Below are 72,089 nucleotides of genomic sequence, written 5' to 3'. Positions count from 1 at the left end.
CATTATAAAAATGCCTGGTGGAAGAGTGCCATGCGGAACTGTGCGGACCCTACGGAACTGTGAAAGCTCTCGCAGGGCCTGATCTCTTCCGGCAACTCATTCCACCAGCTAGAGGCAGCAACAGAAAAGGTCCTGGCTCTTGTTGATTTGAGCCTTGCTTCTCTGATGCTGGGGACTGTCAACAGGTTTTGAAATCTGGACCGAAGTGCTCGCTGGGGGATATGCAGGGAAAGGCGGTCCCTTAGGTATGCAGGACCCTGACCATATAAGGCTTTAAAGGTAATAACCAGTACCTTGAAACGAATCTGGTACATTATCAGTAGCCAGTGCAGCGCTTTCAGCACAGGCTGAATGTGCTGCCGTAAAGGAACTCTCATTAACAGCCTGGCTGCAGCATTCTGCACTAGCTGGAGTTGCTGGATTTGGGACAAGGGCAGCCCCATGTAGAGTGCATTACAGTAATCCAGTCTTGAGGTGACCATAGCATGGATCACTGTTGCCAAATTGTCGCGTTCAAGAAAGGAGACAAACTGCCTTGCCATCCGCAGATGGTAAAAAGCTGACTTGGCAGTGGCAGCTATTTGGGCCTCCATTGTTAAAGAGGAATCCAAGAACACCTCTAAGCCATACCAAACTTTTAATGGCATAACAGTTGTGAATAAAAATACACAAAATATCAAATTTAAACATTGGAGATAAAATCAAAATGAAACCGAGATTACAGATGCATTCATAGGGTGTTTTCCCACTGACCTTACTCAGGAGCAACGTCCCTCTTCACCGCGCAGCGTCTGCGCGGATTTCGCACCAACTGCTCCACAGAACCCGGAAGGGCCGCAAAGTCCCGCAGCTTTTGCGTCGCAAATGTAAACTGCCAAAAACCAGTTTACATTTGTGACGCAAAAGCCGCGGGACTTTGCGGCTCTTCCGGGTTCTGCGGAGCAGTTGGTGCAAAATCCGCGCAGATGCTGCGCGGTGAAGAGGGACATCGCTCCGAAGTAAGGTCAGTGGGAAAACGCACATACATGGTCAGATTTAAATTTAAGGATGTCAGCCAACATTTTTGCCACAGCCTCGCTAACTTCCCACTCAGTATCATTCAATAAATAATAACAGGATGGCAGAATAGATAAATCTGGGGAGAAAGAAAGCTTACAAAATAAATCTTTATGGAGGTTATGATAAATGGAACAATCAAGCAATATATGCTAAATTGAGTCGGGAATATTCGCTCCACAGGAACAGAGTCTGTCGCCTAAAGGGACTCGATGATATCTCCCTTGTAGAACTTTGAACTTAGTCTAGCCAACATAAATGCCCTGCAATGACTTGGAATGGTTAAGTCTGATAGATAATGGGGCATTTTGCCACAGAAAGCATAAAGACCTAAGGATGCTGGAGAGCAAATATAAGGATCTGTTGGTTGTAGTTTTGTTTCCTCCAACTCCAACAATCTCAATTTAATACATCTGAAGATATATAACTCATCAGATGTAAAAAAATCATCAACCTCTATCCCCAACTGGTTAAGTTTGGACATAAGCACTGCTGTCCAGGATGAAATATATGGATCTCTTTTCATACAGTCAAGAAGGCTGTTAGGATCTGTTCTAAAGTGAATTTTGAGCCAGAATTTAAACATTGTGATCCAGGCTTTTGTCTCCACCAAAGAATGACCCACTTCAGAGCAGAGAGCAAAGTAGGACACACATTTTGGTATACCAAGAATTTGTCTAAAGAATGAGGCTTGAATGCCTTCCACTTTCCTGGTAAATGCTGAGATCCATATAGGAATGCCATAGAGAATTTGGGCTAGCGTTTTAGCTTTGAACACTTTAATTGCTGCCGGAACTAATTTGTTGCCCCTTGCAAAGAAAAATTGTTTACTTTGAGCAACCGAACATTTAGCCAAGTTGACAGTGTTGTTACGATGTGGAACCCAGCTTAATTTATGATTAAAAGTGATCCCCAAATATTTAAAAAAAATTGTTTGCTCAATTGTTGAGTTGCCAATAAACCATCTGTGTGGACGCCAGCAATTTGAAAAAAAAAACAACTACTTTAGATTTGGCATAATTGATAGAGAGTGAATTACAATTACAGTAGTCATAGAAGACATTCAAATACCTTTGCAGGCCCACGCTTGTGCAAGAGAGGATGGTAGTATCATCGGCATAAAGTAATAAGGGGACCGCTTGGCCTGCTAGTTTATGCGGATGACCATTAATAGGGTTCAAAAATTATGCCAGGTCAGTTAAAAATAAATTTAAAAGATGCGGAGCCAGCATGCAACCTTGTTTAACCCCCTTTAACACTGGGATTTTACTAGTCAGGTCACCACTAGAAGAAAATTTCTCTAGGCAAAAGGTATTGGAATGAAGTTTCCTCAAGATAAACAGCATACAAGGGTCAATTCCCAGGTATCCTAGCTTAATCCATAGTTGGGCTCTATCTATTGCATCAAATGCACCCTTCAGGTCAATGAAGTCAGCACATAATTTTTTGTCCTGGTATGCATATATTTTTCAGCAAGGAAGGCCAGAGTACAGCAATGGTCTATAGCAGATTTGCCTTTGGAGAAGCCAATCTGTTCAGGACCTATGATGTTATCTAGGTACATCTAGTCAATTAATCAGAGTTCTAAATGTTTAGCATACAATTTGCCCACTATAGATAATAAACTAATGGGGCGGAAATTTTCTGGTAACTCCAAACCCCCATTTTTGTAAATTGGGATAGTTATAGAATCAATCCAAGAGTCTGGGATGCAACCATGCAGATCAATGAAAGAGAACAATTTTGCAAGGGGCAAAAGCCACCAGCCAGCAAACTTTGTGAATATCAAAGTGGGAAGGCCATCAGGGCCTTGTGCTTTACCCGCTTTTAAATCCTTCAATAAATCACTGATTTCCTCTATAGTTACGGGAGGCCAGACCAGCATATCAGTAACTATGGGGTTTACTAAGATGGGAGGGAATACACGTGGAGCAGCAAAAATGTTAGAGAAGTAATCAACCCATGTCTGTGCAGAAATTTTTGGGTCAGTAACAGAATTGTTTTTTTGATTACCCAAAATGATTCTCCAGAAAGCCTTATTATTATTAGATAACCTTGGGCACCAACATGAGCTATGCTTCATCGAAGGTCGGTAAGTAGACCTCCAGCTCAGATAAGTGGACCTCCACGATGGCTCAGATACAGGACCTCCATCTTCGTCAGATTTAATTTCAGTCCACTCAGCCTGAGCCACCCCGCCACAGCTTGCAATGCTGCGGACAGATCTTATGGGGTGGAGTCGGACTGGCCACCCATCAATAGATAGAGCTGGGTGTCATCAGCGTACTGGTGACAACCCAGCCCATACCTCTGGGCAATCTGGGTGAGAGGGTGCATGTAGATGTTGAATAATATCGGAGAAAGAACAGCTCCCTGCGGCACACTACAGATAAGTGGGTGCTGTCAGGACAGTTCATCTCCTAGCGCTACCCTTTGGCCCCGATCCTGGAGAAAGGAGGAAAGCCACTTCAAGGCCAACCCCTGAATCCCAGCATCAGTGAGGCGACAGGTCAGTAGCTGATGGTCGACCGTGTCGAATGCCGCCAACAGGTCTAGCAACATCAGCACTGCTGAGCCACCTCTATCCAGGTGCCTCTGGAGGTCATCTGTGAGGGCAACCAGAACCATCTCCGTCCCGTGACCCAGACAAAAATCGGATTGATGTGGGTTGAGCATAGAAGCATCATCCAGAAAACTCTGAAGCTGCACCACCACAGCCCTTTCAATAATCTTGCCTAAAAACGGCACGCTAGACACCGTTTGGGTTTGGGTTTCTTTTTTCCTTTACACTTTTAATAGTCCCATGCACTTATGTGATCATGCACTTATGTGCTTAATGGCAGTGATTTTTTTTTTTTAAAGAATACCGGTGAGTGCCTAGAATGGATTGGCAGATTCACACTGTAAATTCTCCTTGCTTGCATGCTCCCACGGTCAGATGCCAGGAAATGCAGGAGGGGTGCAGCAGAAGATTTTGCTGCCACTTCCCTATGGGTAGCTTTTTGATCTATCTCAGAGACATTGGAGGAAAGGGTGAGAGCAGAATGGGCAGCAGCTGTGCCTGTCTGACCTTGACTTTTTAATCCACCTGGGGGAAGTGCCTATGTTGACTCAAATTGGCTGTCTGAATCCAGCCTTTATTCTCCCACCAGATTCTATTTTCTAGTAAGGGAGGAATTTGGGAACATTTGTGCCAGCTGAATGTGATCTGGGCTGAGATTCTGTTCCTCTTTCATGTATAGGTATTAAAGCCTGGGTGTAATTGGAGGCAGAAGGTGGGCAACAGCCATGGGGTTGTTGGTCTATAACTCACAGTTTATGGTCCTGACTCCTGAGTAGTTTGGACCAGCAAAAACAGCACCAACCTAGGATGTTGGAGCATATGTGGCTTGTTAAAACTATATTTTAGCACATATTTTCTAAGCCTTTTTAAGTTTCCAGCTCTGGGGGGAAAGTGGAGTAGATACACTTAAGTAAGCAAATAAATAAAATTCCCAATGGCAATTTACTTCCTGCTAAAATAAAATAATTTTCAATGCTATTTGTTGCATCTGTTGCATATAAATAGCATACAAGTCATTTATAACACACAAATGGATTTAAAATGCCAGTGTAATCAAAGCAGCAAAAGAATAATCAATGCTGGCAACATGAAATGGAATGAAACCACTGATAATGATGAGTTATCGAGTTCCACAGCCAGGGTGCCATCCAGGATGTTGGCCTGTCTGGGAATCTGAAAACAAAAGGTAGAGTAAGGAGGAAGTTAGGAAGCATAGAGAGCCAGTTGGGTTTAGTGTTTATCTAGGTTTGTGGAGACTTGGATTTAAATTCCCACTCAGTCATGGATTGCACTGGATAACCTAGAACAGCTAATATATCCCACAGGCTGCTACAGTCAATGTGATAAACACAACTGTACAGTCAATGTGATAAACACAACTATATGAACCTTGTTCTATAAAGGATTGTACACTGTAGATGATAACACAGAATTATTGCAGGATGATGAAGCTATAATTAAATTACACCCCACAGTTAAAGTTCCACTATATTGTCATGTGTGACTAAAGAATCATCATCAATGTAGCTGGTCCTCATTGTTTTAACAATGAAGGCCTCCAGTGAAGAGACAGATAGGTAACACATTGCCCAAACCACTGTTGTTTTTTTAAAATGTTCTTTTCTTTCAGCTTTGCTTAGCTTTATTATAGATATATGGAAAACATCACAGAACAAATACAAGTTTGGAGTAAGGGTTATGCAGCTGAGTGAGTCACAGGAACAAGATCTGGTAGTTGGTGACTCATTAGAGGAATCCTTTGAGCACCGCTAATAATGTTTCTGCAATATGCTGTTTACAAAGAAAACATCAACAAAGCTTTTGCGGGTCATGCTTGTATGGCATTCACTCAAAAATGCATCAGCTGTTTTTTGTTCATCAGTACAACTGAGATTTGCCAATACAACTTGTACACATTTTCAAGGTCTTGGTGGCCAACATATTCAGCAAGCGACAATAGACAGAAGTACTATCTGCATCCCTCTCCTTTATTGCTGCATTGCTCACAGGGCCAGCACTAGGGAGTCGGCTGAGTAAACCATTGTCTAGGATGCCATCTAGTGGCAGGGGTGGGCTACTGAAGACTGGGGGTGATGGGCCTGGAAACAGCAGTGGCTGGGATGGGCTGCCAGGCAGCAGCATCCAACAAGGTGGGGGCCGACCACCATACATGGCGCAACTGAGAAGGGTTCCTGGCCAGGGGAGAGGGAGCGTGGCAGCAGAGGCAGCGACAGAGTAGCATGCATTAGCATGGAAGAGTTCAGAGAAATCCATGTCAGGAAGGCTTTTGGATATTATGCCCCTTAAAGAAGACACCAGCAATCTGAAGTGTTTCAACTAACTGGAGAAGGGTGACTAGCTGACGAGGGGAGGGCGCATGGTGGCAGTAATGGAAGAGGAGAGGAACACCAGGGGTGGCAGTGATGGGGCTGTCTGCTGCTGGCCCATCAAGGCTTGGACTGTCACCTGGGAGTGGGCTGGGCACAGCTGTCACCTGGCTTCCTCCTTCAGCCCTGATGGAGTACCAGTTCCACTGGGCAGGGACAGCCAAGGAAGTGGATGAGAAGTTGAGGTGAAGGTGGTGTGCAGTCGCTGGTTGCTGTGGATTGCAGTGCCCGCAGCTGGGCTGGGGTGGGGTGATCCTCAGGTAAGAAGGCCCTGCCAAGGCAAAGCAGGCTGGGCACTTGTGTGGGCAAGAGATCAGGAGGGCATGCTTTGCCCATGGGTGGGAGGGGGAGGCCGGTGGGGTGGGGGGCCTTTTGCCTAGGACACTAAATAGCCTGGCATCAGCCCTGATTGCACAGAGATAGTAGCAGAAAATCTACTCTGCATTTTCATTGCAACTATTCTGTGCTGTAATGTTTTGCAATAGAGGCCATGCAAGTTAACTGGCATTCCTGACTCCCATTATCCCCAATGGACCTTCAAGCCTCTCCCATTGTTTCCAATGAGCATTCCTTTTAGTACATTCCCCAGTGAAACCCTGTCAATATGACTGTTGAGGAGCACAGAATCACACTCCAAGTGTGTGAGTGTGCATGCACACATGTGCAAGCCCTGCAGAACCCAGTGCCACTGTGGCAATGCAGGTAAAAAAAGGACTAATCAGAAAATCCCTGCAGTTACAACGTGCAGAATACCCAACAGAATCCAGTGCTATTGGCACTGCAAGGTTAAAAGGACTGCTCTCAAAACACAGTCACAGCAAAACCAAGCAAGAGATGAGGTATTTTGCAAGCTCTGTGCAAGAAAGTGGGAAGGAAACACAGGAACCCTTGCAAAGGAAGGGAAAAAAACAAACCAACCTTGGAACTAACATGACTACTTTGAAACTAACCAGATTATTTCCAAGGCTGGATAATTTTGCCCCTCCTGTTGTTTTGAAGTTTGGTAAACATTTTGACTAAGTGGTGACTAGAAAGTTTTGACTAGAAATGTATCCATTCACTAACCCACACAAACCTCCATGAACAGCTTGAAAGTCTGTGGAAAGTTTACCAGTTGACCTGCCATTGACTTCACGATCAATGAACTGGCCAAAATTTGTCCCAAACTTTAGTTTGTGAGCAGGTTCATGCCCATCCCTAGTGTGTTTATGTTTTTTGCACACTTCCATGTGAATGTCCAGTCCACATAAATATGCAATAAACCATGATTGCCCCCCCAGTCAGAAGAACGAGACAACACGGTAAATTGGATGAAAAACAGGGCAACTTTATTGAGCTGAACAGCATAGGGGCAAAACTAAACTGCTACCGGACAGGCCAAGGGAAACACCCTGGACCCTTCCCTGTCCGGATGGGCGAGCCACCCTGCCCCCGGCAGCAGCCAGCTAGAACCGGCTGCTGCCAGGCCGGCGCAGGCCAGGTATACACCCAACGGCATGGCTGCCCACCCAGGAACAGCCTGCCAGAAGAGGTGACCCGATAGCGGGCAAGACAGCAGAGGGCCGTACAACCCTGCTGCCGTCCCATCCCGCTACTTCCCTTAAATCAGGGAAAACCGTGGGTGCTCACCGAAACCTGTAAACCTACTTAAACACCCACCAATAAAGTTACCAACCTGAACCCAACCTAAAACAAATAGTACAAGGTAGGCGAAAAACATCCCAGCAATGGCCAATCAGTTGGGATGAAAAAATTCCTACCTGGCCCCGAAAACCGGCGACCAGAAAAACCCGTACTATTAAAGGGCGGGTGGGAGGGCCGACAAACGCAGTGAAGTGCGTACTCTCGGGCATGGCTGGGCTTATAAAGCCCCAAACCACGCCCAGCAACTCTCTAGGATGGACGGGGACCGTTTGCCTCGCTCCATCCGGGGAGGCAAAACGCAGCCCCCGCCCTAAGCTTCCTGACGGCGGTGCAGGCGGGAAAAGGCCAGATTGCCCCCTCAGTTGGAAGAACGAGACAACATGGTAAATTGGATGAAAAACAGGGCAACTTTATTGAGCTGAACAGCATGGGGCAAAACTAAACTGCTACCGGACAGGCCAAGGGAAACACTCCGGACCCTTCCCTGTCCGGATGGGCGAGCCACCCTGCCCCCGGCAGCAGCCAGCTAGAACCGGCTGCTGCCAGGCCGGCGCAGGCCAGGTATACACCCAACGGCACGTCTGCCCACCCAGGAACGGCCTGCCAGAAGAGGTGACCCGATAGCGGGCAAGACAGCAGAGGGCCGTACAACCCCGCTGCCGTCCCATCCCGCTACTTCCCTTAAATCAGGGAAAACTGTGGGTGCTCACCGCAACCTGTAAACCTACTTAAACACCCGCCACTCCAATGCCAAGCCTCAGCTTAGGCAATTGGGCCCACCGGCAGGCCTAAAGCCCACCGAAGCCCCAGCTGCAGCTCACCCAAAAACGCCCTGTTGCCGGACATGGACAGGTGGACACCGTCCTGCCAATACAGGTCCGCCCGATCCGACCTAATAGCCGGGTGTGGAAGATACACGCCAAGGCCACCACAAAGTGCCTTCCTAATTGCTCTGTTGGCCTTGCGCCTGGCTCTCTCCAACCCCGTGGGGTCCCAAGCTGCTCTCCACACCCGCCGCGGAAGGATGGCGGACCACAGTATCCGCACCTCGGGCCACCTGCTCCGGATCACCTTGAGGTCCTCGATTACCTGAAGTGACAGGGCCCTCCCCTGCACCAGGCTCAAATGATTGCCTCAAAGGTGAATTACCAAAACATGGGGCGGAGGACTATTCCTCCCCCAAAACAGGAGTGGCAGGAGCCCATCCCAGCGGAGGCCCCAGCGACCCTGCCACTCGACGGCTGCCCACTCACTGAGCCCAAACTGCGATCCAATACTTGAGCGCTGGGCCTGGTGGGCAGCCCAAAAAACCATGCTGTGGCCAGCGATCAGTATCCTCTGCCTCTCGCCATGCACCACAGCACCTAAAACAGAAGAACAAAGCAACAACATTATAACCAACCCAACTAACACTTGCCGGGCAAAATAGGTCGAACATAGCCCTTGTACGCCGAGGACTGCCACCACCTAACCTGTTGAATGGCCGGCCCCGGGTACCCCATGGCTGCAGCAGTCGATGCCGCCCTAATTCAAAACGAATGGGTCCCAAACCGAAAACCAGACAGCCCGAGCTTATCCAAGGCCTGGCTGGTAACCGACCAAAATTGGAATTTGGTCAAAGGGGACCCATCTTCGTGCCGGAAAAAGGGGCCGGCATCGTCACCACGAACGGAGATGTAATCCTTCAGAGCCACAACCGGACAAATATCACGATCGTGGCACGAACCCAAGGTGATCGTTATGCCCCGATGGCTCTGATCAGTCTTGGACCTGCGCACCCTAATGGTTGCGCAATCCCCACCAATTTTTACATCTCCCGCCTGCAGCGCCCGACCGGAACAATCCTTACGTGAGCAGACCACCAGCTCGCTGACCCTAAGCACGCCAAAAAAGGTGGACATGGCAGCTGCTTGAAACAATACTGACTCAAACTTAGAAAAACAAACTATGGGCCAGATTCTCTGAAAACCCTTCAATACCTCAGGTGAAAAGGGCTGCCAGGTATCAGGCCGCGGACCTTGCTCGTGGGACCAGACCTCCAACATTTTACGGAGCCTGAAATCGTTGGACGCGTCAGCTAGACCCCGTACCTTGCTAGTAAAAGCCAATGCCGCCAGCTTCGCCCTGATGGTTTTAACCACAAGCCCCTTACCTTTCAACTCAATGCAGAACTGCGTGAGATGAGCTGCTGGAATCGGCCACAGATCGGCCAATCCTACCTGCTCCCTGAAAGCCGTGAACTGCTCAACGTTGTGATCATAGGCCTTCCGGGTGGAAGCGGCCAAAGCCAGCATCATTGCCCGGTTGGCTTCAACTCTCCAAGCCGCCACATCTCTGGGGGCATCCGAGCCGGCAGGAGGTCAGCCTCTGGTGCGAGAAGTCGAAACCACTCCATCTGCCGACAAGACAGAGCGTCCGCGACCCCGTTGCACACACCGGGCACGTGCTTGGCAAGGAACAAAATGTTCAAACGTAAACAACACAAGGTAAAAAACCTAACAAGGCGCATAACCGGAACTGATTTGGATGTGAGGGTGTTAATCACCTGAACGACTGCCATGTTGTCGCACCAGAAGTGCACAACATGGTTGGCTAAATCCTCACCCCACAATTGGACTGCAACCACAATTGGAAAAAATTCCAAAAAGGTCAGGTTACGGCAAAGTTCCGTATTCAACCACGCAGCAGGCCACATCTCCGCGCACCACCGTCCGCGGAAATAGACCCCAAAACCAATGGCGCCGGCAGCGTCGGACATGATCTGCAGCTCGGCCTCGATCCGCATATCCTCACGCCAAAAGGAGACCCGTTGAAGTCGGAAAGGAATTGCTCCCATACCTCAAGGTCCTCCTGCATTCCCCGACTGACTCTGACTCGATGATGAGGGAGACGCAATGCTCCCATAGCATCACACAGGCGTCGCAAAAATGCCCTCCCAGGGGCCACCACTTTGCATGCAAAGTTAAGGTGGCCCACAATCTGTTGGAGTTCGAGAAGCGAAATCTTACGTTTACCCTTCACCTCAGCAAGCTTCTGACGGAGGCCATCGATTTTTTCAGCTGGCAAGCAAGAATCCTGCCTAACTGTGTCCAATTCAATGCCCAAAAAAGTCAAAACACGTGTGGGGCCCTCTGTCTTTTCATGGGCAAGCGGGACGCCAAGGTCCTCTGCTAACTGGAGAAAGGAATAAAGAAGCCGGGCGCACTGCCCTGAACCCCAAGGGCCTACAAACAAAAAATCATCCAGATAATGAACGGTATTGGCGGACCCAACCCGCTCACGAAGGGCCCATTCTAAAAAAGTGCTAAAGCTTTCAAAGTCTGAACACGAAATAGCACACCCCATGGGCAAGGCACGATCCATGTAAAACTTACCCTCGAACGTAAAACCCAGGAGCTCAAAATCGTCCGGGTGCACCGGCAACAGGCAAAATGCGGACTTTATGTCGCACTTCGCCATCTCCGCACCAATCCCACAACGCCGGACAACCTTGACTGCCTGGTCGAAGGAGGTATACCGGACCGTGCACAGGAAGTCCGGGATGGCATCATTGACCGACCCCCCTTTGGGGTAAGAGAGGTGATGAATTAGCCAAAATTCCCCCGGCACCTTCTTAGGCACCACCCCCAAAGGAGATACCCGCAAATTAGGAACTGGGGGTGTATCAAAAGGGCCCAAGACCCGACCCTCTCTGCACTCCTTCAAGATCTTTTCCTTAACAATGTGTTCCATCCCTTTAACGGACAGTAAATTCTTAGCCATACAGGGTCCACACGGACCCTGAAATGGAATGTGAAAACCAAAAAGAAAACCGTCCCGCAAGTATGCCCTGTCACTTACTGTGGGATAACTGGCTAACATCTCATTGAGAACCCTCACCTTGATGGGGCTGGGGCCCTTTATTAGAGCCATGGGCTCCGGCCCTGCCCCCTGTACGCTTAGGTCCGCCTCGGGGTTTGGACCTGTTGCACGCAGACAAAGTATGCGAGCCTCCACACAGCGGACACTTGTGCTTGTATTTGCAGGTCTTATGGTTGCAGACTCCCTGGGACGTATACTCCCAGCACAAGAGCCGGGGTTGAACCGGCTGCCCCGCACCAGTGCGGGGACCAGACGTGCTTGCCTGCTTACTTACCAGGTGCCCACTGCCAGACCTGTCCCCCGCATTGGGCTTAGCAGGAGACATAAGCTGCAGCCAGAGCTGCTGGTTTATTTGATCCCAAGGCATGGCCGGGTTGAGAGCAGCCCTCATCCGGAACTCCTTGTCGTACTGCAGCCATGCAGCGCCCGAGATGTCCGTGTAGGCCTTGTAGACAATGTCACAGTACTGGAATAGCGGTGCCGCCCGTAAAGGCTGTGCACGCGCTATCACACCAGCATAAATTAGAAATCCAGGCAACCAATTGGCCCAATTTCTTTCCACTTTCCTACGATTAATCTTTTCTTTGTCCCTCTCATCTAACTTGTCTTTGTCCTTCTTCTCCAGCTCCCTGTAGAGAAGGCCAAAGACGTCGACATACTCGCCCCGAAGTATCTTTTCACGGGTGGCCACCGTCAAGTGGTCCCCCAATGGCATGGCCGTGTCACCAAAAGGGCAGCACTGAAAAGGGACCAACCCCAATGAAACTGGGGCCCAACCTCCCAAACCACCATGGGTGCTAGGCCAACCAAGAGGCCATTGACCCCCCCACAGCTGCCCCCACGGCAGCGATCCACCCTGTGGTGACTGACCAACAGTGCCCTGGGATGTGGAAGGGGCGCCAGCGGCTGCAGAGGTGGGCGTGGCACACCAAGGCAGTATCTGGCCCTGCCCACAAGGACCCCAACTGCAGGTTGACGCCACCGGGCCCAAAGACCTACCAGCCGTACCCAGGCCAACCGAAGAAGATGGCAGGGAAGCTGCAGGCGGGTAAAGGGGTCCTCAGCCACCCCAAGGCCAGGCCCCAGAGGACCCAGGCCCACCATGCTTACCTTCTTGCTCGGTCACGCCAAACGCGACCACAACGGGTGTAGAACCGCTGCGACCCTCAGCACGAGCCGGGCCCTCCGAAGGAACGCCCCCATCTTCAGAATCCGAGGTGGGTTCAGCAGGTACCTGACTCGGCTCACCGGATGGGCCCGGGCGGGCAGCCATGTCCTGCAAAGTAGAGAGACGGGCCAGGACCTCCTGTTCGAAAGCCCTGGTGGACGCCCGCGCGGCCTTCCGACCTTGGGGTAAACCAGATGCGCCAGGGCCCAAGCCCTGTTGGCGCTCCAATGCCTCCAATCGATCCACAATGGCCTGTCTGGTGCGGGCCTCCTCCTCATCCTCCGGCCTACTAGGGACAGGCCTCTTGCCAGGGGCCTTCGCAGGCTGCTTGCCCTTGGAGGTCCCCTGGCCTTTTTTAGGAGCCATTATAAGGAACGAGCTCACAACCCTGAATGACCCAGCTAACCACGCTAGGTTTTCCGGGCCTCTTGCCTGGAGCCTTACAGCTGGATCAACAGAGGACCGAACCTGGGACTATAAACTTGGGACCTTCAGCCCACCAGCAGATGCTCTACCACAGAGCCAAGGTCCCACCCTAGCCAACCCTCCCCAGTAAAGAAACGAAGGGAGGGGGGGAAAGGACGTCGGCCCAACTAACCGGCTAACGCGCAGGTGATAATAGGGAGGAGTGGGGCCAGTAAAGAACAACAATTGCGAGGAAGCAGCAGGGAGGCAAATAGCCTAGACCGTACAGGGCCCCAACGAACAATAAACAGGCCTAAGGAACCCCCGCCCGCAAGCCGGGCCCCACCCGCGGCTCGGAAGCCGCCGTTACCGCCTTCAAAAGAAGTGAAGCCGTCCGAGAGGGGCCGCCCAATCCGACGCTCGCTCCAGCGCCGGGCCTTTCCGCTCAGGAAGGGAAGCTGTCCCTGAGAACCGGTGAGTCCCGACTTCGCTGCCGCACTGAAGAGAGCACGCACTTGCTCTAACCGACAAACACAGCGAAGTGCGTGCTCTCGGGCGTGGCTGGGCTTATAAAGCCCCAAACCACGCCCAGCAACTCTCCCGGATGGACGGGGACCGTTTGCCTCGCTCCATCCGGGGAGGCAAAACGCGGCCCCCGCCCTAAGCCTCCTAACGGCGGCGTGGGCGGGAAAAGGCCAGATTATCATAGTTATGAACTTTTATTTTGATTCCAAATTCTGATCTTGGGTTGTAATCAACATGGCTTGACTTTTATCTTACTGTCATTCATTTAGTTATCTTTAAACTCTGTAAAAGTCACATTTTAAAAAGCTGTATCAAATAAAATTCCTCAGACACCCCCATTTCTTATACAAAGAATTTCCATGCTGGAGCATTCCTGAAGATTTGGCAATAGAACCTATGAAGGGTGGAGTTTGGAGAGGGTGGGAAGCTCAACATGACTGTGATGTCATGGGGTCCACCCTCTGCAACTGCTATTTTCTGCAGGGGAACATATCTCTGTAACCTGAAGATCAGTTACAATTCCAAGAGAGTTACCAGCCCTAATTGGAGGCTGGCAACCCTACTGATCCACATGATACCTCACACCTGCTAAATCCTTTCCCAGATTCAACTGGGAAATACGAAATGTGCCTTCCTTTGGAGTCAGTTTGGTTGCCCTGTCTGCTGAATTCCATTGATGCCTACTAGCTAGTTCCATTAATCTGATATCTCTATTTCTAGCTATGTTGTTTGTTCTTTGGACACCAAGGGTTCCATTGGCAAGTATAACCTTTTAATTCTTGTGCATAAACCAGTGTTATAGTTCTCAATACATTCCTTCTGATACCCCAGAAAGGAAACGTATTCTTCTTGTTAAGGTATAACAAAATACAATTTCTGAGTTGCATTCCCCCTCCAGGTATTTCAAAGGTTAATAAAACAAGAGTTCATTGAATTTGTACACAAAGTATAACCTCTATTATGAAATTTCCCCTCAGAAAATACTTTACTTTATTTGATTTATATCCCACCCTCCCCGCCAAAATACCATGTTCTCCTTAGCTTTTTAAGTAAAATTTACTTTCAAGTACAACTCTACAAGTGCATCTTCAGCTGATCAGGCAGCTGGTTCCCTACCTCTCCCCGCCCCACACACACACACCAGGACTTGGCTATAGTAACCTATGCAGTGATCACTTCCATTTAACTCACTTTACATGGGCTTGCCTTTGCAGCTGATCTGGAAACTCCAACTAATGCAAAATGTGGCAGTGTACCTACTGGCTGCGTCACCTGCATGTATGCACATTTAGCCAGTGCTACACCAATTGCACTGGCTACCGCTTGGTTACCAGATTCATTTCAGGGTATTGGCACTGACCTTTAAAGCTCTGCAAGGCCTGGGACTGACATACCTGAGAGTCCACATCTCCCCATATGTGCCCAGAGAGCCTTGTGCTTTGCTGATCAAGATCTGCTGGTCATCCCCAACCCAACAAATGTCCGCTTAGTCTCAACTTGGGTCATTACACAGGGTATGTAAAAAAGAGCTGTTCCACCAGGCCTTTGGCTGAGGTTGTGAGCATCCAATAAAAACTTGGCCTCCCCTGTTGAAGGAACTTTACCATCTCTACATGGCCTAGATTAAGCTTTTAAGGATCCAAGGATGCTGGTTTAAAAACTATGTATATAGACAATGTGACCTGACTTAACCTCTGCTGTTTAAAACTGTTCTAATTATTCTGAAATACTGCATTTAATATGTTTTAGAATCTACTTTGTGATCCACCCTGTGATCCCAGTGCTAATGCATATGCCTTCTTTTGGGTACATGGGACACATACATTGATTCTGATTTGGCTAAAATGCTAGATCCACTCACACAATGATTGGGCAGCTGGAAGAATTAACACTCAGTGACTTTCATATCAATATTATCACAAACAGTACAAAAAATACTCCTAAGATAAAATGGATGGTTCTTAATTATACAGTAGCTTTGGCCAAAAAACCTGCAGCCAGGAGATGGCTTAAATAGCTCCTACCATCCTTTGCCCTATTGTCTGAGCAACACAAGGCAGCTGAGTCAACCTTACCTGGGTGGATATTTATGCTCCATTCTGAAGGTATTATCTTCAGAATTAATGTGAAAACTCAATTCCATGCAAATTTTCATAGAAGTAGTTCCCACTGAATTCAATGGGGCTTAAATCAAGTAAGTATGCATAAGACTGTATAGCCAATTCTTTTTGCATTTTTTTTCTTTACTACAGTGAGAAATCAATTGATCCCAAACCAGATAATCTTGTATCTGAGATTTTTTTAAAAAAATAATACTTGTGTTTGGAATAATTTCTCTTGTTTCATTTCCATAAAATTGTACAATGCTTTGGATTCCCAATAAGGTGTTTTTTTTCCTTGTCGTTTCTGCTTGTGATAATTTCAATAGATTCTTTATTGCTCCATAAAAATTATCCTTGTGTGCCTCATGTAAGCTTTGATACCTCTCACTTTTTATGAAAGAAAAAAAAGCATCTCATCTTTTCATCTTTAGCTGGCAACAATTGGACTATCTTTGAAGTCCAAATCATTGAGTAAAAGAGAAAATATCACAAGAAAAAATATCAAAACCATTTTTTCTCAAGAAGATATTGGGATGCAAGTTTCCTTGTAATGAAATAATTATACCACACTAGTAATTATCTTAACTTAGCTTGTCATAATTTTATATTACTGTTAATTAATTGTCTTTTTCAAGACTGTAATCCTGGACCAAAGCATTGCTTTGGGAAAGCATCTCTAATACATTTTTTGTACATTCTAATTGCCTTTCAATAATTTCAGTTCCTAGAATACGGGGGGAAATCTTGTTATACAGATCCTCAAATATTAATTGATATTCTATTCTATTCTGTTCTGTAGCAGATGATGCAATATATTTAAGGAAGGAATACAGCAAAATTGTTTTGGTCTGTGCAAGCCTTCTTTGTACTGGTAACATTTATCTAATTTAATATGGAACTATGTAACCACTCTTTAATCCTTTCACTGTCTACAACATCTCTAATCTCATGCGTCAACAATTTTCTGACACAGCTGCTAAGGAAATTCAAATGAGATTTGAGATATATGACCCAATCTCTAATCCGATCACTCTGATTCCTTTGCTCATTTCTATCCATCTCCCCCCCTTAACAGAACTACTTAACACAAAACTTTCCTGTGGTATTGTGCAAATACTGGTCCATCGATTGGTTGTACCAAAAATCAATGCACAGAGATGGGAATGACAGGATTCAGATTTAATAGGAAGTCAAATGAACAGACATATACAATTTTGATCACATAATGGTTTTGAAGGGGGTGGGGAGGATTTAAGACCTTCTCCTATCATTAATACATTAGAAAACAGATTCAGGTAGGCAACCATGTTGATCTGCAGTAGTAGAATAAATTTTGAGTCCAGTGGCACCTTTAAGACCAACAAAAGTTTATTCAAGGTTTCATGGGCAGGCACACAGAGAAAGCAGTCCATCAAGGGAGGGCTGAATGATGCAAGAATTCCAGGGGGGTTGTATGCTCAGTGCACCACCTGGACTGTCATTGTGGGCTAGGCTACCCAATGACAATGAGCTAGTTTTACCTGTTCTACAACAATATCCCCAAAGGCAGCATCTTACTTTCCCCCATGGCAATAATTGACAAGCACTGGAATAATATTGTTGTGGGGAGTGTTTAACTTGCTCCTGGAGGATTCCAATTATTGAGAATCAAGGAATCAAACCTGCTCCTATCTGTATAGCCCTACCTGTTTATCTACCTTTAATCAGCTCAATTCCTGGTCATGCTACAGCACAACAAAACTCCTATATAGCAAGGGAAATGCATGCACAACAGAAGTTGTGTGCAGGTTCCATCATGTCTGGACCCTGCTTCAGCTGAAAGCTCCTGCCTAGCCACCACTGTAAGATTACATCATGCCCCCACTCACTGTTGAGACTATCAGAGGAAGAGGAGGTAGCAACTGAATAATGTTCCATTGTGTTTGGACCCAGCTCTAACAGATAGCTCCATCCTTCTAGCTTCCAACTGCTTCCAAAGACACCATTAGAAGGAGGGCTGGAAGCAGCCAGAATTCATCATGCTTAGATCCACCTCCATTTGTATTGATCTGTTGCTCACTTGAATGTTTTGGTATCTATCTATCTATCTATCTATCTATCTATCTATCTATCTATCTATCTATCTATCTATCTATCTATCTATCTATCTATCTATCTATCTATCTATCTATCTATCTCTGTCTCTACCTGCCTGCCTGCCTACCTACCTAACCCCTTCACATAGAAAACAAACATGTTAAGGAGATGGGCTCTATCCTAAGAATACCCAAAGTATAGTTAGAGAATTAGTTGAGTGCTCATTGAAAACAAATGGAGCCTCAACAACTTTTGCTTTTAAATGAGAATAGGGAAGAAATATGAATAAATTTGATCCTGAAAACTGGTAACATTTACTTTGAGGAACTAAGCAAGAAGTGTTTTAACTCATGAAAAAGCAGCTATCATTAAAAGTCTCAAAAACCCTTCCTTAGCACCGGAAAGTGTACACATGATCTATCACTTAGTAGTTTCAGAAGTAAGGTGGATTTCTTTTCCTAAACACAAATCGACAGCCACAACAAAATTAATTTTAAAAGAATGAAACCCACATAAAGAAGCCAAATAATTGTAGCAGATAATTAAAATCCAGAGCTGATGAACTAGATAGATTCTTAATTCTGCCGCTGACAATTTCTATTTCCAGGGCCCATTATTGATTCCAACCATTTAGACAAAGAGCACCTTTGGCATTATTCATTTGGGGGCTGGATTTGATAGCGAGTTTGAGATAATACCATGATTATACCACACACATTTGCCTTTGAGCACTGGGATCTCTTTATATGCAGATTTCTCTTTGACCTAAATGAGAGTTTGTGGATGAGGAAAATGTCAAGGTTTGCAAACCAGCTTAATGACTTCTTCCGATATCCTTTGTGTGGTATGAATGGGTGCCTCATCCTTGGCTTGATTGGCAGAGAAATGTGATTCAAATGCCTTTTTCCCCAAGGAATGCTCCACAAGGAGATTTGTGAACATGCACAAGATGTCCACTTTGTGCTGTGAGAATCACTGCAGTGCATCTTCCTCTAAGTTGCAAAGATTATTCTCAGGTCTGAGAACAATGCGATAAATAAAATGCACCAGGAGTTTCTGGCGTTGTTGTTTCAGAGTGGGTAAGAGCCACATTGCAGCAGTAACTGAAACCTCAAGCAGCTTTGGTGTTAAGGAACAAGGGCTGCATCATTCCAGACAGTCGGATGATAGGATGAACTGCTGAAGTGTCAGTCACCAATTCTGGCACTGTGGTTGAACCTCTTGGTTGATTTTGATTATTCAATTGCAGGCAGTATCTGAAAGCCTAACTAAACTGCATCCTCCACAGATGATGGAAATGTCATACATTTCTAGTTTTACCTAAACCCATTACTTCCATTTAAGCTGAACACTCTCATTTAGCAGCTGAAAGGGTGGACTGCCACTGCCTTCCTGGGCTCATTCCTGCCTCTGTTAAACATTAAAGATTCCATTTCCACACCAGGCCTCATTTGACAGAAAGGGGACTGGGAAGGGAAGAAGGCAGGATCAGGGAGGCTGGGAAAGGATGGGTGACATTAGGGATGGATTCTTCCTAAGCCTGTTTTATAGTATAAGGGGGGATAGGCTTATCATTTGCACAGAGCAATAGCAGTCTCTCACCCTTGCTTTCAGTCCTCCATCCTTGATCATTTGAGGCACAGAAGAAAAGCAATGGAAAGTGGCACTGATGCTGATGCCCCAATGTCTATGGTAAAGACCATAGAGATGGGGGTATTCCTAGAGAGCCACCAAGAAATTATAACCTATCCATTGACCTTCCACCCAGCAATAATGTTATATCTTCCTTGTGGCTCTAGGAATTTCCCTAATCTCTATGTTAAAAACTATGGAGATGTTGGAAGATTTCCTAGATCATCACCCAGAAGTGATGTCACATTCCCTGAAACTCCACTCACCCCAGACACTGCCCAAAATGTCTAATCTTTTGTGGGTGCAGGACTGGCAACTCTGGGGAGATAAGAATGTGCCAGTGGCAGTGGAGGAGGAGGATGTGCTTGTGAAGAGGACAAAGCACTGCCATTGTACTCTTTGCTGATCTTGTTCATCATTGCCACCATCACTGTTCTTCCTTCATTGCCCCCCCCCCTCCTATGCCATGGATTTCCAGTGTGCATGTGTGTGTGTGTGTGAAACAACCCGCACTTTACCTATCCTTCCCTCTCTCCCTACTCATCCTGCCTCTTAGACAACTAATTTTAAAATCCATTTTAAAAAGTGGCTGTTACAAAATTTCATGGCAATGAATTCTAGAGGTTGCTTTTGCTTTGTCAATATCATATTTGGGAACTGGATTCTGGCTAGAGCAATCAACAACTATATGTTGAAATGAACACTAAAAGTGATGCTTGTTTTTGCTTAAACATGGACTATGTATGTATAAAAGGAGGAAATGGGATAAAAGGAATGAATGAAATGTGAAAATGGATAAAGAAAATAAGTGGGATGGAAATTATATTAATTCGGCCCCCACCCAGCCAAGCGGCCGTTCGACCGTTTTAGGCTGGGGCCGTCCATTGCCTCCCCTGAAGGAGTGAGACAATGGACTATTCCTGAACTGCTAGGGGGCAAGTCTGACCCCACCCCCTGTGTCGCAGTTCGAAAAGCTGTCCTCGAAAAAGAAGCAGCTCTACCATTTATCAGCTGTTTTGCTGGTGGTGGCGAGCTGTGCGGCTTCTGGGGGCTCAGGAGCGGTCGTTTCGGGCGCCGGCAAATGTTCGCACATCAGCAGTATGGTAGAACGAATGGCGGCTTCAAGGGTCGGAGGACGTCTTTTCGGCTCCGTTGGCTTAGTTTGCGAGGCGTCTGGTATTGGGTCGGGTGGCTTTCGCCCCCCCCCCTCAATTCATTCAGTTGGGTGTCAGGAGGCTATTGTGGGCATCAGTGGGGCCCAGGACAGGCTTGAGGAACGCTATAGGTGCCTTTAGTGGAGGGCGGAAGGCTGGTCAGTGCCTTCCTTGTTGCAACGGGGGTGGTGTTCCCCTGGGGTTTTTAAGTACAGGGAGGCACATACTATGGAGGTGCCTGGGAAACAAGTTAATTTGGGGCTGTAGATCATTTTGTTATGGGGCCTAAAAAAGGACAAGGCCCTTCCAAAGGGAAGCAGCCAGCTAGAAAGCTCCTTAAGAGGCCCCTTTCCATTGAGCCTCCAGCTGATGATAGTGAGGAGGTGAGGATTCGGCAAGCCATTTTGGACTGCTTGGCCACCCTGGAGGGGGAAAAAGGGGTGGCAGGCCCATCAAGGAGATTCACTGGGCTTAAGGGTCCCGGCAGGGCCGCCACTATATCCTTCCAAAAAGAGGTGCTCATGCGTCTTTCTGCTTTGCAGAGTGGTGAGGACTGTAGTATAGACAGACAGACAGACAGACAGACAGACAGACAGACAGACAGATAGATAGATTTATTGTCATTGTTCTCAAAAAAGGAAAATGAGAGCAACAAAATGAGGTGCTCTTCCACAAACATACCAACACATCAACACTAAAGAAAAGACATATACATAAACCATTTAAATACATCTAAAACAAATAACCATTCATAACCCTACATTTAGCCTACATCTAAAACAAATAACCATTCATAGCCCTGCATTTAGCCTAACCATAGCACTTGGATAGAAGCTGCCCTTAAATCTATTTGTCTTAGCCTTCAACACTCTATATTGTCTGCCCGATGGCAAGATCTCAAATAGCAAGTGGCCCAGATGTGAAGGGTCCTTTAAGATCATTTGTATCTTCCTTTTACATCCCATATTATACAGATCCACCAATGAGGGGAGAGAGCATCCACAAATCTTCTGTGCTCTTACCATCACTCTTTGGAGCACCCTTCTCTCTGCTTCCGTGCAGCTCCCAAACCACACACAGAGGCAATAAGATATAATGCTCTCAATGGAACTACGATAAAAGGCAACCAGCAGACTCCCTGACAGTTTTTGTGATCTTAAGAGTCTTAAATAGTATGGTCGTTGCTGGGCCTTTTTCTCTAGAGCTGAAGTATTTGCCCCCCATGTTAGATCCTGTTTCATAGCAATTCCCAAAAACTTCCATTCTGTCACCTGTTCTACCATAACACCATGAATAAACAATAAGTGAGTGAGGTGGTGCCACTGGAGGAGGTGCCACTAGAGTGAGGTGGTGCCACTGGAGAAGAAGCAGCGGAATGAGCCTGAAGCGGTTGCGGTGGTGCCACAAGACGTGGAAGGTAGGTCACCAGCTTAGCAGCGGGGGATGGTGTGGCTGTGGGGCCCAGTAGTAGCACCCGGTTTGGGCGCGGCGGGGCTGCCTCATGCTGCAGGGTCCCTCTACTTGGATGGGGTCCCAGCCACAAGTCACCATGTGCAGTCGGGCTTGCCCCCTAATCCGCCTACGTTTCCAGGTCAGGGTGGGGTCTGGTCGCCTTGGTCTTTGCCTTTATTGGTAGTAGGACAGACGGGTAATTCGGGAGCAGGAGGACTTCTCCAGCTGGGGGTGTGCTTCCTTGGGGATTGCAGCAGGCCTCTTCCTTGCCCACAATTTGGTCCCCGCAGCAGTGGGGGAGTTGGGGGCTTCTACCACATCCCCCGGTTCTGTACAGTACAGTGGCATTTCATACGCTCCCCTTTGGGGATCCAGCTATGCCGCTAGGTGATCATCTTACAGCGGCAGCCAGGGAGAAGATTTTAAAAGGCGAATATGTAGACGTTTTCAGCCTTTTATACAGGGAGCTGGAAAAGAAGTCTAAGGATGAGCTAGACGAGAAGGATAAGGAGAAACTGAAGAAGAGAAAGGTGGATAGGTTGTGGTCAAACTGGTTGCCTGGGTTCCTCATATATGCAGGGGTTGTTGCCAGGGCCCTGCCTTGGAGGGCAGCTCCACTCTTTCAGTACTGTGATATTATTTATCGCGCGTACAGCGACTTTGCAGGGGGGGGGGTGGCTTCAATATGACGAAGAATTTTGTATGCGAGCAGCCATTAACCCCAGGCTTCTTTGGGACCAAATCAATCAGCAGCTTTGGCTGCAGCTTATGGCACCTGCAAAACTGAACATGGGGGATAGGTTGGACAGTGGTCATCTAGTACAGAAGACAGCTGTGTGGTGGCCCCCATGCCTTCATGGCCTGCAACAGGTCCAAGCCAAAAGGAGGCAACAAGCGGCCGGGGGGTGGGCCTAATCAACAGGCTGGAAAAGGGACCCAGCCTCATTCAACTGAGGATTCTTAGAGAGTTGTTGCAGGATTATGCACGTTTGGAGGAGAGGCGTTACTTGTTGGAGGGGTTTTCCCTGGGGTTTAGGATCCGCGGACCCTGTTTTCATGCTCAAATTTATGGTCAGTGCATGGATTGAAGCATGTCGTGAGGGAAAAAATTAGGAAGGAATGTGCAGAGGGCCGAGTTTTGGGTCCTTTCACGGTTCCCCCGATGCCCAATTTGCGGATCTCCCCCTTGGGGGTGGTACCTAAAAAAGCAGCGGGGGAGTTTCGTTTGATCCACCACCTATCCTACCCGAGGGGTTGGTCAGTTAACGATGCCATCCCTGTTGAGTTGTGTTCGGTTAAGTATACGTCTTTTGATCGGGCAGTGCGGATTGTGCGTCTTTGCAGGATCGGTGCGGAGCTGGCGAAATGTGACATTAAGTCGGCTTTTCACCTCCTCCCCGTGCACCCTGATGATTTTGAATTGTTGGGTTTTGCTTTTGAAGGTTGTTTTTACCTAGACAGAGCTCTTCCAATGGGGGGTTCCGTGTCGTGCACTGCTTTCGAGCGGTTCAGCACATTTTTGGAATGGGCGATACGGTTCAGGACAGGGGTGCACGATACAGCGCATTACCTGGATGATTTTGCTTTTGTTGGCCCAGCAGGCTCGGGACAATGTGCACGCTTGTTAATGGCATTTGAGCGGTTGGCTGCTGAGCTGGGTGTTCCACTGGCAATGGAGAAGACGGAGGGCCCGAATACAGTTTTGACTTTTTGGGGGATAGAGCTCAATACCAGGCATCAGCTATCTCAGCTACCATTGGATAAGTTGGAGAACCTCCGTGCCAGAGTGGCGGCCATAAAGGGCAAGCGGAAGGTCACGCTTTTGGAGCTCCAGCAGTTAGTGGGCCACCTTAACTTTGCGTGCAAAGTAGTGGCCCCAGGCCGGGCATTTTTGCATCAGTTTTGTGGTGGCATGGTGACCCTGCGTTTACCGCATCACTTTACCCACGTCACTAAGGGGATGCGCAGTGACCTTGAGGTTTGGGAGACTTTTTTGAAAGGTTTCAATGGCACTTCCTTTCGGCGGGGTGTAATGCAGTTGGAGGCTGAGCTTTAGATCATGTCAGATGCTGCCGGCACCACTGGTTTTGGCGTGTACTTCCGGGGGCATTGGTGTACCAAACCTTGGTCGAGGGAGTGGTTGGGCTCTGAGTTATGTCGTAATTTGACTTTTCTGGAGTTTTTTCTCATTGTGGTTGCTGTTTTTCTTTGGGGGCATTCCCTCGCCAATCATAAGGTGCACTTCTGGTGTGACAACATGGCGGTTGTCCATGTTGTCAATAACCTTACCTCCCGGTCTCAGCCAGTTATGAGGCTGGTTAGGCTGTTCACGTTGCGTTGCCTTGAGTTAAATGTTCTGTTTTTGGCAAGGCATGTGCCAGGCATCAGTAATGGCAGATGTTCTGTCTCACCAACAGATGGTGCGTTTCTGTCAGCTAGCTCCAGAGGCTGACCCTTTACCCGTTCGTATACCAGCAGAACCGTGGTGGATTGGAGGGATGAATTCGGCACTCATTCTTTTAGGATAGGAGCTGCATCTACTGCTGCAGCCATGGGTTATGAGGGCAAGGCTATTCGCCATGTGGGTCGTTGGAAGTCTGGGGCTTACCGGACTTACATACGGCCTTTCCAGAATTAAGTTGGTTTTCCACTGTTGCCAGCTTTCCCTTCAAGATGTTTATCTGTTTGTTCAGTTATGCAAGAGTAAGTTCTAATGGTTTCTCTTTTTTAGGTGCTGTGGCTGGCGTGGAAAGGAGGATCCTCATTTGCGGCCACAGTATTGTTTTCGTAGGTCAGATCTCAGTTGGGCCTGAGTGAGTGGGCTGTCATTGAGTGGCAAGGCTGATGGGGCATGAGGTGGGCGGGACTCCTTTCACTGTTGTTCAAGGAGAGGAGGGGGCCACTGCCACATTTATTGGTGATTCACCTGGGGGAGAATGATTTGGGCTTACTGAAGGGTAAGGTCCTTTCACTTCAGGCCCAGGATGATATCAACCTGATCAGTGAGAGATGGCCGGGCATCCTTATCCTGTGGTCGGCCATGCTGCCGCGCTGAGAATGGTGGGCGGCATGGGACCCAGCAGCTTTGGACCAAGTCAGGAGGAAGGCCAACAGAGCCTTGCGCATAGCTCTGGAGTTGGGGCTGGGAGTTTATGTGCCGCACCCATCCATTAGAGCCTGTTGTGAGGATTTGTATAGGCCGGATGGAATTCATCTTTCAGTAAAGGACAACAAGGCCTTTTTGGCCGAGTTACGGCAGGGGCTGGAACATGTTCTGGTTTAGTGTGGGTACAGCGGCCTAAGCTGAGGCTTGGCTCTGTCTGTGGCTGTTTACTGTTGGGAACATGTTGTTTGGGGTATCGGTGAGCTCCTGGGGCACCGCACCATTGGGGTGAATGGCATCCCTGGGGTGACCGTCATGCTGTACGGCCCAAGGTTGGCTCCAGGGAGCCTTGGGATCCTGTCACTGGAGATTTGTCCACATCCCAGGCTGTACGGCTTGGGGGAGGGTGGAGCTCAGGTGAATGGGATCTCGTGCCTGGCTGGCCGGGTCTGAGTCGTTGGGTCGGCTCACACCTGGGGCCTGAGGCTTGCCCAGTTTTGGGTCAAGGAGGTGGTCTGGTACTGACCCCTGGCTTGTCCTGGCCCCACTGTTTCCCCTTGCCATTGAGTTGTTTAAATAAAAGTGGCCCTTTAATCCATACTGGTGTCTGTCTCGTTATTCCGAATGGAGGGGGGGCAATATAATGTGCTAGAAGTGGGATGAAAATTATACTAATATTATACTCCTAATATATGAATGTAGAAACTAAGTGCATGGTTTTTTTCCCCCAGCTAAATACTGCAAAATTATCTTGTGCCTTCCAAGAATTGCATCTCCCCCACTGAAATTCATCAACATTTGCTCCCAATTTACTCTACTGTCCATGAGATCAGAGCAGGGCATTGCTTGCTCTGCAATTAGCTCATCACATCCGTGTTGCTCCAATCAAGATCATAATAGTCTCAGCCGAAACATATAATTGGAGCTAGCACAGGGTTACATACACCAAGAGACCTTTTATCTTTGGGGAAAGTATTTTTAGTTCTTTTTTCTCATGCAAATATACAGATGTGCACACTGGCTTGTACTCTACTGAATGAGTTATGCCATCGTTGACAAGTGTCACATCTTTTTTAATTATAATGTTTAAGGGGAAAATTGTTAAGTAAGTTGCTACACAGAAAACAGAAGAGAATAAGACTCATATTAGCTCATGCAAGGCTTGATTATACCAACAAGCCCTTTACTGTGAATGGGAAGTGAGCATAAAGTTGAAGGCCTAGAAAGGTCAACAACATCACAGTGAACTCCACTGATGAATTTACAGACAAGTCAAATGGATTTATAGTTCCAGCAAAAGCTATAATTGAGAAAAGGCAAACAGGTCAATCATAAGAAAAGGGGGAGCCTCCACCACAATCATGTTGATGCACGGGACAGAATCACTGCATACAACTTCTGCAAAGGAGTTATTGCCATGAATATCCATGATTTACTCCCCTCCCGTGCACACACATTATTCACAGTTGTGGATCATCACATATGCCAAACAGAGAGCAAGTTTAAGGAAATTATTATCAGGCCCACCAAAAGAAGATAAATAACCAGGGGGAAAAACAATTATTTAAAAAAGCACACAGAACACTCCTTGTTATCAATAAAATGTTGTGCACAAAGAACTGAATCTGATAGTAATAAAATAATGTATTATGTATGTGTGTGTGTGTATATATATATATTTAAAATGAAATAAGTAATGATGACTATGAAAACACTATTTCCCCCCTGCCAGTGGAGGATAGGGGATAATTTTCACTGATACCACTGTACAACCCCATGTTGTGCTCAGTGTTGTTAGGGGTCACCTGAACTCCAGACAGCATTTCAAGGAACACATTGGATGACATCAGGAGTGGGAAATGGGTCTTTCCAGAGTTTTCTTTGTAGAAAAAGCCCAGTGGGAACTCATTTGCATATTAGGCCACACCCCCTGGCACCAAGTCAGCTGAAACTGCATTCCTGTGAGTTCCTGCTCAAAAAATACCCTGGGTCTTTCTATGACATACATATTTTTATATAGCAGATATTACATTCATACCTAGAGTAAAATCTTATATGTTCATGTATATGATTTCATTAAAGAGAAAAAAAACAACCCAGGATGGGAAATATGATGCACAATTAAGCAGATCATATAGGCAATGCCCAATAGAATTCAGTTCTGCATTTTTCTCTCCATTTCTGCTTTTCAGTAAGGAACATGATGGAAAATTAAACCAGCTGATGATGATAATATGTAGGTGATATGAAAGAAAGATTACATTTGGCAAATGAACACTGTATTATTGAACTGAGAATGTGGATTGCAGTTAGGTGTATTGTGAGCATATATCTGTTTAAGGCTTTTTTAAAGTTACTGATTTGGCAATTGATAACAATGACTGATAGATAGCATTGCTATTATTGGCAGGGGAGGAAGTAGGGAAGATCTTGCTAGCAACCTAATACCATCCAGCATAATATAATATAATTATAAGTAAATATTTTTTTTCTTTCAAAAATTCACTTTTTAAGTATATTAATTGATTCCTTTTATTCTCTTTTTTTCTCTGTTAGAAGAGGGTTTTCACCTTAATTTCTCTTTCGACATAATGAAATTCTGAAAGTTTTCAGACCATCCTTTGCTGCCTCTCTTCTGTTCAAATTTCTCTTTGATCAAAATAAAACTGATTAGAAACTGGCATCAAATTCCTCAAAAAAGGAGGTAAAGAAAACAATATTCAGATTACAGAGAGAAACTGGGTGAAGGTGAATTTATTTTTTAAAAAAATAAAATTTAAGAAAGGAACAGAATGTTAAGCCCTGATCTGTGAACTGAAGGGCAAGAACCAAAAAGGTTCCTGTCTTTTAGCTCTTAGCATGTGGTTCACAGCTATAGGCCGGCATTACCCAACCCAGTGAATTAGGACCTGGCCACTATATGTTTGTAGGAAGGTTGCCAGATTCAACTCAGAATTTCTGGGGATTTTGGGGGTGGAGTCAGGAGACTTTGGGGGTGGAATCAGGAGCAAGGTTGTGACAAGCACAATTGAACTCCAAAGGGAGTTCTGGCCATCACATTTAAAAGAACTGTGTTCCTTTTAAATTCCTTCCCACCATTGGAAATACTGGGGGATGGGAGCACCAACTTTTGGGGCTCATGGAATTGGGCCCCCAATTCATTATTTTTGAACTTGGAGAGGGTTTTGAGGAGAGGCATTAGATGCTGTGCTGAACATTTGGTACCTCTGCCTCAAAGAACAGCTCCCACAGAGCCCCAGAAACCCACGTATCAGTTCTCCATTATACCCTATGGGGGGCTGGAGTGCTCAGCGAACATCCTGCCCCCCACTTTCTGATAACTCTGAAGCAGGGCAGAGCCTCCAAACCAGGGGATCCCCTACCACCAACTGGGGATTGGCAACCTTAGTTTGTAAAGGTTTTGTTTATTTGTTTTATTTCAATTGTATTTTTTACATTAGTTGTCTTGTACTTTGGTCATTTCTATAAGCCACTTTGAGTCCCTTTGGGGAGAAAAGGGAAGCAAAACAAATGGTCTTTCAATACAATTGAAATTGGCTGTTTCCAGAAGCCAGCCTTTTAAGCCTTATTGAAAAAGTCCACCTTCCCGATCTTGTTGTCTTCTTCAATTGAATTCTAAAATAATACCCCTGCTGGGACGGGTGGTGCTCTGCTTTCCCTTGGCAGATTGAGATGGGGCTGGGGAGAAGTGCCACGATTCATGCCTCCAGCTTCCAATTTCTTGTTAAAACCAAGTGACCTCCAGATGAGAGCAAATCCATGCTTCTTTGGGTATATCTGCGAGTGTGTGTGTGTGTCATTTTGACTTTCTGCTTCAGGTGTCGGAATGTTTTAGGCAAGCACCGTCTCTGCAGGTTTTGCCATCTGGAACTTCATCCTTATAACTTTCCACCTCATTGACTCTCCAGCCCATTTCCAAACACATCCTTTCTTGGATGCCCGCAGCTCTTAATTTTTTCTTTCCCACTTCTATTATTCATTACTTAGCACTGTCAATCCATTATTTACTGTCACTCTGTATCCCAATTTTGAACTAAGGGGCTAACAAAATGAAGATTTTTTTTTCTCCCCCCCCCCCGCCCAATTTTTCTAAGGTTATACTCTCATTGAAGGCAGCTGGATGAGAGGCATGCCTTTGCAAGGACTGCTTGTGCCTGGCCAGTCTATCGGATTTATTTTATCTCCAAGGGGCATGCTTCTCTTGCATTGAATTTGATTTCCCTTTTCAGGAGAACAGCGGCTGCCGAGGCCTGCACCAAGGGCATTAGCTAATTTTAGTACATTTATTTTCCCTATTGACCATCACATCATGCTGAGGTTTCTTTAATACAGATTTTTTTTTTTAAGAAACAGAAAGGACCAGAAGCTTTTGTTGTGAACAGAAATTAGGAGTTTGGACATATATTTTGCTTCCTGGAAGTGTAGCTTCCTATAAAGTTTAACAAACTTAGGCTAAACCTCCACACCAGTGAATGGCTTGTCAGGGATATAGACAGCTGCAAACAAAATCCCATTTGATTTACTTAAATAAATCCCAAATTCACTGGCATTCTTCATAAGCCTGGGGTAGAAATGCAAGCACCCAGTCTTATTAGCATGTGCAAATTGGACAGGTTTACTTTGTCTCTGATTGACAAGATGGAGGTAAGCCGGAAGTTTTACATATGCCAGCCACTGGGATGCTTCTGAAGTTCTCTTCAACCCAATGCCTAACTGGATCTCGGCACTCTAAGCAGCAGTCTTGTTCCTGTAGCTAAACTGATGCATTAATAATGTCCTTGTTATTCCATTATTCTTTGCTAATTGTGCAGAGTTCTGTGCTTGTACAGTTTGCTTCCTATTTCACCTCCTCCATTTATTCCTCTTATTATCAGAGATATGCATGTGTGCACTGGCAAACTCCTGCAAAAATATATATCTTGATGTGATTGTACTAAGGGGAGGGGGCATGGCTCTGTGGTCGGGCCTCTGCTTGCCATGCAGAAGGTCTCAGATTCAATCCCTGACATATCCAGTAAAAAGGACCAGGCAGTAGGTGATGTGAAAGATCTCTGCTCCTGGAGAGCTCCTGCCAGTCTGAATAGACAATATTGATTTGATGGATCCAAGGTCTGACTCAGTATAACACAGCTTCATGTGTGCTCATGTGTATGAAGTATAGTGCCTTGTGTGCATTTTTTTTTGTGCATTGGTAAAAATCACATTAAAAAATCCTGATGCAATTGTAGCTTGATCAAATCATTATTGCTTTTTTTTTGGCTGTGTTTTATCAATCATGTATTCTTTTCCTCTGCTTTACTTATGCACCATGCAAAAACACTACAGGAATGGAAAATGATATTAATGTATGATGTGGCAATATTATGGCTGTCTCAGTACAATTGCACTGAGATTATCTTGATGTGTTATTTACTATGAGCATCTGTATGCAAACATGGGAACTCATTGGGAGTGTTTCCTTGCTGTGTTTTCATCAAAGAACATGTCATCAGATGTTTCCAAGATTTGTACTGGCTTCTGCTCTGTCATGCTGCAAAACAAAGCACTAAGGTGGTTGTGTGCTGTCCAGTTCCCATGGCTATCTTTAGCCCTGTTATTGTATTGGCCCTGTTACTGATTCCTAGTTCTACATTCTAGCCTCTGCCTAGATGGTATCTACAATCCTGGCCATGATGGATGTATTGTTCTTACCACGTAACCCTGGAAAATCCCACTGCAGTGTCCTGTTTTCAGAAGCCCAAGAAGAAACAAAATAGTGGTTCCAAGCAGAAACTGGACAAGGTGAATTGTAACAAACCTATTTATCCATTTTAGCAATGTCATCCTCCAGGTGGGCCCTGGAGATCCCCTAGAATTACAGCTCATAGAATCATAGAGTTGGAAGGGACCTCCAAGGTCATTTATTTGTTTATTTTATTTCCTTTGATTGATATCCCACCCTTCCTGCAAGTGGGCTCAGGGCTGTCACAACCATAAATTTCAAAAGCTAAAACAGAAATAAATATCAGCATAATTAAAACAGTTAAAAGTGTAGGTATTGTACAAATTGCAGTTCAATAATCTTAAAATTGGGTTGCCAAGTGTAACTCAGAAAATACCTGGGGACTTTGAGGATGGGGCCAGGCAGGGCTTTTTTTGAGCAGGAATGCAGTTCTGGCTGACTTGGTGTCAGGGGGTGTGGTCTGATATGCAAATGAATTCCTGCTGGACTTTTTCTACAAAAAGCCCTGCGTGAAACAGTGGTGACATCAGGGTGTGTGACCTAATATGCAAATGAGTTCCTGCTAGGCTTTCTCTACAAAAAAAGCCCTGGGGCCAGGAGACTTTCCTGTTCCCTAAAATGAATAAATAAAAATACAGCAGTGGAGTTCCCCTGAATATAGTTTTCATTTCCTTATCCCCCAGCAGCTGGCTGCATGTCCAATTCCAATCTCTCTCTATCTATCTCTCTCTCACACACACACACACACTCACACTCACAGCAGCCAAAATAAACAGTTTGGAAGCACACACTTTGTGGTCCTTTTCCCTCCATTTGGAGAAAATTTTGGACATTTCATTGACTATACTATGGACTTGATTTATTAGAGGGACAAGAGTTTGCTTTATAAATATGTTCACATGTGTGTGGAAACTGGTTTAATACTGAATATGTTATGTGAATTATTTGTAAATTTGTAAGAAGTCTGAATATGTACAAAATTTGTTGTTTAATAAGAGTGTGAAAAAAAATATGTTACTTAGCTGTTTTTCTATCTAGGAACCTGGGGATTGGCAAGCCTAGTCTTAAAGCTGGGAGCAGTTGGACCATAGCCAAGCTATGAAGGTCTTATTTGGGGTTGTCAGGTCTGTGTTGGAAAATACCAGGAGACTTTGGAGGTAGAGGATGAGGTTTGGGGAGGGGCATCAGCATGGTACAATGCCATAGAGTCCACCCTTCAAAACAGTCATTTTCTCCAGGGGAGCTGATCTATGCCAGCTGGAGATCAGTTGTAAAAGTGGGAGATCTCTAGGTCTCACTTGGATGCTGACCACCCAAAGACTCTTATTAGTAGCAGAGTAGAGCTTAAAGCTGTGGCAGGATTCCAACCAGTAGATGCCTACCACTTTAACCCAAGGCCTGATGGAACAACTCCATTTTGCGGGCCATGTGAAACTGTAATAAGTATTGCAGGGCCCTGATCTCAGTTGGGAGCATAGACCACCAGGCCAGGGCCAGAGCAGAAAAGGCCTTGGCTCTGGTTGAGGAAAGCGAACACCCTTCAGCCTGGGAACCACCAGCAAATGGCAGTCCGTGGAGCACAAGGCTCTCTGGGGCTCATATGGGGAGAGGTGGTCCTTTAGATATGTTGATCCCATGCCACACAGGGCTTTAAAGGTCATCATCAACATCCTGAAATGAATGTGGTGCTTGATTGGTAGCCAGTGCAGTTGGGGAAGCACTGGCTGGATCTAGTCCAGCTCCCTGCACAATGCTGAAAATTCACAAATACCTCCCCCTAAACCCCAGTAACCCCTGCTCCATGCCCAGAAGGTGGCAAAATTAAAAAAAAAAAAACCCTCCAGGATCCATGGTGAAACTGGGCTGGAGAAAATTGCTTTTTGACCCCAAAGTGGCAATAAGCATTTCCCTGGGAGTATAAGAAAGGGTAATGAGGATGAAGCACTGATACAGCCCTTCCTGCCCTCCCTCTCATTATCTGTCTAAGTTCACAGAGATCAGTTCCCCTGGAGAAAATGGGTGCTCTGATGGCTGAACTCTGTGGCATTGTACCTCACTGAGGTTCCTGTCCTCCCTAGCCTCCATCTCCAACTCTCCAGGAGTTTCCCAGCCTGAAGCTGAACACCTTATCCACACACACCCCAATCCCCTGCCAGTGGCCAGGAGGGACTTGGCAACCTTATCCAGTTACACAGTCCTTATTTATTTTTATGTTTTATTTATATCCCACTTTTCTCCCCAGTCAGAACTCAAAGCATCTTCCATCCTTCACCTTATTCTCACAACAACTGGGTGAGGTAGGATAATCTGAGAGACTGTGATGGGTCCAGGGTCAATCAACCAGCTTCCATGGCAGTATGGGGATCTGAAGGCAGTTGTCCCAGATCTTTGTCCAACATCTGAAACACTTTGCCATGCCAGCTGTGCATCCAAATTGTGCATCTAAATACTTGGAAGGAGGGAGTTGAGCTCTGAGTTTCGGCAGGAGAAGCAACTCCTCAGATAGAATCTGACCTCTTCTGGTTCAGCATTCTGTAAGACAATCATGTTCCAGCTTGGATACCATGCTCTCTAGGACCTTGACTTCCCAGTTCCTGAATCTGGTGGCCAGTCCCTGAACTGACTGCATCTTTGTTGCCAGCCTTGAACCCCGGAGTCACTTTGTCTGAGTGTCACCTCTGACCACTTTGGAAATTAGACATCCATTTAGTCATGTTTCTGAGTATGCTCCAGAACTTGAACCCTGCCCTCTGTACCCAAGTATACAGGGAGGCAGAGACAGCAGTCTACTTGTTATTTTGTACATTAAAATAAAATTCTCATAAGAAGAAGTGAAATATGTTGACCCGCACTAGGTTTCAGCAAGGGTAGGATGCTGATTCTCCTAGCCATCTTTCTTAGGCCTCTGGGAATTTATATCATAATTGGCAATCAATGGAAATTGTTGTGATCAGATGAACATTTCTGATGAAGGCAATCTAGCATAGCTATTAAGCAATTTTCTCCTCTCTGATTTGTAATTTAGAGTGCCAGACTCTTCATTTTCAAAGCAATAAAATTAAAAGGGCAAAATCATATATTTTCAGGGGGGGAGGCTTCCTGTTTTGGTTTAGTATTAATTGAGGGGGATCACAACCCTCCCCCCAGCATCAAGTCACCTTTAAAAATAGCACAGATTTCTGCTTGACTGATTGAAGAATTGGTGTTTGCACACCCATGTTGCAATTGTTTTAGAGAGCTTTTTTTTTGGGGGGGGGGGGATAACTCCCAGAATGCTACCAGTTAGGATGTATGAATATGAATAAATCAGTCAACAAATGAAACACGCATGCAGATATACCCCTCCAAATTAATTATCTTTGCTGTATCTTTATTCCAAGAGGACACAGACCAATCTTGGAGGGCAGAAGGAAATTCTCAGTTAAACAGCATATATTTTTTCATGCAAATGGTTCCAGATTTGATCCCCAACATCTCTAGATAAAGGACAATAGGTTCTAAGGCAGGCTTTTTAGCTGCCTACAATGCAGGAGAGCTTCTGCTAATCAGAGTAAGAAAGTGCCATGGCAGATGGTTCAATAGTCACTGTGTTCTTTAACATAGAGAATTGGGGTGGGGAGGGTGGGATCTCAGACCAACAGTCTAAAAGGGCAGCCCAATGCACAGCATGTTGCAGTTATCTAATCTAGATGTCACCAGTCCATACACCACAGTGGTAAGATTCTTTCTGTCCAGGAAGGACTGCAGCTGCTGAAAGGCAGCCCTGACCACAGCTGCCGCCTGTTTATGCAACAGAAGTCCTGGGTCTCAAGCTTCTTTAAGGGAAGCATAATCCCATCCAGAGTAGGGATAATCCATTAACTGGGTCACACCTTTTCCCCACCAGTAGAACTTCCATACTGTTGGGATTAAGTTTCAGCTTGTTAGCCCTCATCCATTCCAAAACTGACTTGCCACCAAGCAACATAAAGAACATAATTAAAAATACAAAAGTCAAGTAAATAAATCCCATTTTATCAACCCATTTGTCAATCAGATGATGTATGTGTATTTGAAGAAACAATTTTAATTTTCCCACACTTCTTGTATAGCCATATAACTCAAGTGATAGATCTATTTGTATTGCAAAATATAACTGATAAATGTAATTCAAATGGAACTGATAAATGTAATTCAGATTTTGTCTTCAGTTGCATATACTTAAGAAGAATTTTTATTGATAGTTGGGCCCCCATGGCCAATGAATAATGGGCTCCCTAATACATTGATTCTCTATTTTGACTTCCATATGGATCAGTAAAGCAGATTCATATGGTCCTGGACTTGGTCAGGGAGCCCATCTTTTGCATTAAGAAAATCCCAGTTTTTCTTCCTGCTCAAGTCAAGGATAGACAACTTCCTTAGAAGAAGGCAGGATGCCTTATGCTAGAAGGTAGGCTGATAACTGGAGGCAGAGGTCACTGACAAAGTGTTTCCTTAATTGAGAGAAGTCAGCAGGTACGTGTGTCTTTCTGTCCCTCAAGTTGTAGAACAAAGTTTGAGTCCAGTGGCACCTTTAAGACCAACAACGTTTTATTCAAGGTCTAAGCTTTCACGTGGATGCACAATGAAATAGAATTTACCAGCCCATGCATATAAAGGAGAGGTTGAACAGCAAAGTAGAGTACAACATCATCAAGATGCAAACAGGAATATCATGTTAAGTTTATAAGGTCACCATTGTTTGGATTTAATTCTGGGGGGCAAATAGTGAAGGAAATAAATATGTCAAGATTGAAGATAGATGTGTAAATGTGTCATTCTTAATTCACTTTCAAAACCTTTAATGGCATAAATAATGAAACATCATTCTTAATCGTGGAATGCTAAGAATAATTCTGACCTTGTTGTTACACTCCATCTGTGTCTTCTCATGGATGGAGGTAATAGCATATTTTTCTTTGAGGTGGGGTGATTTGTAGTGCAATGTTATGTCTCTTCTGTTACCAGACCAGAGAAATGTATTCCAGTATACCATTCTAATATTAATTGTATTACATTGCAATTACTATTCTAATCTATTATTCCAAATAAGAAATACATTAAAATAAAGAGGTTGCGTAGACTTTCTTGGTGAGAATACAGATGTAAGGACTGAATGAGATCAGCATATGTAGTGAGATTTAAAAAAAAAAAAAAGCCAATATCCCCATTAAATTGGGGTGGGTTGGTGTTGCAATAGCTTGTAATTCAGCAATTTATGAATATAAGAGAAGTCATGTTGGATCAGTCCAATGGCCCATCTAGCCCGACACTCTGTGTCACTCAGTGGCCAAAAAACCAGGTGCCAGCAGGAGGTTCATCAATGGCATAAGAACATAAGAACATAAGAGAAGCCATGTTAGATCAGGCCAATGGCCCATCCAGTCCAACATTCTGTGTCACACAGCGGCCAAATATATATATATATATATATATATATATATATATATATATATATATATATATATATATATATATATATATACACACACACACACACACTGTGGCTAATAGCCACTGATGGACCTCTGCTCCATATTTTTATCTAACCCCTTCTTGAAGGTGGCTATGCTTGTGGACGCCACCACCTCCTGTGGCAGTGAATTCCACATGTTAATCACCCTTTGGGTGAAGAAGTACTTCCTTTTATCCGTTTTAACCTGTCTGCTCAGCAATTTCATCGAATGCCCACGAGTTCTTGTATTGTGAGAAAGGGAGAAAAGTACTTCTTTCTCTACTTTCTCCATCCCATGCATTATCTTGTAAACTTCTATCATGTCACCCCTCAGTCGACGTTTCTCCAAGCTAAAGAGATGGCACCAAGCTAAAGAGATGGCACCAAGCTAAAGAGATGGAGATGACATCTCCATGGCACCTTTCCATTTTCCCTTTCTAGTCTGTTCCTAAAGTTCCTTTGCAATAAAACAGCTACTTTGAGGTCATCCATTGAAAGTCCTGGAAGTTTGAAGTGTTCTCATACAGGGTTTCAGTCTTGTTATTCTTTATCTCAGATTTGTATCCATTTCTCCTCTGGCATAGGGTTTGACCTATGTAGAGAACCTAAGGGCATTGTTGGCATTTAATGGCATATACAATGTTAGAAAGATGAGCATGTGTTGATTGTGTTGTCTGGGTGTATCTGGCAGCAAAGTTGCCATCTGGGTTTATTGCAAACTCTAGTACCAGTGTCCATGTTCAAATTAGATGTTGCATTATTATGGGTGTAAATGCTGGAATGACTTTCAGTTCCCCTTCATCAAAACAGCAGGAAACAGTTTGATAAGGAGCCAGTACCTGATCCACAGAGGTCAATTCTGTTCTAACAATGGGTGGGATCACACAAGAGATTTGGCACGGCAGTATCCCAGCATTCACACAACCCCCACTCTGCTGCTGGGAAAGGCACTGACCGCACACATGCAAGAGAAACATTCAGAGTGCTCATGCATGTGTGGGGTGGGTTCAGTGTGCATCCAGCCATTCAGACAGCCAGAAACACACCCTACATACATTTTAGAGGTTTACTACCAAGAAATTCCCAGTAGCTATTTAATCCAGTCCCAGCCTGTCCTAAGACAAGGTAAGTACAGGCAGGACTCCAGGGGCAGATGTGCACATGTACTTGTGCACATTAAATCTGGATGGAAGGCATGGCTAGGTTGGGCCAAATCTCTCATGTGATCACACCCAGTGTATGAATCAATTTGTTTTAGAATGAGTTGCTGTTAGTTGCTAGCCTCTAACAGATGCCAGTGTTGTGAACCAATCCACCTTGGCTCCATACATGGTCAATGTTACTATCAGCTTTATTTATCCCAGCCTGCCAGGCAAAATTGTGTCAAGAAGTGTTAAGCGTCACTCCTCCAGACACACAGGTGTTGTCCATGGGAATCAGGGCTAAGGGAATCTTTGGCTACTCCAGTCAGTGATGAGCGGACCTGGGAATGGCCCTTCATCCACAGATGCCTCAGGGTACCCCTACCTATGGTCTAAGAACCAACATTAGCTATGAACAACCAACCTTAGGCATGGCCTACTCAGTCAAAAAGCCAGCTTAATTATAATCCATCCCAACCCAATAAACAATTAAGTGCTGAGGAACCCCTTGAGACCCACTGGAAGGGAGCCTGAGAATTCCTATTTGACCTCTTCAGGTGCATTATTATCAAATTATTCAAAATAGGTAGATGGGGGAAAGCACCTCATGGCAGATTCTTCAGACAGGCAGAGCTGCAATAAATATTCACCTCCAAAATCTTTGCCCCATCCCAGGCCCTGTGGGAGTTTTCTATTCCATTAAAAAAAATGGGACAAGCACAATGGTTTCCATTCACTAGAAAGTGGGAAAGAACTTCTTATGGTGTCATCCGTTTTGATGCTTCACAAAGCTGTGTACAGGCTTTCTGGATCCCCCCCCCGATTAGGCCAAATGCTCACAATCTTTATTGATTTTGATGTGCCATGAACAAGGGACAGTGACTGCTGCAAAAGGGGCTCCTTCTTCTTTTTTTTTTCTTCTCTCCCTTTGCCCAGCTTGCTGCAGTGCTAACCAATTACAGCCAAGCATGACTTAGAGTTAAGAGCATCAAACTTCTTCAGGTTGAATTCAAAGGTATTCTAGTGATTTTGAATTCACTATTGTTCATGCTAACTATCTCTCCTTCCTTAAAGAATGGGATCATGCACAATAACAGACAGGGGGGAAAAGGCCTTCATCAAAGCACAAAAGCTTTGAAGGATGTGATGGTGTTTCAATGGGATCATTATGATGCCTTATAGTATGTCATTACCTTCTTGGTGATTTAGCATGAAATGTGCATCATCCGTACACTATAAGTTAACACAATGCTGCTTTCAAAGCCTTTATGTTTGTCATGTCAAGGGCTGCTTTAAAAAAGGCTTTTATCTCTGCATCTGTATATGCTGAACAACTGTGTGCCTACCACCAAAATAGAGGCTAAATAGAGGGGATATGAGCTGATATAACTAATCATATTTTTTAAGAGGTGGGGGAGTACAGACTGCCTAATTCTACACATTACTGGTCATTGTGTGTAAATAGACGGTTGTGATAAAAATATAAGGGCAGCTCTACTGGATCAGACCAATGTTCTGTCTAGTCCAACATCTTGTTTCACAAAAATGGGCAAGTAGTTGCACAGAAGCTAAGGCCTCCCATCATTGCTGTACCCCAGTGACAGATATTTAGACATATATTGCCTGTGGAAAGGAAGTTTCATTGAATTATTGTGGCTAATAGCCAAAAATGTATGGGTCTAATCCTCTTTTAAAGCTATCAGCACTATCGGTCATTATCCTATGGCAAGTTATGGACCTGCTGGCTGAATAATATTTCCTTTTATCCACCCTGAATCTTCCGTCCATCAATAGATTTGGTTAAAGAGCAGGCTCAGATGTTATCTAAGCACAAAACAGGTGGCTACATATAGTGCAATGCTGGACAGACTCTATAACATATATACTTTCACAGGGATGCTAACAAACTTTCCCCCATTCAAATCATTGTTATGCTGCAAGGCACTGTTGCATTTGTGAACCAACCAGTCTAAACTAGACTTTGTTCAGAGTGCTGTGCAGGTGCCCTCCGGTGTAACAGTGAAGTGCACAGGGCTGGTGCACCCACTAGGAGACCATAGGCCATTGCCTAGGGCAGTGGCTCTCATGGCTGCCAAATAGGGTGTCCCCCAACTGCCAGCTGGCTGAAGTGAGGCTGGGCTGTCCTGCCTGTCCATCCAGAAGGTGGCCAAAGAGCTTTGAAAGGGGGCCAAGGAGAGAGGGAGGAAGGAAGCCAGCTAGCCAGCCAGCCAGCTCCACAAAAGCCAGACTGAGACCTTGGTGAAGGGGCAGCCAAGGAAGCTGGTGAGAGGCTGAGGAGAAGGTGACATGTGGTCGCTGGTTGCTCCAGGCTGCACTAGGACAAGAGGAAGTGCATGCCTGTACTTGGCATGGCTGCTGACAGCAGTGAGGCTGGTGGGTGGGCAGCCTCAGAAGCTTCCGGTTGTGCCCTGCCATTGGAGCCCTGCCTTCGGTGGTGCTCAGCAGCAGGGGTTGGATGTTCCATATGACCCACCCCATGTTCTGCCACTGCCCTTCACTGGTTTATGTTCCTTATAGCATTATTCCAAATGCTCATATAGTTCCACAATCTGCACGCTTCGGCGTGGAGGGTGGGATATAAATACGAAAAATAAATAAATTTGTTGCAATGAATGATTTGCCCCAGATAGCCTTAAAAATCTACTTGTAAAAGGAACTGAATTTGGGCCTATTCAGTTACAGCCAGCAATTTATTAGATTGGAAATGAATACCACCTCCCACATTGAGGAGGGGGGGGGGTGCAGAATCAATTCTCAGCATTTGTTTCTTTTATGAACTCTTGAACTTTCTGATAATTGCATCAGAACTGTTTAATTTACAGTTCTTCATATTAGCTGAAATCACATTTTGTCTTTGCGTTAGTCATTAAAGTAACAATTAATTCCAAGGTAAATGCTAACTCCAATTTTTTTACTGGGTTTGGCATTCAGAAAATTTGTTAGGACTATTCATATTAATTAAAGGCCAGTACAGCTTCTCTGCACAAATGGAATTGGGTTTTCATCCAGATATCATGCAATCAGATATCTACATTCAGCAGTCTCTATTCTATCTAGGGTTGCTAGCCTTCAGGTGGTAGCTGAAGATCTCCCACTTTTAAAGTTCTTCTCCAGGCAATAGTGACAAGTTTACCTGGAGGAAATGGCCACTTTGTAAGGTGGACTATATGACATTATACCCCTTTGATGTCCTGCTGCTCCTCTCCTCAGACTCCACCCCTAAAATCTCCAGGTATTTCCCAACCCAGAGCTGGCAACACTAATTTTATCCCCGTTAGGGAACACCAAAGGCACCCCCCAGGCAATGGAAGGCACAAGAGGTCTCTCCTGAGGAATATCCTCATATGTCATCCACAAATCTCCAACACGGACTAAAAATCTGAGATACAGACCTCTGAAACTGGAGGAGACAGGGCAAGGAGGTAGACTTCATGTCACAAACAAATAGGGATAATAGACTGCAATTATAATTCCTCTGTTCTCTTATAACTTAACAGAGACTTTGGCAAGAAACAGGGTGCCAATTAAGGAGAAAATCAAATCAAAAGAGATTTTTTTTTTGTTTGCATTGAAGCAGCAAGGCTGAGATATTCAAAACCATCCCAATTCTAGGACTTTTGGGATTAATTAGAAATAGGACCACCTTCCTTATGAGGAAGGCTGAAGAGTCTGGTACTTTTCAGATTAGAAAATAGAGTTCTATAAACTTAAGCGTGGGGTTGGAGAGAGTTGACAAGATAACCTTTTTTCCCTCTCCCCAAATTCTAGAAATCAAGACCATCCAATGAAGCTGATGGACAGCAAGTGATTAAAATATGGCAGGGGTGGCCAACAGTAGTTCTCCAGATGTTTTTTGCCTACAACTCCCATCAGCCACAGCCATTGGCCATGCTGGCTGGGGCTGATGGGAGTTGTAGGCAAAAAGCATCTGGAGAGCTACCGTTGGCCACCCCTGAAATATGGAATTCACTGCCAGAGGAAGGGATTCACTGCCACAGGCATAGAATGCCTTAAAAGGAGATTTGATGAAAGATAGGTTTGTCAGTAGCTACTAGCCTTGGTGATTAACCTCCACATTCAGAGGCAGTCAACCCCTGAACCCCAGTGCCAAGAGGCAACATCAGTGGAAGACCTTGGCCTCTATGCCCTGTTGTTGGCTCACCAGAGGAACTGGTTGACTAGTGTGTGAGACAGGTTGCTGAACTAGATGGACCACTGGTCTGATCCAGCAGGGTTCTTCTTGTGTTCTTATGAAAAAGCAAAAACAAAACCTAGTGTTGTTTACATGTGAAAATCAGACAAATTAGTGCAATGCCAATCAGCCAACAATATAAAAAAAAACTCAGACTCTTTTTAATTCCTTTTTTCAACCTAAAGAATTACCAGTGTGGCATAGTGGGTAGACAGTGAGACAATGATCTGGGAGACCCAGCTACAAATCACTGCAATCCCATGGAAACTTGCTGGATGACTTTTGTCAGGCTCTTAGTCTTAGAAATATAAAGTAATAAAATATCCCCCTCACCACCAGTATCTTTCATTGCAGTCTTCCATGTACTAGATACAGCTGGGGAAAAAATGAGGAGATCCCCTTCTTACCCCTACGCAAATGAAGATCTGGTCAATGCCCACATGGGAGACTTCCTTGTGGAAGACTTTTGACTTACATGCTGGAAGAAATACAGGATATAAATGAAATATAAGGAGGTGGAGTTCAGAATATTACTCTCCTTACTCATTGGGCTCCTCTTCTGCAATTCTTCCCCTATTATGGGTTTGGAATAATGAAATCAATATTTTCTCCATTGAATAAAAATAGTTCTGTATAAAGAGACATTTAGAAAGAAAGGATGCTAACAAAATTTAGCAGCAGCTTTTTTTTGTTGATTAGGTCTTTTTATAGGCTCGTCAGGTCTCAGTTACCTAGTAACAGAAATCACCATTCTTAGTTACGTTCTTGCGGGGAGTGAGGAGGCAGAGAATACATCATAAGCGACCCTGACACACTCACTTCTTGTGCTGCAAAGAAAATAACCTACCTGGAAAGTCTCACAAGTACAATTACAGCTTGCTGTTTGCAACCTTGTGCAGATATTGAATACGATAATTCACAGTGGTTTCCTTAGGAGAGAAATCTGGGGGCAGGGGTTGGGGAGAAGAAAAATGCAGATCATTTCCCAAAGTGCTCCTTAGTTTTTCAAGGTACAATGGGACAAAGGCCCAGTGGAAACAATTAAGCTCTTCTTGGTGCAAATGCATTTATCAGCTGATTGATCACCAGATAGGCAGAGGTGTCTCATTGACCCTCTTCACCAGTGTTTTACTGTGAGTTAGTAACATGTTTGATGTGTAGACATAGGCATTGAATTCTCTCATGATGGTAACAATGTGGTAGGCACTTCTGTACTCTCAGGAGCTGCTGGGGGGTTTTAACTAGCAGATCTTTGGATGAGAATGGCTTCTTTATACAGCTTGCCATTTAAACTGTGGACATGGCCATTCCTAGGAGCTATATGGGTCTCTTAATCTCAGAGAAGCTCCATTTGTGAACTCTCTGAAGCAGGAAGCACTGTAAAAAGCTCCAAGGAGAAGCCTAGGGATTTTTACTCATTGCCAAAAAGAAAGAAGAAGACTGCAGATTTATACCTCACCCTTATCTCTGAAATAGAGACTCAGAGTGGCTTACAATCCCCTATATCTTCTCCCCCCACAACAGACACCCTGTGAGGTGGGTGGGGTTGAGAGGGTTCTCGCAGCAGCTGCCCTTTCAAGAACAACTCCTACTAGAGCTATGGCTGACCCAAGGCCATTCCAGCAGCTGCAAGTGTAGGAGTGGGGAATCAAACCCAGTTCTCCCAGATAAGAGTCCATGCACTTAACCACTACACCAAAGGAGGAGTTTCAATGTGCGCATTATTGCATCAAGCTTTTTTTACTGATATGCAGGAACATGTGTGCTGTGAGAAAAAGACTCCTGTCTAGACAGAGTTTGCCTCTTCCTAAACTGAAAATATTATTGTATATAGTTACTACTGCTAGAATTCTATATGCTAAGTACTGGAAAAATGACATAATTCCTAATAGAGATGAGTTTATTAACAAACTGTTGGCTGCCGCAGAATCTGATTTACTATCTACAAGATTAAGAAATGGCAATGTCCAAAAATGTCAAGAGGAATGGGATCCTGTTTATAAATGGGTTAAAAGTAGAGATGCTGGAATTGAGTAAATATGGGACATTCTTTCTGTTCAATATGTAGATGTTTAATCCTTTCCATCTCCCAGCGTGTATGGCTGGGTAGGTGTTTTGTTTGTTAGATGTCATACTTGTTTGTGTTGATTTGTTTTCTGGGTGATTGAGAATGTTGTTATTTTTGTTCTATATATGTTTTTCTGTTTCTTTTGATTTCTTTACTCTTATCAATAAAATCTAAAAATTAAAAAAAAAAAAAAGAGAAAAAGACTCCTAATTTCAGAACATCATAGTCACCCATTTGATTGCCAGGGTGCATGGAGATTCAATTCACACACATCTGCCAGGAAAACGTGGGTTTTGTCTACCAGAATGTAAGGGACTTATGTGAGTACTAACAGCCACAACATTGCAGCAGCACTCAGTATCTCTGGAAGAGTGCTAACCAGGAGAACAGATGGGTTTCCAGCCACTCCGTGCACGCACCATCTTGGTCGTTGCAGCGGAAGAAGTTGTGCCACCAGGTACTCTCCTGGCAGATGGTCTCCAGCCTTGACCATGAAATCCATGTTGGTAGGCTAACATCATCAGCAACTATCTTCCTGCAGTGCCAGACTCCATAATAGCGAAGCAGGAGGCTCACGTACTCAACAGCTGTCACTTATGCATAAGACAATCAAGTTTATCTTAGGCGTGGATCCTGTCAGACTGCCTAAGCCTTTGTCCAACGGAACCCAAGACAAAGGATGGTGCCAGTAGAGGAGTGAAGAAGAGGAAGAACATCTTCATCTAGAGCCAAGCTTCTTTGTATAGATCGGGTGTTACCTTAGGTAGCAATTTGGCCATCTATTGTCACCTTTTAGATAAGTTTTGATAGCTTGTTAATCCCTTCCACCCCAATAATTTTACTCATTGGTCACCCTGGAGCCTCCCCCTTTTCCCATTGTTACCTGTAGGCCCAATCAGGTAACCAGGGTCAGGTATGCTCATTGGCCAGGTATGGATACCCAATCAAGTGCCCCCAATATACTGGCCATTGGATACCACAAAAGTCCAGCCCTTATGGTCATTGTGGAACCTCCCCTTTTTCTGAGGTCACCACCTGTCATCCGCCCCTGTGCCTCCCATCCCTTAAGGGCTCAAGGTAGTCCTTATAACCTCTGACCCAGCTCCCCACAGGTGTGCATCTAGCAGTACCCCATTCCTGCTGTTTAGATACACCCCCAATTCCTGATCAGTTGAGGGTCCCTTCCCCCATCTCCCTAGCTTGTCGCCATTGGAGCCTTCTTCGAAGACTACGATTGGCAATTATCACCCTGTTTGTCCATCGTTATGTTACCTCTATGCATTTCTCTCTATTTTTATTAGGTCTGTATGTATGTCATATGTATCTATTGTCTTGTATGTGTGTGTTCTATATTTTTCTGTAATAAACTCATAATTGTTTAACGAAGAAAATCCGCCATCAGCATCAACTAGAAGAGCGTCAAGGATAGCGTTATAATATGTTTTAGTTAATTGTTTTAATCAGGTTTTTAAGGTCAATTAATGTTTAATGTTTCTAATGTAACTGTTTTATTGTTGGTGCACCATTGGTCACCGTATTGTTAGCCGCCCTGAGCCTGCTTCGGCAGGGGAGGGCGGGGTACAAATAAAATTTATTATTATTATTATTATTATTATTATTATTATTATTATTATTATTATTATTATTACTTAATTAGTGTCCTTGGTAAATTTAGCAATAATTTCTGGAAGTGGAATCCTGTATACATAGATTCTAGGTCCTTTCTGAGCCAAAGTTGCCCACCTGTCAATTCCCCAACCTCTTTTGAGGGCATTTTGGCTTACAGTTCACCTTAGTAAAAGACCAGCCCCAGACCAATCTGGATACAACAATGTATAATTGCATTCAAGTTGCTCATTTGTGATGTTTCAGTGACACATACATGTATCAATAATACTAAAGAGGGGGAAATATACACATGAATCCATTGAATTCAAGTTAACGCTATCTGCTTGCACAAAGTTGTGCATGAAGTCTGAACATGTTTTTAAGAGGAGCCATGCTGGATCAGGCCAATGGTCCATCCAATCCAACACCCTGTGTCACACAGTGGCGAAAAAACCCAGGTGCCATCAGGAGGTCCATCAGTGGGCCAGGACACTAGAAGTCCTCACACCGTTGCCCCTCCCAAGCATCAAGAATACAGAGCATCACTTGCCCCAGACAGAGAGTTCCAACAATAGGCTGTGGCTAATAGCCACTGATGGACCTCTGCTCCATATGTTTATCCAATCCCCTCTTGAAGCTGGCTATGCTTGTCGCCACCACCACCTCTTGTGGCAGTGAATTCCAGGTGTTAGTCACCCTTTGGGTGAAGAAGTACTTCCTTTTATCCTTTCTAACCCAACTGCTCAGCAATTTCATTGAGTGCCCGAGAGTTCTTGTATTGTGAGAAAGAGAGAAAAGTACTTCTTTCTCTACCTTCTCTATCCCGTGCAGAATCTTGTAAACCTCTATCATGTCACCCGAGTCGGCGTTTCTCCAAGCTAAACAGCCCTAAGTTTTTTAACCTTTCTTCATAGGAAAAGTGTTCCGACCCTTTAATCATTCTAGTTGCTCTTTTCTGGACTTTTTCCAAATGTTATATCTTTTTTGAGGTGCGGTGACCAGAATTGTACACAGTACTCGAAATGAGGCTGCACCATTGATTTATACAGGGGCATTTTTTTAAAGTTTGGCATTCTTAACCTTCCTTTCTCTAAAACCAGACTAATGATGATAGAAACAAAACAAAAGATATAATTGAAAACCATCAGGGTTAACAAATAAGTGAAACTGCAGAGGATCCATACATAAATTGCAGCTTGAACAAACAAAAAAAAAAAGAAGTAATTTAAAACTCCAAAAACCAGGAGGAGGTAGAACCCAACAAGCATCATTAGACCTAACAACTTTATTTTTATGGCAATACATCTCAGAAGGTGGGAAGCAGTTCTTTGGGAGGAGTGGGTGGGGGACATTTACTGAAGATTATAAATGAACAATAATGGGAAAAAAAATTAAAGACAAGAAATAAAAGGTTTTTTTTCCCTGGCCTCTCTCTATGTTCTGCTTCAGTGCTTCATAGGAAAACTAAAGGAATTGTGAAGGTCAAGAGGATGCCAAGAGTGGTCTCTAGATTCTAAAGTTCAGATGTAATTGCAGGAGGTAGAGTTCACTTACAAAAGCTTTTGCTGCCTTGAGGGATATTTCTCTCTGTATTTTGAAGATAAGCCTTTCTATCCACAGGGCAACCAGGTTGGTTTGGCAGTCTTGGGGAACTGAGCTGCAGCGTTTGTGCAGCAGCAGCAGCAGGAAACCCAGATGAAAATGTACCAGCCAAGCTTTGGTTTTCAATTTTTTTTTTAAAGAAAGAAGAAACAAAATATTTCATTTATTCATCTTACATTCGCAACTTGCTTTGTTTGGTTTTTAAATAGATTTTTCATGAGGCCCTGAGCTCCATTCCTGATTACCCCACAAGAATTATCTAAATCTCCAGCAAACGACTGAAGCCTTAGTGCAAAAGGAGTCCCAGAAGAATGACATTACTATGCATGAACCAAGGATTTCCTATTTGTTTGTACCAGCTATGAGAAAGCAGCTATCAGACAACTTGACAAACTAAGACCTGAGACCTTCCTGAGGCTCAGAGAGAAGAGAAGCATCAGCCAGGTACACCTTCTTTATGTCTGGATCTAAAGCCAGCTGAGAACCTCCTATCATCCAGTTGCCAGGGATCCACACTGCAGTTGTCAGAGGGAGATGAGGCAGCAGTCAAGCACTCTTTCACTGGATCCAAAATCCAGCTGAGAATCCCCTTTCTCCAGTGTCCAGTTTCAATTTTCACCTGCTCTTCTTTGCTTCTCAATTCTATGATACATCAGTGAATGCAAGGGTCTCCTAGGAATGATAAATCAAATTGGAGACAACAGAATCAGGGAAGACTTTACTGTTATTGTTGTGCAAATTACACCCTCTGTTTAGGGCAAAATGGTTTATTAGGAATATCATAAGCTTTATGATACTTAAAAAAAAAATAACATTGAAAAAGCCCCCAGCTCCTAATAATAACAAATCATTTTATTTTCTCTTTAATAGATTTCTGGCTCTTGGAAGCCAGTCTAGACTCCCAGGTTGTAACTCCAAGTGTTTTATCGGCCACTGTTTTGCTGACTTCAGCATCCATTTGCTACAAACTCTGCCCCTTTCTTCCTGCAAATCTGCCCAATAAATAATTCCTCAACTCTGTATCACTTTTTTTTTGTGTCACAACAGTACAAAGAAAGATTTGTTTTTGTTTTTTACTCTCCAAAATGCAGTGTAACTTTCAAAGTTCTACTTAACCCAGCTTCCTCTGCATAAAATACCACTGATTGACAAGAAACATGTCATTTTCACCATCTTCATCTTCATATTTTCCCTACTATGTCATTCCACCCCCCTCTGAATGCACAGCAATTTTGGAATAGGAAAGAGAATCTTCATATGAAAGTTGTAACAAGTGATCTACAGATCTTCTTGCTGACTCACATGCTTCTCAGGAGCTGCATAGTAATGGGTGTCAGAATGGAAACCCCAATTACTGTGTTGCTACCTTCCAGTAATGAAAGTTCAAGTTCCTCTATTGCCTCAGTCTTTTCATGCAGGAAACTGTATTCCATATAGTTTTACTTTACCCCCATTTATGGTCACATCCAAAGCCTCTGTAGATCAGGCAGCCAAGTCCTGTGAGGCTTCTGTTGATCAGGTGATCTCTTGTGGACTTACATGATACTCCTACAGGCAAGCAACTCACCTGACTTTGTCATAAAATCATGTACAGCAAATTTTCTGGTCAAAATTAATAACCTTCTCACTATGGAAACTGAAGAAGTAGTATTCCTATCATTGTTCCAACTTGAAAATCCTAGCCACAAGTTATTATTACTTGACTGTGCAGAAAATTTATAATCCCCACAGAACTGAAAACTGAGAAAAGATATCTGGATATTGTGCCACAACTGTATCCTGGGAGCTGATGTGTTATTTATTTATCTATTTTATATCCCGCCTCCCCACCGAAGGCAGGCTCAGAGTGGCTCACAAATTAAGGATCACACAATCACATTAGTGTGACCAAATAAGATAAGACAACAATAAAAATATAAAACATAAAAACAATTTCTAAAACATCTGCATGTGCTAATATCATGGTTTCAGACAGCGATTAAATTCTAGTGGTGGTTAGTTGTTCTAAGAGGTCCCAGGATCACCACAACATGATGAGGTAAACCGTTGGTAGTATTTTTATGGGCCAGTCCCGTTGCTGCAGGTGTTGCCATCATGAACATGCATGGCGGAAGAATGCCGTTTTGCAGGCCTGGAGGAACTGTGGAAGCTCTCGCAGGGCCTTGACCTCCTCTGGCAACTCATTCCACCAGCTAGGGGCAGCAACGAAAAAGGCCCTAACTCTTGTTGATTTGAGCCTCACTTCTCTGATGCTGGGAACTGTCAGCAGGTTTTGAAACCCGGCTAAATATACAAACTGTTAAGTGCGTCATTTTAGGACATCTTCCAGGTGTGAGCCATCATACAGAGCACTTTCATATCAAACACAATGCTTTTAAATGATATCAATTTGTCCATTTCATCAGTTGTTGTGTATAAATGTGTGAATGTCTGAAAATGAACATACCTTCAATGTTCTTTTCCAACAATACAATAACATGTATCAGCAGCCTATCAATCATGCATCATGGAAGTATGTACTACCCATGATCCACCCAATATGTATTGTTGCATTTGTGAACAACACAATATATACCAGGGCTGGCCAAACTGTGGCTTGGGAACCACCACATGTGGCTCTTTCACACATATTATGTGGCTCTTGGAAGTCAAGGAGAAATTTAATGCAGGCTTACTCACAAGTAAGCATGCTTACCATTGGGACCTCAGTCAGCCTATGAGTGCTGACTCTTAGGTAGATGACTATTTCTTCCTTGTGTGAATTGGGGAAGGAGGGGAGAATAGGCTTGCAAGATCTTCTCCTCCACCACAGAGGTCACCTGGAGACCTAGAGTGGGGAAAAAGCCAAGGGAGCAACTGGAAGGAGGGACAGAATTAAACAGGATGATGCAGGATTTTGCCTTAGTTTCATAGCTCTTGCACGAACTGTATTTGCTAACCTTTGCGTCATGGCAAGGAGAGATGCATAAAGATGCAAACAGTGGTCAGTGATTTATATGACACGTGTATGTTTCCTTGTATGTTTTCCCCTGGAACCAACAAGTAATGCCCTAACCTTTTTGTATATTGGTTTTATGGGAACTGTTATTCCTAGCTTTTGTTCTTTGTGTGTGTGTGTTAAACAGGGGTCATTTTGTAGAAAAATAGGTGGTGGAGCTCATCCAGGGATTGTTATGCAGCTGCACATAGTATTCAATGGACAAGGAGGTAGAACTCTCAGCAGGAGGAGGTGGAGCTCTTAGAAAGGTTCAGGAGCTGTGTTGCTGTGAGCTCCCACATTTAATGAGGAACAGTGGGGATCAAAACAATCAACATGAGAAGACAGCAAATGAGCAATGTACTAGGACTAGGATTACCAAAAGTGTGAATGAGCATTGTATATTCAAGCTAATACAAAGTTGGGATATAATGAATAAAAATCGTATTACATCAGTAGAAAGCAATGAAATGACAACAGGGTGATACATGCAGCAAACTAATAATAAATTATGTACACTGTGGTTCCATCCACAGTCCCATTCTCTTTATAAAGCACCTTCCTGGACCATTCTGTTATAGTACAGTGCTATGACCTTTATAAAAAAGCTCTTCTGTATGACTTCATTTTATAAAGTTTGTGGAATGACCATGAATGCACAGATTTTGTATGCACAACCTGACTATTGGATTTTTCAGGGTTCATGTTCACACATACCAAGATTGCACACATTGCCCATGTTCACACAATAGGGTGGCCCGTCTGTATCAGGAGGATTGTGGTTAGCAGATAGCCCCATTACATGGCTTCTGTTACATGTAACTGTAGCATCTGAAGAAAGTTCCCTACTCTCTCTTGAGCTCAGAATGATCTGCAATATGATGGTAAAAATGTTAGTTGCCCGCCTTGTATGGTTAGTATAAGGCCAACAGGGTAAAATCTGTCAAATGTCTTACTAGATGATGATGATGATGATATTGGTTTTATATCCTGCCCTATACTCCGAATCTCAGAGCGGTCACAATCTCCTTTACCTTCTTCCCTCCACAACAGACACCCTGTGAGGTAGGTGCGATTGAGAGAGCTCTTACAGCAGCTGCCCTTTAAAGGGCAACTCCTATGAGAGCTATGGCTGACCCAAGACCATTCCAGCAGCTGCAAGTGGAAGAGTGGGGAATCAAACCCAGATAAGAGTGCACACACTTAACCACTACACCAGATTGGCTCTCATATGTGCTAAATATTATTACCACATCACCATATAATCATATGCAGTCATTAAAAAAAAAACTTAGGAAGGCTTTCCCTGGCAACAGGATGCACCCAAGACTACCTTGGTTGAAACAACTGGCAGCTAAGGCATGTGTGCCCTGAACAAGCAGGGTGGGACAGCAACAGATTCTGGGTTCAGCAGCCAGGTGGAGCCAGTCCCATCAACAAGCCTTGCCTGGGAAAGGTAGCAACACAGGAGGCAGCTACAGCTGAGACAGAGTTTCAGGACACTTTTGTTTGGGTGGAGGGCTAGAAGGAAGAAGCAAGCCAGGGAAGGGAGTAGGGTGCTCTGTTTAAGGAGGATTTGCAGGGAAGATGAAGTATCCCTGCTCAGGCAGTGGGTGAGGATGGAAGATATGGAAAGGAGAAGGAACAAAGTTGAGCAGTCCCTCCACTCTCCAACCTGAGGTTGTGCAAGTCCTCCACAGCAGGGAAGGTCATGGCAGAGCAAGGCCAATTTGACCTTGACCAAAGGGAATGTCACAGAGTTGTTACAACCAGTCTCCCCCCCACACACACATAAAAAAACAAAAACAAAGCCCTCTTCTTTCAAGAAAGCAAATATTATACCCCCAGTATCCCTACCCTTTATTATGGCATAGTGAAAAATCAATTTGATGATGCCCAGAATGGATTTAAGCTTGTAGGCCTGGAGGCTCTGATTTCTATAGTTGGTGTGAAATTGTCAGCATCAGCAACTGATGTCATCATAGTCTAGACTCTTGCTAGAATTTATGAGCAGAGATTTATTCTTATTGGCTGCATTAGCCCTTAGGAACACACAGCTGGAGTCCAGAGTCTGTTATATTCTCTAATGCCTTACATAACTCAACACATTTCCATTCAAATGGTATAGCACTATCTTTGTCCCCAGGCTTGTTATTGGAGTTTAATGAAATAATCTTATTCCCTGAACCTTGGAAAGTGCCAGCTGACAAAGAACTCACACATCTCTAAGAGAGCTCCCCACCCCCACCCTTTTAATTGCAAGCATTTGGATATATCATTCCACTCTTCACTACAAGCCTGGAGGCACCATAAACAGTTCTAAGTCACTGTCTAGCCAGAGCAATTGTTGACTGCTAGGAATTGGTTGCATTTCATTCTTTTCCAGCAGGGATAGCTAACTGGTGGCCTGTGATCCAAATCAACCTAAATACCTTCAACCAGTCTCCTGGTGGCATTCAAAATTTTCATCAGAATGCTATAAACATTTGTTTTGAGTTTATCAGAAACACTAACTTCTCATTGGCTTCATAGTATTGTAGATGGTTAATGATGCTAGCCTTCAGCAACCAAAATAACATAAAAGTCTGGTGCTGGGGTGCTAAAAAAAAAAAAAAAAATCAGATTCAAGGGTATTCAGGGCTTAAAACTTTAGGGGCCTGAATATCTCCTAATGGTAGATTCAGTAGCCGAGATAATTGGCTGTTCCTGAACATTCGCCCCCATTATATCCTATGGGCCATTGAAGTCAATGGCAAAATAGGGTAAACTGAATGGCAGCGGGGTGGGATGGTGGAAGTTTGAGATAGAGGCTCCAAATTTTCATGAAAGCTGAATAAGCCTTTCCCCCACAGAACCCCCAAGTTTCAAAAAGATTGGACCAGGGGGTCCAATTCTAGGGGCACCTAAATAGGGCACCACATTCCACAATTGTTCCCTAGGAGCCATTGAAGTCAATGACAAAACATAGGGTAATGTATGGGCTCTGAGGAGGAGGAGGTTTGAGGGAGAGCTCCCAAATTTGCAGAGTGGCTGCAGGAGACTGTCCCCCAAGGAACCTCCAATTTCCAAAAAAGATTGGATCAGGGGTTCCCATTCTATGGGACCCCAGAATTGTTGCCCCGCTTCCCCATTGTCTCCTATTATGGGGGGGGGGGAACCCTTTCAAATACAGGCAGCAGTCAGATTATCCTAGAGAATCTCTGCTATGGAAAGTCAACTGTGGTGAAGAAGCCTGTTTGCAAGGAGCATAACAGTGCTATGTGCCCAGCAGAACAAGTGTCACTGTGGCAGATGAATGGGCACAAATCTGAAATCAAGATTAACAAAGCTAAGCAACCTGTTTTACTGCAACATCATTTAGAAACAGACTAGAATCTCCTCTCTACTATTAACCCTGCCCTCCTCTCCTGTTCCAGGCCGTTTCTGAAATGATGTTGCAGTAAAACAGGTTGCTCAGCTTTGTTAATCTTGATTTCAGATTTTTGCCCATTCATCTTTCAGTATACCCAGGCCAAAAGGGCATTGGGTTCAGCTGCTGGGCAGTAGTTGGTAGGGTTATGCCACTGGAGTGGTCACTATTAGGTTGTCACAGGGCCCTGCTACTTAGCACCAGTGCATTCAATGCACTGTTTCTGTGCAACAGTCCTTGTAGAAAGGATCCCCTGAGGTTTTAAATTCAGAGAGATTCTCATATTTGACCCAAGGTCCTGTGTGTGGCACAAGAACTCATGGACACTTAGTGAAATTGCTGAGCAGTTGGGTTAGAACAGATAAAAGGAAGTACTTCTTCAGCCAAAGGGTGATTAAAACATGGAATTCATTGCAACAAGAGGTGGTGGCGGCTACAAGCACAGATGTCTTCAAGAGGGGATTGGATAAACATATGGAGCAGAGGTCCATCAGTGGCTATTAGCCACAGGGGATAGATGGAACTCTGTCTGGGGCAGTGATGCTCTGTATTTTTGGTGCTTGGGGAGACAACAGTGGGAGGACTTCTAGTGTCCTGGTGCCACTAGGGGAGGAACGGTGGCTCAGTGATAGAGCATCTGCTTGGGAAGCAGAAGGTCCCAGGTTCAATCCCTGGCATCTCCAAAAAAGGGTCCAGGCAAATAGGCATGAAAAACCTCAGCTTGAGACCCTGGAGAGCCGCTGCCAGTCTGAGAAGACAATACTGACTTTGATGGACCAAAGGTCTGATTCAGTATAAGGCAGCTTCATATGTTCATATGTTCATATATATGTTCACTAGTGTACCTCCTGATGGCACCTGGGGTTTTTGGCCACTGTGACAGAGTGTTGGACTGGATGGGCCATTGGCCTGATCCCACATGGTTTCTCTTATGTTCTTATGGCTGTACACACATGCCATTTACACATGAGGGCAAGTGTGGATTTCTATGACATCTGTTTTGACCACTTCAATAGGCAGGTAAGGTGGTACTAGAAGAAACAAACTAAATACATATTTGAGACTGAGCTCCAGCAATCTGGGGTTGGATCCAACTGACCTTTTCAATTAATCTTGCACAATTCCTTTCCTTGTTAAAGCCCCCATCACAGAGGGCTTTTGTCCATGGAAGTCCCATGATCCTCAGCATAGCTTTTTTGGGGTGGTTAAAAGGGACCCCATCCTCTTTTTCAACAGCAGAAAAGCTGGTTGGATCCAACCCAGTACCACTCTCAGTGGGCTTTGCTATGTGATTGTCTTTCTCACTAGGCTATTTGCTTGGACTGTCGTTTATTCTAACAGAGGCTTTTAGCAACGCTTAGAGTATTTTCATTTCCAGCAAATTGTGACCGTACATCATTATTTTGCCTCCCAAGTCCTCAAAACGAGTCAAGATTCGTCACAATATCACTTAGCGCTTTTAAAAAATGAAAGAGAAAAGAGAACGTTACATTGGCAACATCGATAACAAGGGGGTTTTTTTAGGCATCATGATTACCAATATTTGCAGAGGGGAAAGAGATGAGAAAATTTGGGATTTTTTTTTTTGGGGGGGGGGGAGGCAGCATTTATGAGAGCTTAAATACAAAGAGAAATCAAGTCGTTCCAAACAAAACTATATGCAAAATGGCTCTGTATACATTAAAAAGGTAAAGGTAGTCCCCTGTCCAAGCACCAGTCGTTTCCTACTCTGGGGTGACATTGCTTTCACAACATTTTACTGGCAGAGTTTTTGGGGGGTGGTTTACCATTGCCTTCCCCAGTCATCTACACTTTCCCCCCAGCAAGCTGGATACTCATTTTACCAACCTCGGAAGGATGGAAGGCTAAATTAACCTCAAGCCAACTACCTGAACCCAGCTTCCACCAGGATCAAACTCAGGTCGTGAGCAGAGCTTAGGACTGCAGTACTGCAGCTTTACCACTCTGCGCCACGGGGCTCTCTGTCTGTATACATTAGGGGTGTGCATTTTAATTGTATTTTCCAGTTTGGATCTATTGGACCTGGACATTTTTGGGGGATTCCCAAAAAATCCAGGATCTGTACCAGTATTTGGATCTTGGATTTTTTTGAAATCCTGATTTATTTATTTATTTTATCAAATAGACCTGAACTGAAAAATGTCAGTAAAACAATATTGATTCTGGGGCTGGCTTGTCTTCTCCTGCAGCCCAGTTTAAACTGAGCAGAAGGCAACACAGAGCTGTGTCAACAGAAAGCAATGGGCTCACCACAGGCAGAGCTATCCCAGCTGGGCTGCTCTGTCCTGCTGCCCAGTTTAAACTGGCTGGTGGAAGAAAACAGCGCAGAGCTGTGCCGACAGGAAGTTATCAGCTCCTTACAGGTATAGCAATCCCGGCTGGGCTTCCTTCTCCTGCTGCCCAGTTTAAACCTGGTGGTACAAAAAGGCAGTGTCAAGCTGTGCCTGCAGGGAGTGATCAGGTCCCCGCAGGAACAACTGATTTTGGCTGGGCTGCTGCTCTTTTGCCACACAGTTTAAACTGAGCAGCAGGAGAAGGCAGCACAGAGCTGTGCTGGTGGAGAACTCTCAACTCCCCACCAACCTAGCTGATCTTCAGCTGGTTTCTGCAGTCCCTTTAAAGTTTAAAGGGACTGCAAAAGCCCGCCCAGCAAACAGCTGAGAGGCAAGAGCAATCTGCTTCCACCTCTCTGCTGTTTTCAGATCTTACCAAAACCTCAAAATACATGTGGGATTTTGTGAGGGTTTTTCTCCCAGTATTCCTGAGAAGACTCAGGTACATTTCAGATGCCAAAATGTACATGTGAAATACCAATACGGTATTTTTAGGTATATTTTTGGCTCAGATTGATCTAAATGCACACCCCTAGAGTACATCAGAAAAAATGAGATCTTACCTTTCCCTCCATGCTTCATATCTTGTTATAACAGGGGTACTTGCTTGTGCCTGATTCTTACTAAAACTGTTGTTGATGAAAGACAGCAGAATGGTTCCTTTTGAAATTAGATCCAGGTGGGCAGCCGTGTTGGTCTGAAGCAGTAGAACAAAGTAGGAGTGAAGTACACCTTTAAGACCAACAAAGTTTTATTCAGAATGTAAACTTTCATGTGCAAGCATACTTCTTCAGATGAGGGAACGGGGGACAGTGAGCAGAACTTACATATAGCTGATGGGTAGTGGTTAAGAATGTGAAGCTTACATTAGAATATAAACTTACATTCTGAATAAAACTTTGTTGGTCTTAAAGGTGTACTTGAGTCCTACTTTATTCCCTTTTGAAATTGTTACTGTCTACTGCAGAGGCACTCTCAAAAGCCACCTTTGTGATCCAGTAGATTTATTTTAAAGCTATAGAGGGTACATGGTCTGCAGTGGAAGAGTTAGATTTGAGCCCAGTAGCACCTTAGAGACCAAAAAGATTTTGGAGGTATAAGCTTTGGAGAGTCAAAGCTTTTACTACTGTGGAGTGGTTTCAGTTTGTGAGCTCGATTATCTATGAGAGCCATGCTTCTGTAGAGAGACTCTTTGTATGTGAGTTGCTGTCATTCCAACTGGCCAAATATATTGCTGTGGTAAACCTTGAACCACTTGCTCCAAAGTAGCACCACTGGAATTAGTAGCCTGGGAATAAAACCTGCAGTCCTATAATTCCCTGATTGCCAAGCCATTCCAGTTGTTTTTTCCATAATCCTACCAGTGAATCTTTGGTTTATCGGTTGCAATACAAGAACTTTTTTTTTCTGGACACCTGCAAGGACCACTGACCCAGATAAAAAGACTTGGCCTTTCCATGGAGCAGCAATCTAATTCCATGGGGTTTATAAAAGGCTAATGCCCTCCTGTCATAATCCTTCCCAATCATGGGGGATCCAATATGCAAGGAAGTTCTCCCAAGTCTCCTTCTCCACCAGAGAATCACCAATAGAATCACTTCCACTTATCTACCTATTTCATTTTGCAACACTGAGTAGGGAGTGTAGGAACTGAACCATGAAGAAAAATCATCTTGAATATTGCCCTATTCATGGTTCATATCATGAACTTCCATGAACTTTTGAAGCAGTCCGTGACAGTTCATGGCAGTTCATAGAGCAGAACACGGGGGTTTAAAGGGACTCCAGGTCCCTTTAAATCCATGCTTTCTGTTCTCAGCAAAAGCTACGAAAACAGCTAAGCAGCAGGGAACAGCCAGAAAATAGCAGGGAACGGGTCAAAACTTTTAAACTTAAAACAGATTGCATAAAACAGTCCCAAACAGCTGTGCTGCTCAGCTGTTTTGCAGCATTTTCAGGACACAGAAATCAGGGATTTAAAGAGTCCCCTGCTTTCTGCTCTATCCAATTGAACTGAATTAGATCTAGAATTTTAATGAGCAGACGGGCCCTGCGGGAATTTGAACAGTTCCGCAGGGCCTTTTTCGATTGGCCTTCACCGACTAAGGGGGAAACTGCTATGAAATCTGTATAAAATAGCACCGGTATATTAATTTTATTAATTTTAGGGTTTTAGTAGAATTTTAATTAATGTGTTAATTAGTTTTGTTTAAACACCTTGTAAAACTAATGTATTGATTGTGTTGTTAGCCGCCCTGAGCCTGCTTTGGCGGGGAGGGCGGGATATAAATAAAAATTGAAAAGGAAATGAAAACTTTGGGAGCTATCGCCATCTTATTGTTCTACATTATTGATGCTTTTAATATGTATTATAATTTTGACTTTTGTTTTTTTATTATATTTTTTATTATTTTGTTTTTTATTATATGCCTTGCAACTTTCTTTGGCCATGAGTTCCATGGGGATATCGTCTGTGTGATGAGAATTTTTTGGGTAGCTGAACTGGATGATAAAATAGAAAAGTTCAGTGGTTATAATGAGATGATGTTGTGCATTTTCACTTGTGGGTAGTGGGTTTACAACAGAGCTATTTTATATTGATTAATTTTATATTCTTTATGTTGTAATGATAAATTGTATTTTTCTCTGTTTGTAACCCACCCTGAGCCTGCCTTGGTAAGATAGAAATCCCAGAAATGAATGAATAAATGAATGAAACTGCTATGAACCACTACAAACTACAGGCTGCTCCCTGTCATTCAGCTGTTTTTTGGGCTTTCTGAAAACCCTGCTTAAAGGGACTACAGTCTCTTTCAACATTTTGTGGGATCATTAACTTGCTCAGTTTGTGAACAAACTTCCCAGTGTGGTTTGTGGTTCAGTTTGTGGCTTGGCCACAAACCACGAACAAACATATGAATATATGAAGCTGCCTTATACTGAATCAGACCCTTGGTCCATCAAAGTCAGTATTGTCTTCTCAGACTGGCAGTGGCTCTCCAGGGTCTCAAGCTGAGGATTTTCACACCTATTTGCCTGGACCCGTTTTTGGAGATGCCAAGGATTGAACCTGGGACCTTTTGCTTACCAAGCAGATGCTCTACCACTGAGCCACCGTGAACTGCAGTTTTCCAGTTTATGCCCATTCTGAATCCTGAACAGAACTATTCATGCAGCATTGGGGAGGAAATCCTTGTGCCACAAAAGGAATTAAAATATCTTTATAAATAAAGTTAATGCCTTCACAACATTTGGGTTACCAAAAAAAAAAGTATGCTGCATTGTCTATGAAGATGGTTTGGAGGCTGTCAGTGGTATAGAATGTTAATGTCCAACCTGTGTCAGATTTTATGCCTAGATTGAAGGGACATTATTGTTTTATCTGCTTTTAATATGTATTATAATTTTGATTTTAATTGTTTTTTTTATTATATGCCTTGCCACTTCCTTTGGTCATGAGTTCCATGGGGATATTTTGTGTGTGTCTGTGCATGATGAGAGTTTTTTGGGGGGGGTAGAGGGACTGGATGAGAAAATAGAAAAGTTCAGTGGTTACAATAAGATGACAGTGTGCATGTTCACTTGTGGGTAGTGGGTTTGCAGCAGAGCTAACTATGATGAGAAGGAGAGATGGTAGCAGAAACTACTAATCACTGAAACATTGTTAGTTCACATGCTGGGTTGGGTCTTTTTTGAATAATGTAAAAATAGGCCCTTTGACAGGTTATTCTTTGTTTGATGCAAGACTTGTCAGCCTTCAGATGAGGCCTGGAGATCTCCCAGAAATACACGTGATCTCCAGACAACAGAGATAATTTCACCTGGAACCAATGGCTGTTTCATATTACATTGAGCCCCCTGCTGCCTCCAGGCTCCATCCCCCAAATCTTCAGGAACATGCATGATGCTGCCCTGTACTGAATCAGACCCTTGTTCCATTAAGGTTATCACTGTCTGCTTGGGCAGGCTGTGGCTCTCCAGGGTCTCTGGCAGTGGTCTTTCACATCAGCTACTACCTGATCCTTTTAACTAGAGATGTTGGAGATTCAACCTGGGACCTTCTGTATGCCAAGCATATGCTCTACCACTGAGTCACTATGTTCTACCCTATATACCTCTAACTTCTAAGTCCAGAGATGTCAACCCTATACTGTAATTACCAGAGGAATATTAACATATTCAAGACAATGGAAAGCAAACTGTGCATCAAGCAGTTCATAACAGGTTGATTTATTCTGGTTGTTCTTGAAGCTCAAGATCCCTGAGACTATATCCAAATGTAAAATATGTTTGATGTAAAAGTATGCTCTTTTTTGTTTCTTTTGTATATCTTCATTTTTGCCCACTTTTTTTACTGCTTTTTTACATTATTACAGGTCTCTTTAGGGCTGATAAGGTTCCACATAATACTCTTATGGACAAATTGGTAAAATGTGGTTTGGATCCTATTACTGTTAGGTGGATCTGTAACTGGTTAACAGATTGCACCCAAAGGTCCTGTTCACACAGCATGTTGAGTCTGTGTTAAACTGACCCGGTACTGTTCTGAATATCTTTCTTCCGGATATTATCAATCAGACTGCCATACTGCAATTCAAATCACTCCATGGTGAAACCTTCTGCCGTCCACATGACAGCACCATGCAATTCTTTTTATTCCTCCACTTTTATGCACACGTGCGCATTATGCACATGTGCACATTAGGCGCATATGCACATGCACATAGGTTAAAACATTATGTGGTTATGTGATTATGCGCATATCACTAAGTAGTAAAAAAAAAATGGCAATCGTAGACCAGTTTTGCTCTGGGACAGCCTTCAGACATCTGGAAGCTGGTTAATATCACAGCAGAACTATCCAGGCAGAGAAAACTATGAGGTGAAACCAGAGAACTCAAAAAACACTGCAAAGGAGCAGGTAATAAAATAATCCGGTTCCAAGAAGGATTGGGGGGGGGGGGCTACCACGATGTTGCTGTCTGATCAGGAGGCAGATGTTGCTGTCTGATCAGCCACTTTAAATCCAGAAGGAAACAGCAGCGACATCTGATTATAATGTGTGTCTGAACAGGGCCCAAGAGTGCTTGTTAATGGTTTCTCATCCTCTTGGAGAGGAGTGTCAAGTGGAGTGCCTCAAGGATCTGTCCTGGGATCTGTTTTGTTCAACATCTTTGTAAATGATTTGGATGAAGGAATAGAGGGAATGCTTATTAAATTTGCAGAAGATACTAAATTATGAGGGATAGCAACTATGGAGAAAGACAGAATCAGGATACAGATTGATCTTGACAGACCATAAAACAACGCTAAAACAAATAAAATGAATTTTAACAGAGATAAATGTAAACGTCTGTATTTAAGTAGGAAAATTCCAATGTATAATTATAGGAATCGGGAGATTTGTCCTTGCAGTAATATGTGCAAAAATGATCTAGGGGTCTTAGTGAACCCTACACAGAATGTGAATCAGCAGTGTGATGTGTTAGCTAAAAAGGCAAATGTGATTTTGGGCTGTATCAACGGAAGTATAGCATCCAGATCAAGTGAAGTGATGGTATCACTTTACTTTGTGGTGGTTATACCTCACCTAGAGTATTGTGTTCAGTTTTGGCACTACCATTTAAGAAGAATATAGACAAGTTGGAATGTATCCAGAGGAGAGTGACAAAGATGGTGAGGTCTCTGGAGACCAAGTCCTACAAGGAAAAGCTGAAGGAGCTGGACACATTTAGCCTGGAGAGGAGATGACTGAGAGGTGATATGATCACTTGAAGGGCTGTCATACAGAGAATGGTTCAGAGTTGCCCCAGAAGGGCAGACTAGGGATGTGCAAAAAAAATAATAATTCAGAATTACACGGATTCGGAAGTACACGGGGGAAAAAAAATTCAGATTCCCCGTGTACTACTGAATACCGTATTCGGAATAGCCGCATATACGGTAATGCGCGGCTATTTCCGAATATAAGGCCCTATTATACCCTATGGGCCATTGAAATCAATAGCAAATAGGGTATATTTGAAGCCGCCTGGAGGGGGGGTTAGAGGGAGAGCCCCCAAATTTGCAGGGGACCTGCAGGGGACTCTCCCCTCCAACCCCCCCAAGTTCCAAAAAGATTGGGCCAGGGGATCCCATTCCAGGGGCACCCAAAGAGGGTGCCCCTATTCCATCATTATACCCTATGGGCCATTGAAATCAATGGCAACATAGGGTATAATTGAAGCCGCCTGGAGGGGAGGGGGTTTGAGGGAGAGCCCCCAAATTTGCAGGGGACCTGCAGGGGACTCTCCCCTCCAACCCCCCCCCCCCAAGTCCCAAAAAGATTGGGCCAGGGGGTCCCTGTCTTTGGGCTCCCCAAAAGGCCCATTGCCAACAATGATGGGGAAAGCCCAATTAGCCACTTCCTCCACTACAATTGCTGTGGGGAAAGTGGCTCTGGCCAGAGGGGGGTTTGAGGGAGAGGCCCCAAAACTGCAGGGCAGCTTCAGGGGACTCCCCAGCATGCAACCCCCCTGGCCCCAAAAGACAGCACCCATCTGTGGGCACCCCAAAAGGAACACTGCTCCCAATGGTGAGAAAAAAACAATTAGAGCCACTTCCTCACTGCAATTGTCGTGGGAAAAGTAGCTCTGGGGAGCAGGAGGTTTTGAGGAGAGCCCGTTTTGACGATACGAGTCCGTATTGCTGCGTGAGAAGTGACCCGTGATGTACCGACATTTCTGGAGCAGAAGTTGGTACTCATGGGTCGCAGCTTGATACAGACGATCATTGCTTTTCATCTGCCCCAACGCATCCTTGACCACGAGGTGGAGAAGGTGGGCCACGCAAGGAAGGCGTTTTAGGCCCGCATGCTGGGCAGCCGCCTTGATGTTTGAGCTACCATCAGTCACCACGAAGCCCTTGGCGACGTCCCCCCCGCTGCCTACCCAGCCCTCTAACTGCTGTGAGAGGATGGCTCAGAGTGTCCGCCGTGTGCGGCACGTCGACTGCTTCGGCGTGCAGCAAGGCACATTGATAGCCGGCCCGGCGGCCCTGACCCTGCCTGTCACTACTGCCACCCCCACCCCGCACCTCACTGGGTTGCCACCAATGCGCAGTCAGGGAGAGATACCCCTCGAATGCATGTCTGGAGGTCCAGATATCTGAGGTGAAATGAACAGTCCCCCCAGCAGCACGGGACAAATGCTCCTTCACCACAGATCTGGTGCCCTGAAAAGAGCTGGCACAATGGTCCTGCTAAGGGTGGTTCTAGCAGGAATTTTGTACCAGGGCGCCAGGTACTCCAGCAACCCCCGCACCCCAGGATTCTCGACAACTGAAAACGGAAGCCCATGGGCGACCGACCTGGCAAGGTGCCAGGCGATCACCCTCCTGCCATGCCTGATTCCCCCTCTTGGCACAGAGGTGCCCCTACCAAACATCTCAGGCAGAGATGCCTGGCGTCCCTGTTCTCCCACGGAACGCTCCTGGAGAGCGGGGGTAGTCGCGATGGGACGGACCCCCTGGATGGGTGGTGTTGTTGTCCGCTGGGACAACACAGCACCAGCCTGCTTCTCCCCCTTAAGAAGCACCCCCGGGTGGTGCTTCCGCAGGTGATTCCGTATCCCCCCCGGAGTCAGGTGGGCAAGGTCCCACCCACGACTGATCCGGGCCCTGCACAGCTTGCACTGCGCATAACGTGGATCCTCCATAAGTTGGAAATGCTTCCATACTTCGGAGGTGAACGGATGCCCAAACTGACTGGCAGGTTGGGTGTCCGGAGCCACCTCCTTTGAGGTGCTTGGGGGAGACACATCGTGCCTCGGGGTGGCAGGAGGGGCTGGCCGCCGGGGGGAAGTGGGCGGAGATGGAGGCACCTTGTGTGTCTCCATCTCTTCCCCCTCCACCCCATGTGGCCTCCCCTCCTGGCCATCCCCTGAAGGTCTGCTGGTGCCCGAAGGAACCGAAGAAGGGGGCTGGTCCTCCTCAACCAGCTTCTCCTCCAGCTCCTGCACGACACTCTCCACCCTCCTTGGGGTGATTGTTTTGGACAGAAAACTGTCCCGTCCCCAAAGCTCATCTCCAAGGAGGGCTGCTCTTGCTGCCCCTCCTCCGGCTGCTGAGGCCGAGCGACATCAGCTGGAGGAGTGACTGCCCGAGCAGCAGACCCCTGCGCAGTGCCAGCACCTAATGGCACCTTTGCTCGGGGCGCCCCAGCAGCAGCCTCGATGAAGGGCCCAAGGCGGGCCTTCTTCTTCATCACACTCCGGCCAGAGGTCGGAGTGCTGGAAAGTGGCTGTGGAGTGGCCCCACGCACAGTTGGGGGGGAGACCTGGGTCCTCCCCCTCCCCTCCACCCCTCTTGTCTTCTCCTTGGCCTTGCCCCCAGGGCCCCTCTTCTGCTGCCTGTCACTCATGTCACCCTTGGCCAGTCTCACAGAACCTGAACTGAGAGTGGGGTTTTTTACAAACCTAACTCACTGCACTATACCCTGAACCAACAGGTGCCCTGACTTCTTTTTAAAAACCCTCCCACCAAAGCTTGTTTATTTGTTTTTTTGGTCCCTAACCTGTCCTTCTTTGGGTTGGGGTAGTAGTACTCTGGTAAAGTTTAGGAGACTAGGTGATCCTGCCTCTACCTGGCTGCAGTTTTTAAAAGGCTACCTTGAGATGAAGGCAATCCTTGTTATATCCTCCTAGTTAAACTTCTCCTAACTAGATCCTAGGACAAACCTGATTTCCCTGCAAACTAGAAATCAGGTCTCCCCTATAACGTGAGAGAAGCTGTGGTTTACCCTATGGAAATCTAAGGATGCACCAGCTTTCAGTGGCTGAAAGCCAGATGCACCGCTGCTGCAACCCTAGTCTCTTTAAAAGGGAGCCTGATGTGGCCTAGTAGTCACGCTGCCTTTTATGAGAAACCTAAAAACTTTTTAAAGCACCCCTATCTGGCCTACTTGAATTGTGAAAGGAGATAAAGCCCTAAACTGGATTAATTTTGTTTTAAATTTCAAAAAAACACAATCCCTAAAAACACCCTTATTAGTGGGGCAGCCTATTTAGTGGCCCTAGCCAAACCGAGAGCACATTCAGATTCCAAAAATCACTCTATAACAACAAGAAAGTGACCCAGCCCACACACACCCTCGCCAACCCCCACACACCAACCAGGGGTAATTTTAAAAAAACCAAAACAAAACCAGCAGAATCACAAGAGGCCAAGCAAAGCAACTCAAGATTTTAAAAAGCGGCCTTTCACCAATAAGAAAAATTAAGCCAAATCAATCAACAACACCCCCCCAGCCCCCCCCCCCCAACCCCAAACCAAGAAATTGACAACAGGAAAAAAAGGACAAGCAAAACAACTCAAAATTTTAAAAAGTGGCCTTTCACCAATAAGAAAAATTAAGCCAAATCAGTCAACAACACCCCCCCAGCCCCCCCAACCCCAAACCAAGAAAGTGACAACAGAAAAAAAAGGCCAAGCAAAGCAACTCAAGATTTTAAAAAGTGGCCTTTCACCAATAAGAAAAATTAAGCCAAATCAGTCAACAACAACACCCCCACCCCTAAAACCAGAACCAGAAAAGGGGGACAAAAGTGGCCTTTTAAACAATGAAAATTAGGCCAAACAGCACCCCCCCCCCAATAACCTGAAGATAAAAGTAACACAGCAGCAACACAACACAGCAGCAACAAATCAAACAATGAAACAGTAAAAAACTCAACTTTTAATAATACAGGAACTCCCCCCCCAAAAAAAAAACCCTTCACCCTAACCCCAAGAAATCCAAGCCACCCAAATCAGGAGAAGTAAAAGGACACTGCACTTTAAAAAGTCCTCTCACTAAATTAAGATATGGGCAAATTAGCAAAAACCCCCACCCCAGGCCCCCACCCCCAGCAGAACCTAACCCCAACCCCAAATAGGCTACCCTACCCACCCAGTACTCACCCACCCAAATCTGGACAAGTAAAGGGACTCTAGTCCTTTTACCAACAAAAACTAAAACAAGAACCCCAAAACTGTCTTACCTTGTCTTCTCTGAGTCCAGGGAGGTCTCTGGTAAGGCAGTGAGAGAGCAGCAGGCAGGAGCTGAAGCCAAGGGCCAGCCACCAGCAGCAGCACAATCTCTCTCACACCAACCCACATACACCAACACAGCAATGGAGGAGTCCAGCAGGAAGACTCCTTAAAAAGGTTCTCTGGCCCTACAGAGAGCAATTTCAAAAAATAGCACTGCTCTCTGATTGGCCAGACAACATTGTTTACTTGGATACCCAAGTAAGCAAAAGATCAAAATAACAATGTAGCTGATGGCTGGGCCATCAGCTACACAACAGCCCTGCAATGCATTTTGCAAATGCATGCTTTGTATTGGCTGCTGGGGCTCCTCTTCCCCCTCCCCCCCTCCCTGATCCCAGGGAGGTATAGGAGAGGCGGGAAGAGGCCACTAAAGGCGGGAAAGAAGTAAGCAAGCAGCTCCATTGAGGCTGCAGAAGCTACTTCCCGCCTTTTCTATTGACAGCCTTTTTGACAGCCGTACCGTATACTTCCGAATAGCTGTTCGGAAGCATACGGCGAGCCGTATTCGGGAGCCGCATAATGGACGGCAATGGCATTCGGCTGCGGCCAATTCTGAATATGCGGCTCGGCCAAACCGAATGCACATCCCTAGGGCAGACCAGAACCAATAGGTTGAAATTAAATCAAAAGAGTTTTTGATTAAACATTGGGAAGAACTTCCTGACAATTACAGCGGTTCCTCAGTTGAACAGGCAACCTTGGGAGGTGGTGGGCTCTCCTCCTTTGGAGGTTTTTAAATAAAGGCAAGATGGTCATCTGACAGCAATGCTGTTTCTGTGAACTTAGGCAGAACATAAGAGTCAGGGCAAGAAGAGTTGTATCAGTGCTTAGTTCTTGCAGACCTTTCTTACACACACAGGGAAATGCCAATCACCACTTCGGGGTTAGGAAGCAATTTTTCTCCAGGTCAGTTTGGTTAGGGATCCTGGAAGGTTCCCCCCCCCTCCATTTTATGAGCATGGAACAGGGGTCACTCAGGGATGTGGTGGGGGGGAAAGTATTTATGAATTTCTTGCATTGTGCAAGGGGTAGGACCACATGACCCTGGAGGTTCCTTCCAACCCTATAATTCTAAGGCATTGTATCCTATTTTATGTCATTCATAGATTATATACAATGCACACAAAATAATAATAAGCCATAGTGGACATTTAATAACAACATAAGAAGTTGATTGCTGAACATAGCAATGGGTCATCTAGACCAATATCCTATTTCAAATCAACCAACAGCTGCCCTTGAGGCATCAAACAGGGCATAGAGATGAAAGCCTTCCTGAGATTGTCTGCAAGCACTGGCATTCCAAAGTTTATGGTTTCTGGATATGGAGATTTCATGGAGTTATCATGGCTAGTAAACATTGATCATAAACCCTGAACTGAAAGCACCCGGATTCTTTAGGTGTTCCTCAAAGATAGGTGAAATGTGGTGCAAAGAAACAGGAAATCACATGGAAATAAAGATTCACACAATGGAAAAGTAGAATCAAAAAAGGAGAGCTTGGCTTTATAATTTCTTTGCTTTCAAAGACACAGATAGAAAATCAAACAGGGTTTTATTGATTCCCTGGTAGACCATTACCTTGGCTGCCAAAGCTCCCAGGCATGACGGGGGATCCTCCATCCTGACAGAGATCAGTTCATCTGGAGAAAATGGCTGTTTTGGAAGGTTAACTGTATGACAATTTACCCTGCTGAGGTCCCTCCCTTCCCCAAACTCTGCCCTTCCCAGGATCCGCACTCAAAATCTCCAACTATTTCCAAACCCAGAGCTGCAACCCTAGGGACAGGGCATGCTTATGTAGTCTTCCATTTTCTAACCTCCTATACATTGGCTATTCATGCCACTCTAGGCTCAGCAATGCCCCCAGTGCTGCCTTGTGTCCATATTAAATATGAGGACTTTATATGTAAATGCCACCAGTGCTCCATAAGGGGCAGATAGTGAGCTTGCAAATCACTTTGCATATAAACTGTACTTCACGCTATGGGCCTCTGTTTAACCAGCTCAGGAGATCTCAGTGCAATTTAGGATTGCCAACTCCAATTTGAGAGATTTCTGGATATTTGAGGGTGGAACCTGGAGAGGCAAGGTATGTGGAAGGGAGGGAGCTCAGTGAGAATATAATCCCATAGAGGAAAGGAAAGGTCCCCCTGTGCAAGCACCAGTCGTTTCCGACTCTGGGGTGACGTTGCTTTCACAACGTTTTCACGGCAGACTTTTTACAGGCAGATCTTGCCTTCCCCAGTCATCTACACTTCCCCCCAGCAAGCTGGGTACTCATTTTACTGACTTCGGAAGGATGGAAGGCTGAGTCAACCTCAAGCTGGCTACCTGAAAACCCAGCTACTGCCAGGGACCGAACTCAGGTCGTGAGCAGAGCTTAGGACTGCAGTACTGCAGCTTTAACACTCTGCGCCACGGGCCTCTCATAGAATCTACCCTCTAAAGCAGCCATTTCCTTTAGGGAAATTTATTTCTGTAGTCTGGTTTGTAATTCCAAGAGCTCTTCAGGCCCCATTTGGGGGAATCCTAGAGGCAAGACAGATTTTTACATTTCTCTCTTTGCCTATTTCACCCCAGTTATGATCTGGAATTCCCCTCTCCCAATGGATTTTACAACCAGATAACCTTGCATATTTATATCCAGTGAACACATACAATTGCCCAATTATTCCTAATTTATTGCTCAGTTCAGTCTCAGTGTATTTGTTTTTGCCATTAGCTGTTACAAAGCCTATACACCATGTAATAGTAATTTTAACAGTTTAAAATTGAAAATGTACTCTAGTCTGATGCACAGTCCGAAACCTAATTTATTACAGACTCCTGATCACTGAATTTAATCCTCCTCCTCCATCTTCATCTTCTTCTTCTTCTGGAGCACTTGGAATGAACAAGCTATTGGTAATCTACTATTGTTGTGCTGAGAGATGCTAGATACCAGCATCCTTCCCCTATGCCAGTTAGCATGCTAGTTAAGATGATGATGCCCAACACCAAGAGAGATACCTCCCCAGGCTGCTGAGCAGCCACAGTCCAGAACAACCACATAGCAGCTGCAGGGAACATGATTTTAAAGATCAGAGTGAACACTTTTTGCCTTGAAACTGTGGTGTGGGGAGATGATGTGCTCCTGCTTTCCATTATGCAATTTTCAGAAGATGAAGTGGCCCTGATAGACTGTTATTTACCTAATTTTTGGAATGGTTTGTGGTCAGAATACTCCACCTGCTGCCCCGGAGTTATGTAAATAATTCCCGGTCAGGTTTAACTGCAGAGTTTTGCAAAAAAAAAAAAAAAAAAGCTAGTGCATCCCCAGTGTTACACTGATGCCATTCTCAGTCCACTGGAAGTGACATCAGCACACTGATTGTCCCACCTCTTTTTATCCCAGTGCCCAGCTGAGATGTAGCAGAAAGAATCCACTGGTGATAGGGATCCCCTGCCGGTGGCAGCAACCTGGCAAATCCAGAATATATAGAATGACATGTGAAAAAATAAAAGGTTCATCCATCAGTTAATTTCTGATAAAATCAGTAAATTCTTGCTGGTCCCAAGAATAGACCACTTCTATTTATTTAGAATATTTCTATACAGTCTCTTCAGAGTCCTGTTTGGGGGAGCTTACAATTAAAAACAACTCTCTCTCTGTCTGGGATCAGAACAGCATTTTGCACCCGTAGAGATGGGATGTGGGAGGTCCAAGAAAAGGGCAACCAAATCTGTGTATGCACCTTCCATCCCACCCCCAGGCCATCGCACTCACACCACAAAAAGCTAACACTTTGGAATGGCCCTTGGACAGGTTGGGGGTGGGAATGGGATGGGAGGTGGACATGCACGTTTGGTCATGCTTTTTTGGTTTGCCCACATCCCATCCCTGTATGGGTGCAAAATGCCTGTCTGGACCCAGCCTGTCTGTCTCCCTCTCTTCATTAAAAAAAAAAAAAAACTTAAAAAAATGGCAGACCATTAAAGAGCAGATAAGATTTTTTTTTTTAATAGCTAAAACCCCCTATGTTTTGTTCTGATACCTAGAAGAAATTCAAGTAGATCCCAGGCAAACCTCAGAGGGGAGGACATTGCAAAAGTAAGGTGCCATCACAGAAAATGCCCTGTGTCTGGTCACCACCTGCTTCACCTCTGAAGGTGGAGGCACAGAGAGCAGGGCTTGAGAGGCAGATCTTAATTGGTGGGCTGGATAGTATGGAAGAGACAGTCCTTCAGGTATCCAGGCTTGAAACCTTTTAGATCGTCTCTTCCCTTGTGTTCTTCCTTTTTTTAATCCATAGGATTTCTTCACTTAACAGGTCTGGAGAAAAAATTGTTCTGATTAGGAAAAAAATGATGACTGTGGAAGGAAGTTTGATGGGGGGAAAGTGCCAATAGTTCTTCCAAGCATCAATATGCAACGCCTCCCTGGGGAAAATGCATTTCACTCATCCCCACTCTTCCCTACAGGTATTTTATTCTGCAGGGAAGTGGCAACATCAGAGGAGGCCCAAGGCAATGCTTGGAGTGGTTTATAGGAGAGTTTTAAATATGCAAATCAGACATCTACATACTCATATCAAAACCCTGTGGCTACTTTCCTTGCCTCTGCCTGAAATTGTTACAAATATTAAATATGCTAGATTTGTTGACCACCCAAAGACATGGTTTTCTAATTGTTCTCTTTTGTTCCTTACACTAGGCAGATGTTCAGTGCCCATTCACTGAAAAATGAGATTTAGTCAGTCGGCTGCATAGATTTCCTTGAATCTATGGTGCTTCCACATTACAATCCAGCTAAAATATATTGTCATGGTACATAGAATGAGAGCAATTTCTGAGAGACCCCTCATAATGCAGCAAGGAGCAAACCCTTGACCAAACTGTATCCACCTCCATTCCTCTTGATGACTCTAATCTTACATTTAGTAACCGAGGCACTTGATCCCCTAGCTCTACTGCTGTCTTCCTCTGTCCACTCTATAAATCACTGTGCTATCTACTCCAGTGCAATGTCCTTCTAAGCTATTCTTCTGCTGGGCTCAACCAGTTTCTAGGTAGAGAGAAAAAAAAAAAACCTTTTAAGTTGGTCATTTCAGGTCCATAGACAATTTGAAACAAGAACTGTTTTAAGAATGTTTAAGAATGTTTCAAATAATCAGATATTTAATGTCCAATGTGACAGATCCTTTTTAAAGAATGAGACTTTTTTTTCTTTTAATAGGACCATTTCCAAGTAAACACACTACAATTCTCCCTCTAAGCTGTGGAGTCTTGTGAGAAAAAATTCTACTTCGTAAGCTATTGGTATTACAATTGTGAGTGAGCAATTTGGCTTCTCTTAGCCCCATCTACCTCACAGAGTGCCTGTTGTGGGTGGGGGAGGTAAAGGAGTTTGTGATTGCTCCGAGATTCAGAGTATAAGGTGGGATATAAATCCAATATTTTCTTCTGCTGCTGCATTAATTAATCTGCTCTGGGGCCATCTTTCCTGAGCTAAGACAAACTGGAGTGAACTGGAGGCTAAAAAACTGTGAGCTAGCTCACACTAACTCAGCTTAGAGGGAATACTGAGTCACAGAGTGATATTGGGTGTTGCCTAAGAGTGGGGATAGTCAATGCACTTGATCAGTTGATGTATGCCAGCACAGATCCCATCATTTCCAGCACAACCCTTTTGATCATTGAAATGGATATGCTGGGATCATGGGACCTCCATGGACAAAAACCATGTGGGATGGGGCTGTAATAATAAGGAAAATAAGGTGAGATTGAGTGAAAAAGGTGGCTGGATCCAATCCTATGCTCTTATGCCTCTATGTGAAGATTTCTTGCATTTCTCATTGCAAGAAGGAGATGACTAATTCCCACTGTGATTGGACATCCTGGAATATGAAGCATATGTCATCAATGTCAGGCGATGGAGACTCAAGGCTGTATTCATTGAGACAATGTAATACTTTATTGGAAACTCATAGCTGGAAACAAAAGTTGAGACTAATATCTGGGAATGGGTATCTCTTAGTCTTATAGAATCTACATCAAAGCGATATCTAAACAAAGACACTATTCTCAAGACAACAGAGAGTGAAGGTGCAAACTTTCACACGAGGGCTTCTGCTTATCTCTTTGCCTCTGGGAAGATGCTGGCCAGCGGTGGTATCTATTAACAGTCACATTCCTTTGCTCTTTTTACAACCTAAACAAAGTTAGCACTTCAAACGTCCCCCTGTGATATGCATGCTAGCTACAATATAACAGTATAACAAAAGGCTGTGGGTTAGTATGGAGAGTCCATTTGGTTAGT

This window comes from Heteronotia binoei, chromosome 11 (assembly GCF_032191835.1).
Source record: "Heteronotia binoei isolate CCM8104 ecotype False Entrance Well chromosome 11, APGP_CSIRO_Hbin_v1, whole genome shotgun sequence".
NCBI lineage: Eukaryota > Metazoa > Chordata > Lepidosauria > Squamata > Gekkonidae > Heteronotia > Heteronotia binoei.
The sequence above is the reverse complement of the archived record's forward strand: the minus strand, read 5'-3'. Positions refer to the sequence as shown.